Source organism: Ochotona curzoniae, unplaced genomic scaffold, assembly GCF_017591425.1.
Source record: "Ochotona curzoniae isolate NIBS_2020 unplaced genomic scaffold, NIBS_Ocur_1.0 contig_2688, whole genome shotgun sequence".
Taxonomy (NCBI): domain Eukaryota; kingdom Metazoa; phylum Chordata; class Mammalia; order Lagomorpha; family Ochotonidae; genus Ochotona; species Ochotona curzoniae.
This window is the reverse complement of record NW_024465553.1, coordinates 17879352-17932376: the sequence shown is the minus strand read 5'-3', so window position 1 is coordinate 17932376 and position 53025 is coordinate 17879352. Positions and strand designations below refer to the sequence as shown.

Here is a 53025-nt window from a genome sequence, read left to right as displayed (position 1 = left end):
TGGACTCAGTCATCGGTTTAACAACACTGAGGCAGAGTGTTAAAGGATCTCTCATGAGTGTGTCGCGGACCGCAGCCTGAGCAGGCATTCGCTAAGGCTTTATGCTTGATGTTGAGAGAGGGATGAGATACTCAACCGCAAATTATCCTGTCGCAAAAACGAATTTCATTCCTTTGGCACGTATTTCCTTTATTTGGGCAGTTTGCTGTGTTTATAAATATAGAGCAAGATTCAATGTAGCAGATTCGGTGCTTTGTCTGATGCTTCGTCTGATCCAGCTAACGTGACTGTTTTCCTTTATCTCCACTCCAGCATGCATCACACTTGTTTCTTTTTGTAAAATTAATTCTAAAGTAGGAGTAATTTTCAAATGGAGGATTCTGTTTTAAAATCTCTGAACTTCAAAAAAAATTTTTTTTTTTTTATCTTTTATCTGAGAGGCAGAGAAACATAGACCAGTCTCCTTGGTGCACTCCCCAGATGCCTGCAGTGGCCAGGGCTGGCAGGCCAGGAGCTGGGAATTGAGCCCTCCCTGCTGCCTCCCAGGGTGTGCACCAACAGCAAGCTGGAATCAGGAGCCAGAACTCAGAGTCAAACCCTGGGTGCTCTTGATGTGGGACATGGTGTCTTCATATGAACCTGTGTCTTCCCTGCTAGGCCAGCATCCCTGAACTTTCAGAGATGTCATATCTATATCTTTATTCTTGCCTTTTTATAAATAAGTGACTGCAAAAGAAGAACACCAAAACATTAGAACATGTTACCTTTTCTAACTTAAATTAGTGAAAGTTTCCATGTAACCCTTGGAGAGGTCATAACTGGATTCCAGATGATTTCCCATCCAGGGTACGGGCCATCCAAATTATGACCTAGCCAGCTGAACAAGGGAGTGGGAGAAAATAAAAACTATTTTCAGTAGATTTGCACTTTAAAGTTATGGACTGGATGTTGGTGGGAAGTGCTTTCAGAGGCCAGATGGGTAAACCCCTGCCTTGCGCATGGGTGTTGAAATCCAGCCTCACCCTCGCTTATTCCCATGCCTACATGAGCAGTGGCTTTCATGGGCAAAATCATCTTCGTGTCTGCCACATCCAAGACTGTCCCCTCTGAGGGATGTTGTCGAGTGGTTATACTCAGAATAAAAATTATTATATTTCTTATGTCTCAATTAAAAAAAAAATGGAGTTGTTGGCTAAATTGAGTCATGTGGCTGGGGAGCCCTTTGTTTCTTGGGTGGGTGGGGTACCTCCCTGCCCCAGGGTCTGCAGTCCCAACCACAGACCTGCAAGGGAGAAGCCAGAGAGAATGGCCAGCTGTTTCCCCCAGACTGCTGGTTATGATTGCTAGCACCACTCCAAGATCTCTGGCTTCTAGAATCGACTCCATCCTGATGGACATTGTAGCGTATACTTTGCTAATAATCTTTTTATACACAGGAAATTTTGTAGCATGACTTTATGACTAAACTTATTGTTGTTAAATTATTTAGAAATGTTGAGTTCCTGAATGTTATTTTGTGAGATTTGTTTGAAAAATAGTAATAAATTGTGTTATTTTATAAAAAAAAAAAATGAATCTGTATCTTCTTGGGTTAAGTGATCCTTCTTAGTTTTATCTACAGTAGAGAAACTCTGTGAACTTTAAGTGACACGCAAATCCAATTTGTACAGTAGAGAGATTAATTTACTCATGCTGATTTTTCCGGTAGTCTCTGGGCACCATTTCAAGTGATGCTGTGGAAAGAACGCTGACGGGGACAGCAGGTTGCAGCTGTGTTCACTGTTCCTTACCCACACCTCCCATCCGGAAGCCCACAGGTGAAGATTTCCACGGGCTCTGGAATTGAGCCCCACAAATAATCTGGCAGCATCAGTAACATTGCACAGTTTACTAACATGTGTTCTGTGCTACCTGCCAAAATGTAGTGTTGGTCCCAGAACAGTATAGTGCTATTTCTTCCAGAGTTCTTTGATTATGAGGATACAGGTTTTCTTACCACCGTTCTCCAAACCTATAAAGAAAAAAGCCTTGATTTGGGCCATAAAACAGCTCATCGGTGTTTTTAGCTTTTTTTTTTACAACAAAGGATGGACATCTAAAGTCTTGATTTTTAAAAAAGATTTCTTTTTATTTGAAAGGCAAACTTTCAGAGAGGAGAGACAGAAAGATCTTCTATCCTCTGTTTTACTCCCCAAGTGGCCACAATGGGCAGAGCTGATGATTTGAACCGGGAGCCAAGATCTTCAAGGTCTCCCACACAGGAACAGGGTTCCAAGGCTTTGGGCCATCCTCCACTGCTTTCTCAGGTCGCAAGCAGGGAGCTGTATGGGAAGTGGAGCATCCAGGAAACAAACCAACACCCACATGGAATGTCAGGACTTACAGGCAGGGGATTAACCAATTGAGCCCTCATGCTGTTTCCTAAAGAATTTTTTTAAGATGTATTTTTATTGGAAAGTCAGATTTCTAGAGAGAAGAGACAGATTTTCCAGCTGTTTGGTTTATTCCCCAAATGGATGCAACAGCATGAGCTGAGCTCATCTGAAGCCAGGATCCTGGAACTTTGCTGGGTCTCCTGTGTGGGTGCAGGGTCCCAAGCCTTTGGGACATCCTTGACTGCTTTCCCAGGCCACAATCAGAGAGCTGAAAGGGAAGTGGAACAACCAGGATACGAATTGGCACCCATATGATATACCAATGTGTGCAAGGCAAGGACTTTAGTCACTAGGCTACCGTGCCAGTCCCAAAGTCTTGACTTTTTAAACATTAGTTATTTGAAAGAAACAATGAAAGCAGCATGGGATCACTCCCCAAATGCCAACCACAACCAGAGCTGAAACTCTGGGTTGGCATGTCAGGGGCAGGGGCTCACCTCCCACCTCCCAGAATGCATTAGCTGGAAGCTGGATGAGGATTCAGAGCTTGAAGCCACACACTCCAGCATGGGGTGTGGGTGTCACAGGTGACATGTTAATCAGTGTGCTGAATGTCCACCCCAACATTTGTGTATTTCATGTGCAAGGGTGCTTCAAACAGTTCATAAAAATGGAATTAAAGTTTACTTTAGCACAGAAAATTGTTGAAATCCATGCATAGTTTTTCATTATACACATTTTCATGAATAGCTTAAAGGCTCTTTATATGCAAGAATTTGAAAAACTTTTGCATCAAATTATTTTTTAATTCCATTTTCCATGATCTTTTTGAAGTATACTCAATACAAGGCATAGTGATACAAGCGTTATGTAGTTAAATGGACTCTTAGGTACTACCCTCCTGGAATGCAAGCAATTTGAAGGGTATTAAATTATATCCTGTGCACAGAGAAGGATGCCTAAAATAATGGGCAGAAAATAACCAATTTCTGGTTTTTTATTTTTGGTGACTTTTACATAGTTGATTAGGATGCATAGAGTCAAGGGCTAGAAGAAAGTAAGACCATTGTTTCCACATTCTCTTCCTTCTTATATCTGGGGGAAGGGGAGAGACAAGGGGAGAAATAAAAAATATAAAAAGGGAAGGGCAAACAACTACTTCTAGATTTCTTCTGCAACCTGTTTTTAGGATATTGTACATTTTGTTTGTAATATGGTATTTAATACATCTATTTATGATCTAGCATTAGCCTTGAAGAAAACATAAAAGTTGGGGCAGAAGCTGGCATGACGGTTCAACTTGCAAGCACCAGGATCCCAAATGAGCACCAGTTCACGTCCTGGCTGCTCCACTTCCCATCCAGCTCCCTGCTTGTGGCCTGGGAAAGCAGTCGAGGACAGATCTAAGCCTTGGAACCTTGCACCCATGTGGGAGACCCAGAAGAAGCTCCTGGTTTCTAATCACCTCAGCTCCGGCCGTTAGTGCCACTTAGAGAGTGAACCAGTAGAAGGAAGATCTTTGTCTCTCCTTTCTGTGTAAATTTTCCTTTTCAATAAAAATAAATCTTTTTTTTTAAAAAAGCATAGAAGTGGGTACATTAAGAGGCATTGCAACTTAAACACACAAAGTGGGAGTTCTCTATCATTTTTTTAGGTTGAAGAGGTTTGTTCTTTATGACATAGGGGAAAGTCTTCAGAGAAAAGTAAATACATCTTACTCAATTATGCTGAAAATTTTAAAACCTGTCAGAAAAACTAGGTGTCACTGGATTTTTTTACAATATTTTATTCTAATACACTTGTTGATAACTTCAAATTTAGAACACTTATAATCAGCATGAACAGGAACTATTTTTGACAAAGATTGGAATGGGAAAGGGGAATGGATTACTGGAACTGGTTCATCCCAGTCTCCCCCGTGATTGTTGTTTGTGGTACATGCCTGACCGTGTACGACTCCATACTTGCCATACCTTTCCAGTGCCCCATTTTGTATTCTGAGAACTTTAAGTTATACTGACTCAGCTCTTTAAAGATGAGAAGTAAGAAATCTGCACTGTCAACTGGAATGATTTCGTTCCATTACTATGTACACAAGGAGCAAGTTACAAATAACTCAATACAAACTAACGACACTATTGGTGACAATGTAACAGTTCACATGTTTACTGGACATTTCCTGAATCTGCACATGCAATTTCTGAATGGGAGGAGTCACAGGTTCACATTTCTCAAGACCCGGGACAGCTTGCAGTGCAGCCAGCAAACCCATTATTATCATAGCAGCCCTGATGCTCTTTGCGCAATTTTAGCAAGATCACACGAACAGGCAGGTCAAAATGTCCAAATCCCTCTCCCCACCAAAGAAAAACACAGCAAAAACAGGACACAGCTAGGTCTTTTGTTTTACTACTGAGGACACACCTGTTAGGGACAAGGAAAGCAGCTGCGTGCCAGGTCTGCACCGACCCATTTCCTGCGCCTCAGAAGTGCCCCTCCAGTCCCAACTGCAGGAGGGCAGCCTCGGCCTCCTCCGCCTCCTCCTTGGCCTCCTCCTCGCGGATCTGCACCAGCAACTGGAAGAGGTTTGGGGCCCGTTCCTCCGTAGCCACGGTCAGCCAGAGTTGCCTTCGGATGGTCCCGCTGTGGTTGGCCCCAGCAATGACCTGCTCCAGACGGGCCTGATTCACGTTATCCTTATCAATGGCACCCTTTTCCACTACTTTCTGCAGCAGGGGCTCCAGGCGGATGACGTAAGCGGAGAGCTTCTCTCCCGGGTTCTGGTAAGTGTTCAGAAACCTGACCTGCGCATCCCTAGAGCTCTCCACGCTTCCAAACACCTGCTCCAGTGCCTTCAGGCATTCAGCGGTGGTTATCGCGGGGTTGCTGGTCTTGAGGATGCGAATGAGATCCGCGGCAGGACCCCTAAGACTCTCGATCAACCTTCGCCTCTTTTCTACGTCAGACACCTGCCATTCCTCTATGACGTCATTGGTGTGCTCTAGCCATGAGTCGAAGGTCTCCTCTCCAGGCCCGGGGACGTCCCTCCCCGAGAACAGCGTCAGCTTCTTGTACCATATGGATTCCACAAGAGGCTGGATCACATTATCCAAGATATAGTTGAGCATCTCGGTTGGCATTTCGGGACCCGGGGTTGGGGCCGGGGCCGGGGCGGGGTTCTGAAACCCAAGGACACGGGCAACATCTTGCACGGTCCACCCCTCACGAGCTAGGAAGAGGTGCAACCTTTCTAAAAATTCAGCATCCGACGTAGGGGGTTTAAAAATCACTTTCCACATCCCTCCTTTGCCTGGCATCTCCCTGGGGATCGCGGCATAATCCACCGCGCCAGTGAGCTCTAATAAGGCTGCTTTAGCATTCTCTTCCCTCCAGAACATTCTCCCAAGTACCCGATAGGGCACCTGGGGCATCGCAGCCTGGAGGGTCTCTTCGATTTCAGCCTCATCACAGTTCACCGGGATCCCCCAAACCAGCAGAGCTCTCTGCGAGTTCACATCCATCCCCCTGCACCAATCTTCCAACAGCGCCATCGCCATTTTTCCCCAACTAGCAAGTGAGCCAATTCTACAGAGAACGGATTAGGCTGCGGCTCACCGGACGCCGACCCAGACCAAGAGTAGACACTCTCCTCAAGCAAGCCCGCGGGCGGCGAGTTCCACGCGATCACCAAGAGCACCACAGCCCCGATCGGGCCCTCTCCCTGTTCCCCCAAAGTCAGTCAGGCGTCTGTCGCCATCTTGCGCCTCGGACCGGGGACTGCGGCCGGGGTTCGCTGCCCGCCGAGGAGGGCGGCCGGCCTAGGCAGGGCCCGGGGTGTGGTCGCGGGGCGTGACCGTGGGTCCGAGCCAGGCCTTCAGGCGTGCGGGCGAGAGATCCTGTCCGACGTCGCCGCGGCCGCAGCTGCTTCTCGAACAGCCAAGACACACCTCCCTCGGGCTCCCTTCCTGTGGACGGCGAGGACGGCCGAGAACTGAGGTCTAAGGCAGCCAAGACGCCGTCAGGGTGGAGGCGAAGACTAACGGGGACGGCCGGCGCGTCCCGCAGCCGCCAGCCGGGGCGTTGCCGCCGCAGAGGAAGGGCGGGGCCGGCCCGCGAGCCGCGGCCGCTTCACCCGGTGCAGCCCAGGTGGCGGAGGCGCGCGGGGTAGCCATGGCAACGGTGTCCCGGACGACGCGCTCAGTCGGCGCCCGTTGGTGCTGGTGGGGGGGAGGCGCGCCGTTGCCATGGCACCACTGAGGGACGCAGGTCCTTTTGCCGCCTCTGATGGCGCAAATCCTTTTTCCTATGTTCGCAGCTTTTTCTTTGACAATGCAAAAGTGCCAGTAAACAGCATGGCGCTTTTTTTTTTTTTTTAAATATATTCTGAAATGGACTGGAGATGCTGGTGAATACGCCGCATCTTCCCTGGGTTACTCACACAAGTGGCGTCTCAGGCCAGGCTGCATGGCTTCCCCATCCTAGCCTGACCATGTTTCACGCCATGACGGGAAAGCGCCCAAGTCATCTTGTTTGCGCATCTTTGTAGGAGACGTGACTGGGCTTTTCTTACCTAACGTTTCGATACAAGACCTCGCTATCTATCTCTGCAGCTCTTTCTCCTCCGTCAGCGCCGGGGCCTGATGCTCCCCTGTGCTGACACCGCTGGCAAAGCACTAGGACTCCGTAATCCTCATGATTCCAAACTGTGGGGTCACCTTTCCTGGCAGCCACACAAGGGCCCTGCTCCGGCTAGTCTCAGATGGCGAAAAATCCCACCCTTTACCCCAAAGAACATAGCCTTCAACTCTGTGGATTTTTAAAACCTTGTTTAATGAAAGGTTTAAAGATACAGAAGAACATTCAAAAGTAAATAAGTTACATAGGTACATTACAATCACATCAGCAAGATTCTCTTTAGTGTATTAATTTTTTATATAAAAAGCACACAAAAAATAAAATCTTCCGTCTCATCTATCACAACTGTACAGCATAAGAGGTCATATTTATATATTTATATCTATGTACACCATTTTAATATGTAACAGTCTTTTTTTAAAAAAAAGGGGGGTGCCACAGGCAGCAAACACACAAAAGGCAGTGTCTGATCATTTGTCTCAAAATAAAAGAAATATACTTATTTATAGGCTATTAAAATATCTGTACAATAATTACACACTGTCAAGGCTGTTCCTGTGCTCTGTCCCCTCCAACAAGGCCTTCAACTTAGAGAGCCATGAGTAAAAGGTGAAACAGCTACAAATTAGAGGCAAATGGTAACGCAGCAAGATGGGAGGGGCACAATGGTTTTAGGAAAATCTGCATCCTTCCCGTAAACCTCAAGGGAGTCAGGCTTGCCACTCTAGTCACAATACCCCAGAAAAGAGGGCCCCCAGTGTGAGCAGACTCAAGGAGCTGAGGCCGCAGTCTGCGGTGCATTCTTCATCTACACATCTGGCCCAGGGGAGGAGGCCAGGTCACCTAGGCAGTTCCTCGAGCCATGAGCGGCACAAGGCCTCCGTGCCAGGGAGGGGGGTGGCGTGGCAGAGGGGCGAGTTGTACCTTAGCTGCGAGGGTGGATGCTGAAGGCGTGGACGACAGTGAAGATGCCACTGTCTCCTTGGAGGGCTGGGGGACCTCAGAAACGGTCCAGAACACAGGCACTAGGTCAGCATCACACCCATAGCCGATGGCAGATGGGACAGACTGGGAGACGGGTAGGCTGAGGCAGCGTGCGAAGATGACAGAGCTGGAGGTGTTGTCTAACTCATTAAAGGGCTCCGAATGGGAGGGAGAAGCAACAGAAGACACGCCTAAGGTGTTCACAGGGAGAAGGAAGCACCATTAAGGATGTACCTCTGCCAGCTTCTACGGCTGCGTCCACTTGATGGACACGTCACTTGTCACCATCACTTAACATTCTCCTTTTCACGCAGCGTCTGAAATCTAAACGCATCCTGGACACGGGCCCTCCTCCAGTTGGGAGGGACTCACACAGGCAGGCACCATCTCCCTTTCCTTCAGCTACATTCACCAGGTCTGACCTCAGCGAGCTTAGCGGGATAGAATCACTTTCTTGTTGAAAAGATGTCCAAATACTGAAGATTCCCTACTGGGCAGAAGGGCCTGGCATGACTGGAGGAGGTTTCTGTTAACCACATGTCCACAGAGAGGCATGAAACCAAACAGGGGTGTCAATAGGAAAACCTTGGGAAACGTAAGTAGCACTTTGGGGCTAAGCTGCAAAGGCACTCAGATCACACAAGGATTTAGAAGACAGCCTGAATCTGCTACCCTTCTGCTTCTAGAAGGCACGCCACATGTTCGCTGTCTTGGGACACCTTGAGCTTGGGAGAAGGCGGAAGAGGGAAACGGACTGGGATGTTGGAGAGCCAGGTTAAATGCAGGAGTCTGTGATCCTGCAGAATCATGCCAATGCATACATGAACACTGAAAACAAATACCTGATCGTGCATAGTTCAAAAATGTAGTAACTCCATTTCTACCCCCGGTTACCAACATGACGGCTTTCAGTCCATTTCCTTTGGAGAAGCAAAATAACTTTTTGGCTCCTTCCAAACATGCTGACCCACTGCAGATGCATTCACTTTGAATGTCTTGCACAACTGAGGTTGAGTAACAAGATCTGAAAAATAACTCAGCCCTTCTATGGGACTGACAAGGACAAGGGCTTCCAGAACCTTCTGGCCCTTTCACTTCAGTGACTTCCCTGCAGATTATGGCTTCATCAACACAACTGGAATTCTGGCTGCCTGCTGACTCCCTCAGGCCGTGTGAAAGTACAGAAGAGGCCACAGTAAGAACTGCCTTCCCTCCTGCCGTTTCAGTGTGGCTATCACTGCTACTGGCAAGCACTTCCCCAGCAAACAGGTGAGGGCCAGCCAGGGCTTTGGGAATTGAAGGGTGGGGAATGGGGATGTCAAGGTGCCTTGTTTTTGGATAAATGCACTAGGGCCTCTGGCAAACAGGAGGCCACTGGTCCCTGAGAGGATGTTAAAAATTAAATATTAAAAGAATAAATAAATAGCTCCCAAATGACACGAGTCAAGGAACAAAGACTCCTGTCCCAACCTAGTCAGGAGGCCTCCCCCTCCAGAGAAGGATCCAGAAATCTCCAGCGTGGACTGCCGGGGGGCAGGGGGAGGAGGAGGACAGGAGGCGAGCAGGCGGGAAGGGTGAAGCAGGTGGGTTTAGGTGGCAGCTGCTGAGACAGGCACAGAGGCAAGCAGAGAGTTGGCACCAAGAAGGAGCAGCCTGGGCCTCTCCCTGGGGTCTATTCAACTCCCGCAGCAGCCTTCAGCAAGGCTTAGCAGACGGGGTAGGCACGACGAGCCGGCCTCGGCCCAGGCCCTGCGGCTGGCTGAAGGGCGCGGACTGCAGAAGCTGTGCCAAGCCCAGCAGAGCTGCCAGCAAGTGGCCAGGGCATAGTGCCCGGTCTGGCTGCCAGTGAGGACAGAGGCATGGGCGCGGGCAGGCGCAGCCCCGGGTCGGGCTGAGCGCCCTTGGAGTGGCCGGCCCCCTCACCGGGGGCTGGGGGTGTGCAGCCTGCCCGCTGCAGCAAGGGTCAACTTGTGCTTCACGGCCCCCCATGGTGGCTTCCCGGAGACCCAGGGCTGAGGTGGGGAAGGGAGCGTGAGAGGCAGCCGGGAGCCAGTCAGAGCCAGGGGCCGGTCCCGACAAGCCGAATGCAAAAATACAAAAACAAAAACAAACAAAAAAAAACACCCCTGCATCCTGCAGCCCTTAATACCACCTCGGGGGGCCTTTATAAATTACATATATATATATATATAAAAGCCGTTTATTTCATTGTCTGTTTTTCTGATTTTTCGTCTGGCGGAGCTAGGTCCGCAGGACTGTCTTCACTACCTGCACGGGCTCGAGGGCGGGCAGCGCCTCAGCCCTTGTCGCCCAGGCCGCTCTCCTCACGCTGCGCCGGCTGGTGCGGGGTGGCGGCGGCCGCAGCAGCGGCGGCAGCGGCCTCCTTTTCCTTCTGCCTCAGCGCCGCCGCCTTCTTCTCTTGCTCGGCGTGGCTCTTCATGTGCGCGCTGCGGCTCTTCACCTTGTAGAACACCCTGAGGCCGCCCGGGACACACAGAAAAGTTTCTGTCAGGAGACTGGCAGACGACGCCGCGGAGCGCCCCCAGAGTGCGCATGCGCACACATCCACCCCTCACACCCTCTCCTCCCTCAAAGTTGCCCCCGCTTACGTCACCGCCCTAGAAACCAGAAGAACCAATCAGAAGACAGGCTGGACGCTCCCCCGCCTCGGCCTGCCCCGCCCTGTCCCATCCAGCGTTCTTACCTGCCACACTTTTTACAAGGGAAAGTGTTTTCCTGATTCTGGGTCTTATTAAATGTCTCCATTTTTTTCTTCTTCTCCGAAAAAGGCAGCGCCCTTCGCGACTTCCCAGGCCCCTCCCTCGGCTTCTCTGAGGCCGGAGTGACGGCCGAGCCAGGGGCGTTGGATTCGTGACTCCGCAGGATGAGGACGTCATTGGCCTGGACAGAACGAGACGCGGAGAGCTGAGTGGTCTGGAGGTGCAGAGCCCTGACAGTGGGCTCCTGGGGCGGCCACCAAAGGCCCTCAGAACTGGTCTAGCAGGTGTTTTCTGGCATTTCTCCCCCTCCTGGAGGCTAGTGGAGTACTGTAAGGGGACGAGGCCGCCAGGAGTCCACACAAGGGATAGCTGGGCGCAGTGTCAGCGAGCAGAGCCAGGACATGGGCTGTTCAGTTGCAGGAGGTGCTGCCCAGGAGGGACTTGGGTCAGAGGGCCCTTGGAAGCAATGGTGTGTGTGTCTCGGGCCAACCCTCCTACGAAAGCATTTATAGAAGTTCCAGAAGTCCACTGAGAGTGTAGCCGTGACTACAGCTCTTGGTACGGGAATAGCTAAGAGTCAGGGGGATGCAAACAGCTGATGTTTGCAGTTTACGGGGTTAAGCACACCCAGGTACACAACACAACAATATCAAAAGACTCTCCACATTAATTTCCCACCCAACCCCTTCCCATCAAGGATCTGGGGTGTGTGTGTGGAGGGGAACCTCCCACTTCCGCCCTCTGCAGACTTGATAGTGAAATGGAAAGTGTAATAGCCAACTAAAGTCAGGCTGCTGGCTAGCTGTGAGCCTGCATTTCCTCATGTGCAAATGGGAATGAGAGCACGTGGGGCTAGGAGGCCACCAGGGGCTCAGTCCAGAGTGCCAAGGGCACGTCCTGCCGGGTTACCGCCACGCCATGCCCCTGCAGTACCCTCCCTCCCTGCAGCCCCCATGAGCTGCGGTTTTACTTACCGACTCATTGGCCTGTAGTGTCTGCGTGGCTTTGACAGCCGCGGCCCGCCGGCTGCGCTCTCGCCCCTCTTCCTGCTCCCCCTGATCCTGGGCCTCGGGCACCTCTTCCTCCCCCTCCTTCCTGGGCTCCTTCACCTCCCTCCTTGGCTCCGGCCTCTCTTCACCTGGGGACTCTCTTCTGGGAGGAGGCACCCTTGGGAACTTCTGCGAAGTCTGCAGAAGGAGGGGGAAGGCGGATGAGGAGGGCAGGCAGCTCAGTTACCTGCCGCTAGGGGGAGCTCACCAGGCCCACCCACGCCGGGGACAGCCTTAAGATCAAGAAGTGCTAGGCCCAGGGACAGAGCATGCCAGTCCGTCCTATTCTTCTGCAGACACCTCCTTGGCCAGCCAGGGATAAATGGTAATCCTCTCTGTACCTCCACTCTCCTTGCCATCTGCAGCATGTCACTACCAGGTGTGACCAACAGCCCCAGGAGGCTCCCAGCTCAGCCCTGGCACAGTAATCACCTTGATATCCACTTCCACCTCTTCCTGGGCCGACTTCTCGTCGCTTGTATCGACATCCCCGAAGGTGAGCGTCCCGTTGCGGCCGATCTTCACCTGCTTCTTGTAGGTATAGTAGAACTCCACGCACTGGGCCACCGTCTTGGTTTGGATCTGGTGGGAAGCCAGCTGAGGTCAGAGCCCTTTCACACATAATGCCCACCTGCTCCTGCTCCCTGGGGGAGTGTCACCTTGTTTGGGTTGTTTCCCTCAGGAACGTCCCAGCTCTGCAGCTCTCACCTTTCCCTTCCTTCAGCCACACAGCCCTTAGGTTTGTCTTTGGGACTGCTTTGGGCAGGAAGTGGGCAGGGATCCCTAGGGCAGCTGCCTAGGCTTCTGTCTCCCTGGAGGACCACCCCTTTCCTTGGGGAATGACACCTCCACGAGCAGCCCTCCCTCCTGGTGTGTCCTCCTGCCTATGGCAGATCCAGCCTGGTCTGACACTCAGGCCTCCTTCTAGCCTGGGATCATACAGCATGACCATGCCACCCTTGGGCCAGGACAGGGGAGAGAAAGGCCCAATTTCTTACTGTATGAGTTAGGACATTAGCTCTGAGGTTATACTGTCTCAACAGTGTTTGAGGGTAACCCCTGCTTCCCCCACCACCAAGTATCCAAGACAGTTCCTGGCCCTCCCTGGCTCCTAAAATGTAGCCCCAGCTCACCAGCTTCTGGACCAGAAAGAAATCCTTTTTGTAGATGGCAATGCCCTTGTTGAAGAGCTTCCTCTCTGACATCTTCCATTGGTCAGAGCCTGCAGGACAAAGAAGGAAGCATGGTAGTGAGGCAGGCAGGCCAGGAGGTACCACGGGACAGGTCTTGCTGGAAAGTCTTGAGCCCATCCATCCCTCTGGGGTATCTGCCAGTGTCCAAGGCTGCTCTCTTCCTTGTTCCAGGTACCCCCAAGCCATGCCACAGGGAGCCTAGCCTCACTCTCCTTGCTAGGGAAATGGAAACTAATATTAGAACCCTCCTGAGTGCATGTTGGGGATTAAATGGGTTGTAGATGCAACTCAGGTGCTGACAAATAGAGCCCTAATGGTGGTCTGTGACCATGGTTGCTAGAATCATGTAACTGGACAATGTCTCTCTTGAAAGTATGGTGCCCAGAAACCAGACAAATCCTCAGCAGGCACCTGATACCAATGTGGGAGGCACTCCCGGTTCCTGTCCTTAGATCCGTGCCCTGACCACAATGTCTGTCTGACCACTTGCCCATCCCCTTGCCCTGTCCCTCCAACAGCACAGGAAGCCTCTGGAAGGCTCCCAGGACTATGGGGTCAGTCTTTCTCCATGGTTCTTGGCCCCCTCCCCCACAGCCCCCCCCCAGCTCCATAACCCAGCCCTGAGCCAAGATGGGCGATGCCGACGCACCTGTGTAGTGATAAGTTGCCAGCGGGTGGTTGTGGGGCCGCAGGGGCTTCTTCAGTAGCAGCTTATTCAGTGTTTCCTGTTGCGGGGGTGGGGGGGGTGGGGAGGAAAGGTCAAGAATCTGCTGCTGGCTTGGTACTTGCTGGTTCAGCCTGGGCCTGAGCGATATTCAGAGGGGCATCCCCCCAACTCAAGGCTGGTCATGCATTCTGGCCCCTGTGACCCAGAATCAGGGATTGGGGTGGACATGAGGACCTGGCACAGCAGGCTCTAGGACACAGCACGAGGGTGAGTCCCTGCTTGGTCAGACTGTCTCACCGGCCTCCCTAGGGACCCCCCCACTGCCCATCTCACCAGGACTTCTGGCTTACCAGGATATCTCCCCTGCTCTCGTGCAAATAATGCAGGGCCAGCTCCTGGTTGGTGCCAGCACCAGGGAAAATGCTGGAACAGGCAGCAGTCAAAAGGTATTCCACTGGAAGAGAGGAAACCCCACTTAGGGCTGGCTCTGAGTGGCCGATCAGGGCCTGGCCCTCCTACTGCCCACCTCCACCACTGGCCTCAGCTTGCTGGCTGCAGGTCCCCTCCTCACCTTGCCTCTGCTTCTCCCGGCTGCTCTCCAGGTCTTCCCATGGCTGCCACACTAGGTCAGCCTTGTGGGGGTCTGCAGCTGCCAGGGAACGGTCCCTCATGGAGGGGATTTCTGCTTGGAACCGGGAGCCCACGTTGATCCGCCTGCCAGGAAGGGGGGTTGGTGGGGAAGCACAAGGATTAAGGTCTCCTTGTGGAATAGGGAACCTGGGCACCCCAGAAAGGCAAGGCCTGAGGCTAGTAAGGGGGAAAAGCAGCTCCAGATTGGCAGCTCATCCCATTGCCTGCCCACCTAACTCTCCTCTAAGACAAATGCAAGCTAAGCTGGCCCCTTCCTTTCTTTACCTGCAGCTTCCACCCAGGAGCAGGGTGGGAGTCATGGAATGCAGAGTCCCCTTCCCCCACCCCACCTCCCTACTTCCCCAGGTGGAGCTTCCCCTTCTGCTCCCAGCCCCCCACCACATGCATATGGAGAGCCAGGGGCAGGGCTACACTTACGGCTCGATGCTCACAGGGGTGGCCTCACCCATCACGGAGAGGACGGGAGGCGTGACTTCCGTGCTGTCTGTAGAACAGAGAGCAGTTTGGCAACTTCTCTCTGCCCCTCCACCTCTCACCCCTAGCCTGGTTGAGAGCCCTGCATGCAGGCAGGACTCAGCAACCCAAGCATCTCTGCAGCCTGCTGGGACCCCTCAGGCTGTGGGAGTGCCTGGATTTTCACACCTGCACAAATGGGACTTACTCTGCAGGCCTGAGGGGTTACTCTGAGCACTCAATGACATAATGCACAGAACCTGGCAGTCCACCACCACTCCTGCTGCAAGTCACAGGTCGGCCCTGCACAAGCAAGGTCCCTGCCCCTGCAGTGAACTTATGCCAGTACAAGGCAACAGTTTTCTAAGAAGGACACGCACACTTTGTAAACTTTGAAGCCAAGGAACAAGGTGGGGAAGGGGCTTGCTGCTTTGTTTTCTGCCTCAACTTTCTCCAGAGCTAATCTTTTCAAGACACTCCCTTGCTGCAAAGGACAAAAAGTCACAGCCCACTCCCTTCTGCCAGTGGAGATAAACCCTGACTTCCGGAGCCCAGAACACAGCAGGGATCTCCTTCCAGCTGCATGTCCGGCCATCCCTTACCTGCCCCTTGAACGTCACTGCTTACCTCGTGGCCCCTCACTTGGCTGCAGGGGCCCATCTCCATGCCTTCGCTCCACCCGCCCCAGCATGCCCTCCCAGCTCCAGTCTCCTCCCTCAGCAGGAGTCCAGCCCCACCCCCTCCCAAAATGCCTTCCTCAACCGCCCCAGGCCTTCAACTGCGATGGGCTTCAGATCCCAGCGTCAGCTTCTCTCAGGCGGCTGCAGCCACTCCTTACAGGCCCAAACCTCCATTCCTCCCAGGCTTTTGTGTCAGCTCCCGAGCGACTCTGCACTCTGTTCCCTGCCTTGGCAGGAACCTGGCCAAGGCTTTTTCACCCTTGTGTCCGGTGAATACCCATGGACAGACAGGTCTCTTCTGCACTGCCTGTCTGCCCGCCGTAGTGGCTTCCTTCTGCACTGGCCAGCCAGGGTGAGAAACTGCCTGAGGAGGTCTGCCAGAGGAGCCAGGCCTTTTCTTGCCTGTGGACTCAAGGGGGCACCCGAGAGCCACACCGCGGCTGAGGTCAGGTTCAGAAGTTAATTGGCTAAACGTGCTCTTGTGCGCCTCTCACTTAAACTTCCCTTTGCTCACTTATCCCATTTCTCAGAAAAAAAAAGGGTCCCTTTATGGTGTGGATAGTATTTTTCAGCAGGTACCAGCCAGGTTGGTCTCGTGTTACCAAGGTGGGCAAAATGGATCTCCACGCAAGAGACCCAGAAGCAAACACAACAACCAGGTATGATGTTTGTAGTATTCCACCTGTGCTGCATCTAGCTGATACTACTGGGATGGGAGCAGTGGGTCAGGAAACCACTCTCCGTGATTCCCAATGCAGTTAACTCACTGGCAGTTTCAACCACTTTTACTATCAAAGAGCTTCAATGACACACACACACAGAGGAAGGTGACAGTAAACGGTGGATTCCGAAGACACCCACGCCTTCACCCACTCCCAGTCCTTGAGCTAGGCCACTCCTCCACCTCCTTATCCCTCAGAGCTCAGCCTCCAAGAGTCCGTTCTCCCTGGCCACTCCCTGACCCTCAAAGGGGGAGAAGAAGGGGCAATGCCACTCACTGGAGCGCAGCAGGGTGCGATGGGCACTCTTGGGCGTGATGGGAGGAGGGGCTGGGACGCTGCTGGTGGATATGATGGCGTTGAAGTAGAGGCCGGAACCTTCCCGCACGGGACTGAGGATGGGAGGTGGCGTGTAAGGGGGCAGCTCGAAGCTCCGCTCGGACGGGTGGTCAGCCAGGCGGACGGGAGAGCGCAGGTGGCTCTGGTATGGGGTGATGTTGGAGTAGACAGGAGGGGCGATGAAAGTGCCCGCCTTGGTGGGGATGATGAGGGGCTCAGGGCGTGGCCGCTGCTTTGGTTTCCGCACAGAGGGTTCCCCCTCCAGTTTGACGTTCATGTCCTCTGCCTAGAGAAGCAAACAGAGCAGAGATGGCTCAGCCTCCAAGGTCCCAGAAAAGGATGGGTCTGGATCCCTGCCTGCCAGATGACCCCTGGGCACACCTGAAAAAGAGAGCGGGCCCAAAGCCCTCCGTACAGGTTCCTGCAAAGGCATAGGTCAGCATGCTTTTTTCAGCAGCTGAACACCTGGTTTCTGTTACACAGCCTTCTTTTCCTATGTGTTGGTTTTTAAATAAATTATTTTATAAAAATGTAGCAACTATCCTTACCTCTAGATTTCAGCCCAAGCCCTAGTTTTCAACTCAGGTTGTAAAGTATGGAGTGGAGCAGGAGAGGACAGTCCAGGTGGCCCCCTGGGTCCTTGAGCCCCACATCTCTGAGTTCAACCAACCATGCAGCAAAACTACTTATTAAGTAAATCTGCGTCTGGGGGCCAGCCTTGTGGCAAAGTGGGTAAAGCTGCTTCCTCGTTGTAGGCATCCACTGTGGGCACTGTTTTGAGCCTTGGCTGTTCCACTTCTGATCCAGTTCCCAGCTAAGAACAGTTCTGGGAAAGCAGCTAAGGACAGTCCTAGCGCTTGAGCCCCCGCACCACTGTAGAGACCCCTGGTTTTGGCCTGGCTCAGCCCAACCTGATGCAGTAATTTGGGAAATGAACCAATGGGTAGAAGCCATTTCCCTTTCTCTGTCTCACACACTCTATAACTCTGCCTTTCAAATAACTAAGTCTTTAAAAAATTACTCCATCTTGCTATGATCTTCATTTTGATAAACTCTAAATACCTCTTAATGGGATATGTGATTCAGGTTTCAGAGGTGGCAGCTTTATCTGCTGTGCCACAATGCCCACGTCCTCATAGAACTTCCACTGTCAGAGTCTAAGTGCTATTATCAGCATGGGTAACCCCTTCACACAGTCCAAAGCCAGCTCCCACTGCTGTGCATTCCTGGAGCCTCCATGGGGAACAGGAAGCAGGGCAGGAGGGAATGGAGAACTTTCCACTGTTCCTGCCAGAGCAGGAGGTGAAATAAGTCAGCCAGGGCCCTAGTGTGCATGAGATCTGCCACTGGGAGGTGATCTGATTGAGGAGCTTGGGCAACTCCTCTGTCAGGACGCAGTCCCTGCAGGTGAGCACAAGAACCAAGGTTGGGAGCAGCCCAACCAGGCCAGATTACAGTGCCTGCTGGAATACGTGGGGTCAAGTCTGGGGCAGACCAGGCTGGACCAGTTCATAAAATCTACTGGCAGATCTGACAACCAGGACAGGGCGCAGGACAGGCGGGCTGGGCTGCAATACCAGCCAGTTCACTTTAGCGCCTGGACTGGGGACTGACTGGACTGGGCTAGGCTGCAGCACCAACCAACATGAATTGGAATCAAACACAGACCTGGTTGGGCCAGGTTATAGCACCCACCAACAAATGCCGAGGTGAGGCAGGCCATGCCAAACTGGGTCTTAGCACCCACCAGCACACATAAGACCCAGGATGGGGGGCAAGCCTGGTAGGGGGGCAGTACAGGCTCCTCTGCTGGGGAGCATGGGAACTGGGACTGGGGGCAGACCTGGCCAGGCAGGGTTACAACACCTGTTGGCCTGCATGTAAACTGAGTTAGAGGGAGAACCTGGCTGGGCTAACCAACTGTATCCTCTGGTACATGTGTGAACCAGAGTATGTGCAGACTGGTTGAGCTTTGCTGCAGCATCAGCTGGCAAATGCCGGGAATGGGGGCAAATTCTATCGAGCTAGACTGCAGAACCACTGTGTACCATAGCAGAGGAAGCAGAGCAGAACAAACTGAACTATCCCAGCCAAGCACTAACAGCAAATATCTGGGCAAATGGAAACTGCAAGGTTGACTATGTCACTCCAATGGACCTTTGAAGGATTTCCTCATCCTTGGATCGGTGATATCAACAGCATTTCAGAACTATCAAAACCATTTAAGCAGAACCCTTGGAGTATGCTCCACACTGGGGACCCTGGAATGACATCCCTGGGTACTGAGGATTTGGGAGGCTGGGTGTGGCTTATCTCCCACTCCCCTCATATACAGGAGGAAGAAAAAGACAATTTGGAAACAATGGTCTTACCCGGTTTTCCCTAACCCTCAATATTTCTCACCCCGATCAACTGATCAACTATGTAAGCATCATTTTAAAAAAGTCACTGGATTAAAGGTACACAGTTCAGATGTCATCCAAAAAGTTTCCAGTTGCAAATATCCAAACAAAATTGTGTCTTTCCAGGCAAGACAGCACAATCTATGCAAACATAGAGCTTCCCCCAAATTTCTGTGAATGCTGCATGGACTTAGATTCCAAAAGCCAATTTGACCCTGGGATGCCTACTTCCATAGTTTTCTCTGATGCACCTTTTAAATCCTTCCCTAATTTCCTTAAGATTCCATTTACAAATTATTGATGATGTTAGCCTTACTAATAGACCTTTTTGACAACAATACAACATTACAAACAAACAAAAAGAATGGAGGCCCCTGTTGGCTCCCATTGCTGTATTCACAAAAGGGGCAGAGCATGGAGCCCTTTGTGGGTGAGCAGCCTCTAGTTCACCTCTCTGCTGCATGGGCCTGCCTGGCCACTTCAGACTCCGGGGGATTGCCCTGATGCCCTGTGAGGCCACGGCCTTGATCCACCTGTGCCCTCTTCCCCACTTCTACTGACCAGGAGATGGAACTGCTCAGAGGCGCCATCTGCCCTGCAAAGGAAGCAATGATGAGGAATGCTAAGGAAGGGCTGGGAGCTGCCAGGATCAGTATTTCCTAAAAGCAGATGTCAACTATTCTGCATGCAATAGTCTTTTGGGCTGACACTGAGATGTGCTGAAAAAAGCCAGAATCCCGAGGTATGATATCAGACACGAACTGGAACACTTTTGGATGGAATGATACATTTGGGAAAGTGCTTCTGGAGTTACCCAGCAATGAAGAGACAGGCTGCAAGACTGGCTGCATTTGGACCATGTGAAGGCTGGATGATGACGGGGCACTGGCTTGCATGACCCCACTCAATTTTTACACATGGGAAGAACAACTGGATACATAAATCGGCAGATCCCAGCCACAACACAGCTCCCTGGTCCCTCCCCCCACCCAGCCTGCTGTTGTGCCAGTGCCACTGGGCAGGCCCAAGAAGAGTCCAACTTCAGGGCCAGCCCCAACCTCAGCAGCTAGGTTGCAGGGCCGGTGTCTTCTGCCTTCTCGGCATCTATTTCCTCATCCCATGAAATGGGGACCCAGAGCTGTGAAGGGGCTCAGGCTCCTCCTCAGCCAGGCCCCCAGCCTCCAGCACCAGCTTCCTCCCAGCCAGAGCTCAAAACCCAGGAGAGCGGTCGGGGAGTGTCCCTCCGTGGCAGAGCACAGGCACTTAGGTACAAAAGGCTTCTGAACAGGTCAGAGGAAAATAGCTTGGAAAATAAAGTGCCAAGATGCAGAAGGCAGTGAAGCAAGCCCAAGAGGTGAGTCCAGTGTTTGGAATTATGTTTGTCCTAGAGGTGGACACAGGTACCAGAAGAGCCCACTGGAAGGCTGAGACATCAAGCAAAGCTTTGAACCAATTCAAGGAACTAAGAGCATAAACCCTGGAGTTTAAGGCTGTTTGGACTGTTGTTCCCAGGAGCCACCTCTCAGAATAAAGGTTAGCTAAAACTAGGCTCGTCCCCTTACATTAAAAAGCCCACATATAGCTAATTTCATCTCAACTTCTCATCAAATTAAAGCCATTCAGGATTGCTGGTTTCTGCGGCTTGCTAGAAGCCAAGAGAATATCATTTGTGGAAGAGAGGAAAACATCACCAATAATTTCTCATATACAGACATCTGCCATTCAAAACAAAAACAAACCCAGGTACACAATAAAGAAAGATGTTATCCTAACACCAGAAACAACAGGGAACAGAAACAGATTCACATTAATGAAGTTATTGGAAACAAACATTAAGGAAACAACATCTAACCATGAAGGAACTAGAATCCCTGACAATGAAACAATGGCAATTCTATAATTAAATAAAGACAACCAAACTACGAATGCAATAAATGGGCCTAATAACACATTAAACAGAATTAGTGAAATGAAAGATCAGACTGAAAAAAAAAAATTCGAAAAACACAAGAAAGTACATGACACACACCAAATAGGGGATATGGCAGAGTGGCAAATAAAGTCCCAGAGACAGAGCAGAGAAAATGAAGAAATATTCAGGAAAGACCACAATCTCTAAAATGGATAAATACAAAGAAAAACAGATTCATGCATAAGAGCAAAATTGCTGAAAATTAAAACACCTCCAATCTTGAAAGCAGCAAGATCAAAGATATCTTACATTCTGAGGAGAAACAATATGGCTGCCAGTGATTTCCCAGGTCTGTTGGCACACAGTGGCAGTCTGAGACCACAGAGTAATTCTAAAGTACTAACTGAAGGCCTGACACCGTGACTTACAGGCTAAGCCACTGCCTGAGATGCCTGCTCTTGTATGAGTGCTGGTTCAAGTCCCAACTGCTCCTCCACTTCTGAACAGCTCCCTGTTACTGTGCCTGAGAAAATCAATGGAAGATAGTCCAAGTGCTAGGGCCCATGGCACCATGTGGGAGACCTGGATGGAGCTCCAGGCTCCTGATTTCAGTGTGGACCAGCTCCATCCATTCCATCATTGGAGAGTGAACCATGGATACAAAATCTCTGTCTTTCCCGCTCTCTCTGATGCTCTGCCTTTCAAGTAAATATATCACTTTTTAAAAAGTTTAAAAAATGAACAATCAACCTTGAATCCTCTACCTAGCAGTTACCCTTCAAAAATAAAGATAAAAAGTTTTCAGATAAAGACTAACCAAATTCATCCCCAACAGACCCATGCTATAGAACTATTAAGGAATATTAAGGAATTCAAGCAGCTATAATGCTTGGAAATGTGAAAAGAGAGCAAGAAAAAGGGTCATCACAACTGGATAAAACACTAAAGCTGCAAGTTCCCATTGATCTTAAACACACAGAGAATGAGGATATTAGTAATTCTGTAAGGTGTATATTGGTAGAAAACGGAGTAAAGATGATAGGAGAGTCCAGGAAAAGGGAAAAATAGTAACGCCTGTTAGATCTCCATCAGCCAAGCACATATATGTCAATCTTGAGTGGCCTTTTCCCCGTCTGTCCGTAATAACCTCACTGCTCTCCGATGCATTTAGAACAGGACTAGCTCTGCACCGTCAAAGAACTGAGTGAACCAGTCGTGCCAACCCCTTTCCACGGAGCTTTGTTCTACTGCAGAAGTACAGGTAGGATGATGCCAAGGTAATTACTGAGACATAATAAAGATACAATGAGTAATGCACCCAAGTGGAAAAATGAAAAAGCACCCTGATCAACCCGCTGGAAAACACATGAGCACAGGAGAGGCAGGGAGAGATGAAAAGCTGAGGGCAGATTTCCACCACCAGCAAGGAAGACAGAGAACTCCCAAGCAGAACAGAAGAGCCATGGCCAGGGGCTGGGAGGTAGTGCCCACAGAGCTGCTGGTCAAAGGAGACCCATTCTGCAACACAGTGCCTATCACTAATACCGGGGCATGGCACCTTGGAAATTGGTAGCAGAGATTTTAAAGTGCTCTTACCACAAGAAGAGTGGTTAAGTATGTGAGGTCACACGTACGATATTTGCCTTGACACGGCCATTTACTGATGCAGACACAGGCAGGTATTTCAGAAAGTTCATGGAAAAGTGACATTTGAAAGATCATTTTATTTTGGTACAAAAAATTTGAAATCCATACCAAGTTCTTTAAAAAAAATTTTTTTAAAAAGAATTTATTTTACTTCAAAAGGCAGAATTTATCTATTTTACTTCAGAGTCAGAAATTTCCCATCTGTTCATTTACTCTTCCCAGTGCCCACAACAGTAAGGGTTGGACTAGGCCAAAGCCGGGGCAAGTAACTCAGTCTGGGTCTTCCAATGGGTGCTCTACTACTAGAGTGGTACATCTGCTATTCCCAGTGTATGCATTAACAGGAAGCTGGAACTGAAAGCAGAACTGGAACTCAGATCCCAGCACTGATATGGCATGTAGGTGCCCCTTGGAGCATAACTACTTAAGCCAAGCACCTACCTCCATAGTTTTTCCATGAGACACACTTTCCATGAACTTTTGAAGACCTTCCTGCATCAAAACATCATGTTGCACACAGAGTACATATATAGAATTACTGTTTAAATGTGTTTCTCTATCCTAAAGGCAGAGTGACAGAGATTTCCATCTGCTGGTTTACTCTCCAAACATCTGCAACAGCCAAGGTCAGGTCAGGCTGAAGTAAGGAGACTGGAATTCTATCCAGGTCTCCCACCAGGCAAGGCAGGAAGCCAAGCACTTGAACCATTATCCTCCGCTGCTTACCTGGAGGCATCAGCAGGAAGCTGAATCACAAGTGGAGCACTCCGCCATGGAACTAGGTACCTTCACCCACTACACCTAACATCAGTCACAAAATAGACTTCAGAAGGCATAAACAATATAGCAGATAGAAACGACGACAACCCTGTATCTAATCCAGCTATAAACAAGAATGCGCCTAATCATGGAGCATCAAATGTACAGAATAAATAATAACCATGGAAGTCAAAGAAACAGACAAAACCTTGGTCTCAGTGGTAGACTGCAAGGCAGATTGCTCAGCACTGGCCCAACAAGCAAACATCTCTGCACTCCGGTCCCTAGCATTAGGCTTCGACTGCATCAGGGGCCAGGTCAAAGTTTGCTAACTGGCACTGGCAAGATTCACCCAATCTCATCTCCCAGTATGAACCTGTCTCACAGCCCGTGGTCTGTACTTGTGCCTAGAAGTTAGGTTTAGAAAGTCAAAATGGCTTCTTTGGAGATAGCCTCCTCCGCGGCCATGTTCTCCTCTTCCCAGGGTGTTTGAGGCCCCAGGCGTGACCACTGGTGGCAAGCAGGACCCTAAAGCCCTTCCCTCTCACCTGATTCGTCGCCTCTGACCCGGGGACCCGGGTGGACCGCCTGCGGGTGACGATGACTGAGGGTTTGTGTTCTGTGGGGTTCTGGTCAAGACCCTTCCCATCCCCGTCCATGCCACCAGCCTGGGCCATCTCAGCTGGGTCCACAGCCCGCACGGGCACAGACACGGGAATGATGAGAGGGACCAGTCCACTGTCATCTCGTGAGCGCTTGGCGGCTAAGGAAGGCTCAGAAAACTCCACCCCACTCTTGGCAGTGGAGGCCAGGACGCTTTTCCGCTTCTCCTCGGAGCCATTGGCATCCTGGAAAAGAAAAGCAGGGCATGGAAGTCAGTTTAGAGAGGAAGTCCTGGTTGGCTGCTCTAGGATCCCCCACCCTCATTTAGCCCAGGGACGCAAATACGCACAAGGATCCCCCGTGGTCTCTGACCACCTGGTCTTTTCTTAACCATCTCTTCTCTCACTACATTCCCACATACCCTTCTGGGACCACCCTTCTGCCAGGTCCTCCCACCCAGGGCTGGAGCAAGGGCCCCCAGACATCCACCAGTTGACAAATGGCTTTTAAATGTGCTTCATTTGACCTGCACGATGGGTGGCACATGAAATACTACCTAAATACTTTTGTAAAATCTCACTGCAGCTTGGCCAGGGCAGTCCGCACTGCTCTCTGTGCAGCGAGTTATGCTTGGCACCCCACCACAACCCACTCCTCCCTGCACCCGGCAAGACACTCCCTCCCACACCCAACCCCTCCCCTCCAAAAAAAAAAAATTTCACTGCAAAGTGCCAGTGTTGTTGTTAAGCTACCACCTGCACCGCTGAGACTCCCTATGAGTGCCAGTTTGGGCCCTGGCTGCTCCAACTTCCAATCCAGCTCCCTGCTGATGCACCTGGGAAAGTAGCAGCAGTTGGCCCAAGTGCTTGGGAGATCTTGGGAGATCACCTGCCCAGTGGGAGATCCAGATGGAGTTCTAGGCTCCTGGCTTGGGCAGGGCTCAGACCCAGCCCTTGCAGCCACTTGGGAGCATAAACCAGGAGATAGAAGATTCTCTCTCTGTGTGTCTCTCCCTCTATCTCTCACTCAGGGAGCCTGTGGTGACATGAACGATACGTGGCGTGCCTGTACCCCACAGGCTGATGGCAAGAAAAGTTGGTCCCCAAGCCCAGGTTAAGCTCTGCTGCCTCTTTCACATTGACTTGGCCCCACAAACATCCACAACGGAGCCTTCCTCTGGTGCAGAAAAGCGTCAGTGCTGGCCCCTGGAACAGACACTGACCAGGCTTCTAGACTAGCGATGCCACCTCAGTAAACCCCAGCTTCCTTCAGTGGTAAACCAGGGATACACAACAGTATCCCTGGACGTCTCGATAAATCACTTGTGAATAAGTATTTAAAAAGCTACAAGCACAACTCAGGTGCTGAAATACTGCTCACTCTCCCTCTCCTCCATTATTGTCAGTTTTGATAAATCAGCTTTATTGCGCTGGATCTACCTACAACAAAATGAACCTATTTGAAATGACAGTTCAGGGACCAGAGCTATGACACAGTGTGTTAAGCCTCTCACCTTTGCATTCTGTAGCGAGGCCAGCTCCACTGCCTTCTGAGCCAAGGTCAGCAAATTGGCCTCCTGGGACGTGCGGCGTCTCCGTCTCGTACTCTGGATTACCCCACCCCGGAGTGGCTGGCCACAGTCACTGCTGCCCACTGTCCTCAGGCTCTCCTCGCTGCCCGCACCCAGAGCCTCCCGCTCACGACCGTTGGGTGCCAGTCTCTCTCCGTCGGCCAGCAGCTCCAGTGGGAAGCCCAGTGCTTCAGGATGGGGCTGTCCCAGGGGGCCGGGGGGTGGCTGCTGCAGCGGCCAGTGATGCAGGAAGAGATTGCTGGTGGGTTCCTGTCCGGGTTGGGCGCCGGCTCCGTCCAGGGCGGTGGGAGGCAGGATCCCCTCCTTGGAGAGACGGCGGGAGCGGCGGGGGAAGGCGACCGAAGGTTGAGGTAGCACAGGCTGTGGGGCCGACTCTGGCAAGAGGGCCTTGCGCAGTTCCGGGTTCATGTCGGGATTCGGGGGGAAAGGGTAGGGCGCCATGCTATGGTGAGCCAGGTGCGCCTGCCCCAACGGTCCGGCTGGCTGCAGGCCGAAGTCCTGGGGCTGCTGCGAAGGCGGCTGCTGCATGGAGTAGAAGTTCTCAAAGAGCTGCATCTGCGGCAGTGCTGCCTGCGGGGGCGCCTGCTTCTGTGGGGGGAAAGCGGCTGCAGCCGCTGTGGGGTTGGGTGGAGGTGGCGGTGGGCCCTGCCGGAAGACCTGCCGGTTCACCTGGTGGCCAAATGCCAGCTGGAAGGGCTGCAAGGGCAGCGTCTGGTTCGGGGGTTTCTTGGTTGCATGGAAGGAGTTGAGGGGAGACGGCTCCAGCGGCCCTTTGGGTGGCATCACGGGCCGCACCGCGTTGCCATAGCGGTCCAGCTGCGGGCCGCCCCCTTTGTCCCGCTTCAGAGCCTCGGGGTGGTTATAGTAGGTGGGGACCCCCACCCCAGGATGAGGGCTCCCCTTGGGTCCGCCGTAGAGGGACAGCCGGTTCCACGTGGGGTGCGGCGGAGGCTGGCCTGGCTGTGGCTGCCAGCTGCTGTCACTGCCGCCACCGCGCTCCGGACCTCGCCCGGGGGCCATCACCGAATTGGGCCACTTCACCGATCCCACCTGCTGAGACAGCATGCCTGGCGTGGTCCTCTCGTGCCCGTACACCACGGAGTTCAGCAGGGCCAGGCTGTTGGTGGGAGGCAGCTCCACGGGCTGCGAGGCGGAGGCAGCCACTGGCCCCTCCAGCCCCGCACCGCTGCCGAACTGTTCCTCCTTGCTCCGGAGGGCCTGCTGGGGAGCCTGCAGCGGGGGTGGCTGCTCCTTGGGAGCCGCGTCCTGATCCCCAAAGAGGCAACGCTTCCGTTTGTTCTGAGCCTTGGGCTGGGCCTGGAGGTTCATGGTGTGGCCAGCTGAGCCCAAGCGAAATCTACTTCACCAGCTGCCCATGCCCACCCCCGGGGAAGTGGGGGGAGGGACAACTGCTGGAAGCCTGGCCCAGTCGGGAGCTAAGACCGTGCGAGACGCTACAGCACTGGAGAACCAACCAGCGTCCGATTGTTGTCTTTCAGAGATGCTCTGGGCTGCTCTACTTCTCTCTGCCGTTCATGGTGCTCACCGGGTCCTGGAGCCTACAGGAGGGAAAAGAGCCACAGGATCAGTCACAGCCTTTCGCATCAGGGGATGTCACGGCACAAGCCTGACCAGGAGCTCTCCAAGGTCAAAGAAATGAGCCCAAGGCCATCAGGCAGGTACAGCTGCAGGGATACCAGTAGAGCGCCGCTCCCAGGTCCTAGTGGAATCGCCTCCCACCACCTGCTGAAAGCCGGGACTAGCGACGCCAGGTGGTGTGGCTGGTGCACTGCACAAAGAAAGCACCTGCCAGGAAAGCTGACCTCCGGACCCAGCCTTTCTGACCACGCTGGGAAATGGGGCAGCAAGAGGTTTCCTTTCCTTGAACCAAGTGCCAGTCCCACCTCCCTACATACCCGCCCCAGGGCAGCCAGGCCTGGTCCTGCGCACACCATAGCTTTCCACCATACCCTGCCAGGATCTCTGACATCCCAAAGTAGATGGCACACGCAGGAAGTGGGAAGAGAGGTGCCATTTCCAACATGGGCACCCCTTCCACGCAGCACCTCCACCCCCACCCAACCCCTGGCAGTGTCCAGTACCCAGGGCTAGGTTCACAGTCCTTTTACACTGAGCCCTGCAGGTGTCAGATGAGGCCCCAGAAGGGTGTCTGTGGTCCCAGCCCCACCCCTGGGAAGAGCTGCTGGGTGGGGCCCAGCTGGGAGTCTTTCTCAAACTCACAGGGAACCTGTTTTGCAGCCCTGGCTGGCTGGAGGCAAGATCCCCGCCAGAACTGAGGCCAGCAGCTGCCTGCTGCCCCCTCCTAGGAGATCCTGAGCACAGAATGGTGTTATGCAAATACAAGGGTGTGTGTGTGTGTGTGTGTTTGTGTGTGACTCTGCGCTAGGAATTAGGGCCCAACTGGGTTCTCAGTGATAAAATAAGACTACAATGTTCACAATCTGTTTTCTGATTTTTATTTTTTGCAAAAGCTCGCTCTGTTTATCCTACTAGAGAACAAACAGAATCCAGACCTGTATTTCACAACTCACAAAGCTGCTTGCACCGGCAGCTATTGTTACAGTAGCTGCTGGGAGGGGGAAGGGAAGGGGAGGAAGAGAGGGGAGGAGGGCACCACATGGCCCACCTCTTCCTAAGGACGAGCCACTCCTGGGTCCCCACGACTGGGAGGGGCTGGCCAGGGGCCGCGGGGCTCATGAGGCAGCTCTGGAGACGACCTGTGCAGGCCCAGTGACCCAAGCCCTGGAGGTCCTGCGTCACTGTCAGCAGTGCCAACAGTTCCCAGCGAGCGAGCAGCAGGCGGGACTCCAGCCTGCCGTGTCCCCGCCCCGGGGTCCGGGCACGCCCCTCGGGCAGCGGGCAGGCGGGCGGCGGGCAGGCGGGCAGGCGCAGCGCTATCGAGGTGCGCACGCTTCCGTAGCTCGGTAGCTCGGCGGGGCCGCCCGGCCGGCCGGCGTGACTCAGAGTGGAGGCCCCCTCCCTCTCCGTCTTTCACTTTCACCCAGCACCCAGAAGGGGAGTCACTTCCTCCTCGGTTTCCTTCCTCTGCTTCCCGACCCTGCTGGGAACCGGAGAGATTATCCCCGCGTGCACCCGCTGATGGAAGCTAGGCGGGAGAGAGGTGCGGGGAGAGGGGGCTGGGAGAGACAAAGGCGAGAAGAGCCTCCCCAAGTCCCTTCCAGTTCCCAGGGCCCCCATTCCCCTGTAGGTGGGAAGAAAGGACGAGCTAAGGGCCCTTTGAGCCGACCCCTTTCTCTTGCCTTCGGAATTCGGAGCAGAGAAAGCTAGAGCAAACAGCCCCTGGGCAGCCCGGAGGAGCGCTAGGGTGGGTCCGCGTGGCCCCACCTCTCCCAGCGACTATCTAGAAGCAGGCCTCTGCAGAGGCAGACAGAGGAAGGAAGGAAGAGCTTGTGAGGGGACGGGCGGGGTGGGCACCACAAAACACTACGCCTTCCCCCGCCGCCAGCTCAGCCACAAGGGGGGCCCCATGTGGCCCGCAGGCCTGGATGCACGTGCCAGCATGTGCCTGGTGCAAGGGGCCCCAGCACCGGGATGGTTGCCCGGGGAGCTGGGGAGGCCTGCAGTTCTCACAGGGGTGTACCCACAGCCTGCTGCACAGCCAGCTTCCAGAGTTGGGCCCAGCTGGTCGGCCTCCCACACCCTCCCCTGCCCAACATGGAGGGCCTGTACTCAGGCACCCCGAGACGGTTTCTGAAGCTGCAGCTGGGACTTACTTAGAGCACAGCAAGGGGCTTGGTTGAGGGGGGCTGAATCCCCCCAGAAGCTTCCTGCTAAGGGCCTCTCCGTCAGTCCCCTCCCCCCCCCCCCCAGGGGAGCACTGAACACAGATCCTCAGAGTCCCACAGGGCTGGGACTCCCCAGGGGAAAAAGACCACTCATGGTCTGGGGACTAGGGGGTGGGGGGGTGGGAGGGGAGTGGGAGATGCCTGGGAGGAAGGGTGGAGGGGCGCTGCCAGGCAGAAGGACGCTAACAAGCAGTCACAGCACTAATAACAATGTGCACCTGCGCCAGCCCAGGCCTGGGGAAGGCAGGCAGGCGTTGCTACCTTCACCAGCGGTGCAGCCATGGAGGGGCTGAGCCACCCGCCTGCAATCACGCAGTAATTCCACTGCAGAGTCAGCACTTCAACCCAGACCTCTCTAACTCCAAACTCAAACTCTTGGAAGATATGCACCACTTCCTTCCCCAGCACACACTGCACTGCCCCCACTGCGTGCGTGCAGGCATGCAGGCAAGGTGTCCCAGGAGTGGATAGCCCTCCTCCTAGGCCCTGGGGAGCCCTTGGCTGGTAATCCGCCCTTCCTCCAATACAGCAGACCCCTCCAAACCTACAGGAGCCTCACCAGAGGGCCAGCAGGCTTGTGATGACCACCTCCCTGGAGCCCTGACACCCCCCCGCCCCCGCCAGTGTTTCCTCCTCTCCTGCTGGCTGCTACAGCCCCACCCTCTGGGCCTGGGCTGCTGGTGGGGCTCCCAGCAGAGACCCCACCGGCAGCTCCTGGCCTGCAAGCCCGGGCGGGCCTCAGCCACTTCCTCCTCACTTCTCACTCTTCTGTCCCTTGGGTGCTAGGCAGCTGAGCCCTGCTTTGTGAGGAACCATAGGGAGACCACCTTCTCCACAGGCTGCCAAGCCCCATGTTGCAGAGAGTAGGGCATAAAAAGGAACCCCTGCGAGCAGCTCATCCAAATGGCAGGGAGGAAGGGAGAGGAGGAGGGGCAGCACAGGGCAGAAGGAAGCCTGCAGGCCCCAGGGACTCCAGACACTGCAGCCGGCCCCATCGGCCTTGCTCACTTTGCTCTCTCTTTTGCAGCCAGTCCCTGAGCAGACCTCCCCTCACCACCCCCACAGGAACTCCTGAGGCCTTCTGGGGGATCCATGGCCAGAGGCACCCCCTCTCTCCATGGAAAAGCAGCACACGTCAAGAAGCCAGTGCCGAAACCACAATGTGTGTTCTGCAGACACAGCAGAGAAGGTGCTAGGGAGGCTTGGCATGGCTGCAAGGATGGCAGCCAACACACACAACCCACTCACAACAGTCCAGGGCTCTGGCCAATGGGACTCAGGGGCCAGGTCATAGCTGCTAAAGGGACCAGGCCTGTCACCAACCTTCTTGGGACATTTGGGGCGTTCATCTGACAAACATGACCCTTGTGAGTCAAGGTCACACAGGCCAAGGAGGAAGTGCCCAGTTTGACCCTAGCAGCTGTGGGTTCTGATCAGATCAGAAGAGCCGCCTGGAAGACCCCTGATTGCTCCAGCTTTTAAAGCTCCAAGCTCAGGGCTATAGTAAGCTAAGCCTCCACCAGCGCTGCTGGTATCCTGGCATCCCATATGGGCACTGATTTGAGTCTCACTGGCTCCACTTCCAATCAAACTCCCCACTGATGTTGGGAAAGCAGCAGAAGATGGACTCTGCACCCACATGGGAGGCCTGGAGGAAGCTGCCGTCTCTTGGCTTCAGACCAGCCTGGCTCCAGCCATTGCAGCCATTTAAGGAATGGAGTGGACAAGGGGATAGATTTGTCTCTCCGTGTAAATCTGCCTTTCATATCAATCAAAAGCCCTGCAGGCTGCAGAGGCTCAACACTGGGCAAAGGGAGAGATGGACCCCCACCCAAGGGCAAGATGGATCCAGACCCCAACGCAGCGGCTGCCAAGGGCCTGAGTCCTGGGGTGAGCTGGTTCTCCAGACACCAAAGAGGCTATCTCAGAACAAAGTCTAAACTCCCTCCCTCCTGTACCCCGAGGGCCTGCTGACATCACCCAGGAACGGGCAGTCTGGGCTCCCTATGTGCACTTCCTGCTCTGCTTCTGGGTCCTTTGACAACCTCTCCACCTGGCGAGTCATCCTTTAGGCCATGGACGCCGCTGCCTCCAGGAAGTCTTCCCTGATCACATGGCCAAAACGGGAGCTTGCACTGTTGAGCACATGACATGTCCTGACCTCTACCACCTGGCTCAGCACACGAAATCCCCAGAGCCTGTTTCCTCATCCCCAGCAGACGGGCAGGCTCCGCAGGGCAGTCTACAGACCGTTGGACCTTGGCACCTTGGTGCGTACCTGCCTCTTGGGGTGCTTGTTCAAGACTCACCTGGGGTGAGTCAGAGCCATGCCTGGGCAGAGGCGCCACTCTATGTTCCCACCCTGGGCTCCTGCCTGGTCCCCACCTCCAATCTTGAGGTCCCTCGTGCACACCAGACCTCCTGGCTGTCCTCAGGACCCAAGCCTCCCTGTTCCTAGCCACTTGCTCCTGGACTCTCACCTGCTGCCACCAACCGAGGCACTGAGGCAGGCCGTCTGGGAAAGGGCCAGACCGCACGCTCCCCACAAAGGCCTCCCACCCCAGCCTAGGGACATGACCCTGTGAGTCTGTTTATCTCCTGCTGTAACAGGGCTGGGCTGGGTGCTAAGACACTAAGTGTGACTAGGATGCTGGGTGTTGTGGGGGGAAAGGGGAGGACAATGATAGGTGCCTTCTTCAGAGGAGGCCAGCGTGGCCCAGCTGGTACCCTAGGCTGGGCTCCCTCTCTCAGATACTCTCAGGGTCTCTGGCTATAGCCAGACTGAGCAAGTGGCCAGGAGCTACCATCCCAGGGCCAAATAGAATTGCTCAGGCCTCAACTAACCTTTTCCCCAGCCACATGGCAGTGTGACTTGGGGTTCACACATAGGCCAGGGGTCCTTTCATTTTCTTCAGGCCACTGGACAGCTATGTCCTAGTCTCCAGCAGTTTGCAAGCCAATAAGGAAGGGTGTTCCCAGGCAGTGAGTAGAGGCCTGCTTCCTTCATGTGTCATTTCCGCTCCGGGAGCATGCAATCTGTCCCATTCCTGATCCACAATCCCTGGATCATCACCCACTCTGCACTGGACTTCAGCCCTGAAATGCAGCCTAGGTCACCAAGCTGGGGAGGTGGGAGCCACGGGTTGGGAGGTGGGCAGTGCTTAGGCCCTTGGAGGGCTGGAGTTTTAGCTGGCCATACTTCCAGCTGTGATAATTAAAAAAAAAAAAAAAATCAAGACTGAATTGCTTTCAAGAGATCAAAGGGGCTGTGGACCAGAGGGGACTCATTTGTCTCACAGAGCATGCTCAGGGCCTCACCCAGGGAGCTCCTTCCCCTCCTGCCCCACAGACACCCCCTAGGATGTGCAAGGGTAGCTGCTATCACCTTGGACAAAGCCAGGAAAGACTCGGAGTGGCTGTCTTGCTCCCAACAGAAGTCAGGTAGGAGGAGCAGGTTTTGCTGTCTTTAGGGACTTGCCAATGTCCGTGCAAGTCAGGGGCTCCAGTGAGAGCCACATGGGAAACTGCTGGGGCCCTTGGTCAGTCTCCTGCCACCCTCTCCAGGCCCCGTGGGGCTCTTACACTCCCAGTTTCTCCTTCCCTTTCTGGAAAGACCCAGCTCCCAGGCAGGTCTTGGGCAGGGTTCCTCTGGAGTTTGTGCTGAGCAGTGCCAGCCACTGCCTTGCGGCCAAGACCCAGAGGCTGGCACTCACAGGGGCTTCCCTTGGCCTGACCTTGCCCCACCTCCTCCAGACCACACACACCTTGTGCTTGCAATCATGCAGGCCTGTCTCCAGCCCCTTCATCCACTCTGCAAGCATCTGCTGAGCGCTGGCTGCAAGCCAGGCTCTGGGGAGACGCTGCAGACAAGGCTCTGGGTCCCAGCCGCCCAGCTCCAAGCCCAGCAGGCGGGACAGACATGCACAGTGATTAAGAAGGCAAGATGGCTGGGGCAGAGAGGAGCTGGGGACACCCCCTCCTCCCTGGAGAGTCCCTGATCTTGAGCTCTTCCCTCTGTTTGCAAGCCCCGCCTCCACTCTGACAACCTGTCTCCCTTGCTAGCAGCTGGTGCACCACTTTATCACCCTCCTGGAATCCTAGTGTGCTCTTACACCACCACCTCATAAGCTCCTTCAGTTCTGTCTCTGCCCTGAGGCTGGGAGCAGCCAGGCCTGGAGGCAGGGGGGTCCCCCATGGCTGTCAGAAAAGTAGGTGTCCAGGCGCAGTGGCTGTGTACTGCTTGGGGGAGTGTGTGGGGAGGGCAGGAGACGCAAGATCAGCATCCAGGAACCAGAAAAAGCTCCAGCAGCCTGCAGCAATAGCCGCCAGCAGCCCCTCCTCCACCACCTCCCCGCTCTCCCCCAGGTGCAGGCCCTATGTGCCAGACTGTGGATTCCTCATTACAATCTCATGTTCGCAACAGAGAGCCTAGAGAAACTGAGTGCTTTGTCCAGGTCACTGAGCTCAGAAGTGAGGAGCCAATCCAAGCCTGCCCACTCCAAACCACAGCTCTCTCTGTGTTACAAAGTACAGTTTATCCATCTGTGTGTTGAGTGGCGGTTCTCAGTGGGTACAATAAGACCCTCCCTACCCTAAGAGCCTGAGCCAGGGGTCTAACGGAGGGCTGGGGAGCAGGGCAGGGGAACTGGGCCAGGAACCTGATGGGCGGGGGGGGGGGGGGGGGGGGAAACTTGTCGGTGAATTTGGCAAGGGTTGGCAAGCCGCTCAGGGGATGGTCAGGCCCTGGAGCAGAGGGAATAGAGGGACAGGGCCTGGGATGGGCAAGTTCCCTAAGATGCAGTCCCACACCCCGTCACCCACCGCCAAATACACACACACTATACCCTGCCCAAGAGTGGAGGTGCCTACAAAACCATAGGTGGACTTGGTTCTCAGTCAATCCTGGAGCTGACAGTATCTCTACTACCTGACGCCTGAGTGGGAGCCCAGGTTTGCCGAATGCTTACAATCTGCTAAGCATCTCATTTAATCCTTATTTTTGTCTCATTCCATAGGCCAAGAATGGTATACATACAAAAGGAACAGAGAAACAATAACTAATAAACCTTAGAGTGAAACGACAGATTCTTCCATGTCCATAGAAACCGCTGAGACACTTTTCTTGAGACTCACTTTACACTCCAAGACATGCCTAAGTTGAAAGAATAGAAAGAAAGGTCTCGCGAACACATAAATAAAAGATCTATACTATGCTCTGAACAGAGGGGCTCGGCTTGAATCAGACAAAACTCAAGACTGCCAGACACAAAACTGCCACTGGAGACCAAGAAGGTCTCCCCTCTCACAGGGACCAACACACAGAGCTCCCCTCTCCACCCCGAAACCCAGGACACAGAAAGTGCCTGGACCAAAGCGGGCAATCATGGCTGGCCATCTCAATCTTCCACTTTCGACCAGGGACAGCACAGCCCAACAGGAAGGTGACCCAGGGTCTCTGGGGGACTCCACAAAGCCATGGGATCCACAACAGCCACAGACTACTGCTGCCAGCTGTAGAAAACACACTCCCCCTTAAGGGCGCCAGAGATCCTCTCTGGGAGGGTCCCTACAGGAAGCCATAAACCAGGTCTCAATGGGTTGAGAGGCTTAAAAAGTAGGCCAAGAAGATCAGCATGACGATGGTAACAAGAAGGAAACCTGGGAAACGTCAGGGAGGGAGAGACCAGAAGTCACTCGCCACCTTCTCACAGCTCATGGAAGCCACTTCCTCCTCAGCCAGTGTTCTCTTGGGCACTTACCCAGCACTTGCCCACAGATCTCAGACTTTCGGTAAAGCCTGGGTAAGCCCCTCATTCACACCCCTCCACGCACACATTGAGCCTCACCCCAAGCTTGAGCCAGGCTGGGTATTAGGGAGAACACTTTTGAGCTGCAACGGCTTGTCATCCAATCCTGCCTGGTACCCTCAAAGTGGCCAAATACCCTCACTCTCATGATACAGTGTCCCAGCACAGAACCTCCCAAAGCAGCTCTGTTCCCCAAATGTGGGTGCTAACGTGCACCAGACACACCCAGCCCTACCATCCATCCCAACAAGCCTTGCATCAAGGCGTTCCCTGACCCCATTCTGCTGCAGAGTGAGGCTCTGCTGGCATAAATCCTTCCTGCCCACTTCCCACAGCTCTCCCGGGAAAACCCCCAGCTCTGCCCTTGCCATTGCTGCCCACCCCCCGCCGCCCCCTTTGGCAAGCGATGCCAGAGCCAGCCCTGCACTCAGTCTCTGGCTGTTCCTGCCCTCCATGGCTGCTTTGTCTGGGAATGGGCCCAAGTACAGCACAGAGGCTCTCCCCTCCGCAGAGAACCCCAGCCCCAGGGTCTGTCGGGCATCCGGGTGGGCCCCTGTGAGCTGGGTAAGCCAGCAGCAGCGCTGACTGCAGCTTTGTGGAGTTGAGCAGAAAGCTACGGATCAGCAGGATCTCACTCTACCCCTCCCTCTCTGGAGAAAAGCAGCCTGGGCCTCGCTTCAGAGCCAACTGGCAAGGCAGGACCCAGCTGGGAAAGCTGGACACAGGCCAACTATCAAGGGATATCGGTGTTCGTTAATCCAATTCCTCATTCCAGAGAAAAGAGACTGGCCTGAGGACATGCAGCCAGGAGCACGCTGCCCCGGAGCCAAAGACTCCAATGATAACGCCTTCACTGGGGTAGGCCCCAGCCTCTTGGCTAGACTTTGGGCCAAGCTTGAAGCCAAGATTAACCTCAACATCACCCGAATGGGGCCTCATCAACACCTGAGGGAGCAATGATATGTCATGCATGGTGCCCCGCACTCTGTATACTTTTAACCCTGTGTGTGTTTATTTCAAGTTTTGTTTTATTTTTATTTATTTGATAACAGATCCAGAGAGAAAGAAGTAGAAATGTATTCAATTGTCAGGGTTGAGCCAGGCCAAAGCCAGGAGCCAGACAGGTGGCCGGGACCAAAGTAGTTGAACCATCAATGTTGCCTCCCAAGATGCATATGAGCAGGAAGTTGGATCAAAAGCAGAGAGCAGGTGGGCCTTGGAAGACACACTCCAATATGGGGTGCAGGCAAGCCAAGCGGTAGCTTAACTGCTGTAGCACAGCCCTGTTCCCCTTATCCTGTATACTCTTCATGAGAGAATTATTGTTACTCTCCAGTTTCGTAGTAAGGAATTTGGAAAGATCTGAGGGTTCAAAACTCTGCCACACACAAGGGCTAGTGCTATGGCACAGTGAGTTAACCTGTAACACCAGCATCCCAGAAGCAGCCCTGGCTGCTCTGCTTCAGGTTGTCTCCTGCAAATGCATCTAGGAAACCAGCAGAGGAAAACAGCCTACGTACGTGGACTCTGCTACCCATGTGGGAGACCTGGATGGAACTCTGGGCTCCTGGATTTTTAGAGAATAAATCAGTAGATGCGAGATCTTTCTGTCTTTTCCTTGTTGTCACTCAAAGGAATTTTAAGATTTTTTTTTTTTAATTGCAAAGTCAGATAAACAGAGAGGAGGAGAGCCAGAGAAGATCTTCCGTCTGTCGATTCACTCTCCCCAGCGGCCGCAATGGCCACAGCTAGGCTGATCCAAAGCCAGGATCCTGGAGTCTCTTCTGGGTCTCCCATGCACGTGCAGGGTCCCAAAGCCTTTCCCAGACCACAAGCAAGGAGCTGGATGGGAAGCAGAGCCGCTGGGATTCGAACCAGCACCCATATTGGATCCTGGCACATGTAAGGCAAGGACTTAAGCCTCTGAGTTACCATGCCTGGCACAAAATGAAGTTTTAAAATCTTTTATCTTTTTAAAAAAGATTTATTTATTATTTTTATTAGAAAGGCAGATATACAGAGAAGAGAGACAGAGAGGAAGATCTTCCATCTGATGATTCACTCCCCAAGTGACCGTAATAGCTGGAGCTGAGCCAATCTGAAGTCAGGAACCTCTTCTGGGTCTCCCTAGCAGATGCAGGGTCCCAAGGCTTTGGGCCATCCTCCACCTCTTTCCCAGGCCACAAGCAGGGAGCTGGATGGGAAGTGGAGCTGCCAGGGTTAGAACCAGTGCCCATATGGGATCCTGGTGTGCTCAGGGCAAGGACTTTAACCACTACGCTATTGCGCTGGGCCCAAGTTTTAAAAAATCTTAAAACACACACACACACACACTTCAGGTGTCATGGAAGTGGAAAGGCAAGGCCAGAACAGGGGCCAGGTTAGCTGCCTCTGGATCCTTTTCTGCCTTTCCCTTCCCTACTGTTCTCAGCTCAGCTCCCTGCTTAGTCCATCCATGACAGCACCTCCTGTGGGCCACTCAAATCTCCCAGGGAGCAGCCTGAGCTGGCCTGGACACCAGAGGCCTCTAGCAAGATGCTGGTCAGGGCAGGTGGCTGGGGGAGGCCTGGCAGGTGACCACCCTGAGGCTAACCTGTGCAAGGCTTACCATCTTCTACCCAACTGCAAACCACACCTTTCAATACTGCAACTACAGCAGGCCAACAAGGGCTTTATATTTTACTTTATTTTTTAATGAAACCTTGGGGCCTGGCATTGTGGCACATTAGGTTAAATTGTTGCCTGTGATGCCAACACCCCACAAGGGCATTGATTTAACTCTCAGCTGCTTGACATCTGACCTAGCTCCCTGCTAATACACGTGGGAAAGCAGTGGAAGATGGACCAAGGGACTGAACTCACTCACATAGGAGACCCAGATTGAAATTCCTGGCTCCTGGCTTTAGTCTGGACCAGCCCCAGCTGTTGCAGCCATTCGGGGAGTGAAGCAGTGGATAGAAGATCTCTCTCTCTCTCTCAAACGCTCCCTTTCAAATAAATAAATACATCTTAAAACAAACAAATGAAAAGCTTTAGCAATTCCCTACTTACCAGCTGTCCCAAATCCCCACAGAACCCAGGTGGCACCAGAAGTCTGGGTCAAACCAGCCCAATGCTCAGGACCCTGTGAATGCCAATGAACACCACCCAGGACACTGAGCATCAGTACCCAGCCAAGCCACCCACTTCTCCAAACGGGGCTCAAAAACAAGCACATGAGTGATAGCTGCTCACGCACACCATCGAGTGTGGAGAGGGAGTGGGCCCACTCGCTCAGAAGACCCCCTCACTCTGAAGACTCCTGCTCCAAATCTCTCTCATGGCTGCCAAAGCTGAAGCCCTCAGAGGTGAGGCATGCACATCTGCCTAAGGACACCTGCTGTGTGGATGAAGGCAGTGGGCAGGGCCTCCCAGGTCATGTTCTCATAGACCTTGGCTTGACTCATCTCCATCCAGCAGGGAAGTGGAGCAGAGGGCCTGGAGTGTGAGGTTCAAGGCTACGGACGCCTTCATCAGGCTAGCCAGTTCTAGGAAGGGCCAAGAAGGCTGACGTGGTGGCCCAGGAGGAGGGCTGGTGTCTATATGAAGAATGGGCAGGTGGCTGGGGAAGACATGGGGCAATATGGCTCCCTAACACCAGCTAGTGACACCAGGAAGCCTGAAAGCTTGCTGCCAGTGTGAGGTCGGAAAGGTCTCAGTTTGGCTGCTCAAGCATTCTACAAGGGCTGCAGAGTGGACATGGCAATCTGTCTGTCACACCCACCCGGTCCTCAGGTCAGCCTCGCTCCCTTGCTCGGGCCCTGGTCAAGATACTGGGCGTCTGCCAAATGCTTGCACATTCCTTGCATTTCTCTGGTCTCGGTGCAGCTGTTACAGGGTCTTTCCTCCTGTGTTGATTTATTCCTGATTGTTCCTGAAATACACCCAGAGGCCTTTGGCACCACACACCGGGCACCAGTGGAGCAGCCAGCCCAAACCCCAAGTCCACACCAACCAGGCCCTCTAGGCCCCCGGCCAAGGCAGCTGCAGTCCTGGCTCCTGCCTCAGACCCAGCAGCTGGGAGGAAGGGAGGCCCAAGGCCCCACCCACCCCAAAGTACTTTTGGGGGAAAAACAGACACCTGGGAGCAACAACCAGCAGCTTCTATGAGCCTCGGGACCCCGATCAGCCACTGGGCATAATGACATCATTGCAACACTTCCGGGGCGGGGGATATTAAATGCAGTAATGCTTACAGAAGATGCCTGGTACAAAATAGGTATTCCATAACTGTTGTTCCCTTGCCTGCCCCTTGCCAGGCATGGGGTTACCGGTCTGGGGGGAAAGGAGTAGTTCTGCCGTTTATGGACAGCAGGAGTGGGACAAGAAGGCAGGAAGGCCTGACCACAGTGCTGGGCTCAGCAGCACACAGGGTATGGAGCTCAGGGACTCACAACTGAGAGCTGTGGTGCAGGGTGCAGAGCACACGCAACACAGGCCTCCGCTGGGCTCAGCCCTGTCTGCGGGAACACAGTGGGGCAAGAGCTTCACCCCAACCAGTACCACGAGGGGAGGCTGGGTGGCTGGAGAAGGCAATGGCAGAGCCATGAGGCTTGCAGAGAGCATGCCAGCCTGCCCAGAGGCCACCACAGTCAAGGTCCCACAAGTGGCAGTGCCCGCCTGGTTATTTTTGGCACCTCTTGTGCCCGGAGCCGGCAAGGAAAGGCAGCTGTGAGCAGTGTGAAAGGAAGGGCTGTTGACACGCAAGTGTGCAGGCGTCGCAGCAGGGGACACGGAAAGAGCGCCGGCAGCCGCTGGTGCAGAGGGGCCTTGGCCCCCCTCTTCCTCTCGCTTCTGTCCCCATGAGCTGACGCACAGCGCGGGCACTTCTGCTTTCGCTCAGCGCCAGCCTCCCGACCGCGGAACTCACTCTCTCTCACACACACACACACACAAATAAATAACTAGGGAGCCACAGAGAACATGGAGCCACACCCAGGAGCTGAGACAGTGCTCCTCCACGTTCCTTCTGGCCTGAAGCAGACATCCACAGTACTAGGGGCCGGCACCCACTGCCACTGGCAGCCCAAGGCAGCCCCTGTTGCCACCCTCCCAAGGTGAAAGCAGACACAATCAACAGGGGAACTGCAAGCAATGCTTCTTCCGCCTCTCAGCTTCCCCATTTGAAAGTGAAGGAGCTGAAGGCGCCAGGCAGGTTTCCTGGGAGCTGAAGAGCCAGGACTATGACCTGCGGCCAGATGGGGCCTCAGACAGAGCAAGGTCAGCTGGTCCACGGCAGCCAGGGGTTTGCTGGGAAGCTGCTGCCAGCAGAGGCTATGGGAACAGCCAGCTCTAGCCCACAGTCAGGGCTGCAAGCTATCAAGCTCCCTTTTGAGTCTTTTCTAAAGAGCTGGTAACAACAGGCTACATACGACCAGGGGTCCTGATGGCCCAACTTCCAGGAAAAACTAGGACTCAACATCCCTCCCCACTCCCCTTCAGCCCTGGACCCCATTTCCAAAGATGAGGGAACCCTGTTTGGGCTGCAAGCCCAGTGTACATATAAGCGGGATAAACCCTGCCCCGTGGCTCCCTTCCCCCTTCCCAAGGCTCCTGGAAGCAAGCAACGGCTGCCTGGAAAAAACGCTCTCACCGCCAGCTCAATGCACCGCCAGCTCGGGGGAGGTGGGGGGAGGCAGAGGGAACGAACAGGGAGCACCTTGGCCTGCTGGCCGCAGCCTGAGGCCGTGTTCCAGGAAAAGCAAGGGCAAGAGCCAACACTAAGAAAGCCTTGGGCTGCCCCCTCGGTTTCACTCCTCCCTGCCAGTCTCCACTCACCATAGGGAGACCCCTTAGCCCAGCAAACCGTCAGCTCTCCTGGACATGTGGCCACTTGCTTCTTACATAACACAGGTGCTCCCCCACCACACACTGCCCCCAGCCCTTGCTTGGATTTCCATTGGTTTCAAAGAGCCCAAGGGTCCTTGGAAGTCTGGCTTCCACCTCCAACCCCACCCAAAGCTTTGCTGAGGTCACCCTGGGAAGACTGCTGTGAAGCAAAGACACAAAGAGAACTTTTTCCTGGGCTGGGAAAAGCGGCCTCCAGTCCGCCCACCCACGGGAGCCCCTGGGGGGCCTGGGCGGGCAGGTTCTTGAGAATACAGGTGATCTCTGGGAAAGCCTTCCTCTTGCACCGTCTGCAGCATCATACCCTCGCACTGAAGGTTAGCTCAAGGATCTGAGCCTGTGCGGCAGGCAGTGGACCCCACAGTCATGTACAGGGTACAGGGGCGGCTACAAAATGAGCTGCATTCACGGGGGCCCCTGGTGGCCCAGGAGACTGTTTTCCTCCCACAAGCAGGACACCCTTCATTTCTGCTGCCCAGTAAAGAGCAGAAGGCAGCTTGGGGCTGGAGCTGGTGGACACTGGTAAAGTGACAGTCACCACCTGTGGAGTTCCTACTATGTGCTGTTATGCACAACCTTGCTGAACCTGTCCAGCAACCCTAGGAAGTAGTGCTACCATCCCCATTAGACAACTGAGAAAAGTGAGGCTGAGCAAGTTAAGCAATGGCCCAGGTAGAGAAGCTGGAGTCCTGGGCTTGAGTCTGGCTAGATCTCACGTCCATGCATTTTAGACTCACTGCCCAGGGAGGGGACCGTCCACACACCACCTGGGAATGGTGCTCTGAGTGTAGGGGTGGAAATGGGGTGTGGACAATTTGCTGGATGGCTCTGGCATCTCAACTGCACCCCTTCCCCCCTTGCTTTTGCTCCCAAGCGTGTCATTGTGAGCCCCGTGCACATGTGCACCTTAGGCTGGAAGGAAGGACTGGAGGCCCCCCGAACATGTGTGCGCCCTGGGGGAGGGTGGGGAACCAGCTTCCAAAACACAGGTTAGGCAGTAATGCCTCTGATTCACGAAATGAGCTCACGGCCTCCCAGCCTCCGGGTTGGAAAGGACCGGGAGCTCCGGCATGCTCCACCTAGGACCAGCCCGGCATCCTGTGGAGAGCTGACATGCCCAGTAAGCCGTCCTGTGCACTGCAGCTTGCTGTGAGTTGAGGCAGGCAGGAGCCTCCCAGGTGAAGCTGCACACACACATACATACACACACAGAGGCAAGGTGTCAACCAAGCCTGGTCCAGAGAAAGTGGAGGTTCTCAAATCTCACCCTAAGGACCCCATGGGGTCAGGATGACCAGGAGATACACATACACACACCTGAAGGCACAGTGCCAGGGACCACCAACGCCACACTCACCCATGCATGGCAGCCTGCCCATTAGAAACCAGTGGTGACGTGTGACGAGGTCCCAGCAACCAGGGCCGATAGGGCTGAGGCTGCCTTGTTGTCTTGCATTTGCTCCCTGACATTCACCTGCTCATGAACTCACACTAATAAACAGGTACTGGGCACTGAAGAACAACCCAGAACGGACACTGGAGCCGATGAGGAAGGGACTGGCTAAACCCTTGTAGCAAATCTCCCTGGGGGAGAGACTGGTTGCAGCTGTGACACGGCAAGTGCACAAAGAAATGGGTGCTGAGCAAAAGGTGGAGGCTTTTACATGGGTGACACAGGACCAGACCACCAAGCAGGAACTGTCCAGCCACTTGGGACCATCCCAGCCCACCAAGGAGCCAAGGTTCCTGGACCAAACTCCCCACATCCTGTCTAGGCCAGGACACAACTTTCTCCACGAGGCAGCCTTTCTGCAGCCACAGGAAACTCTCCATTGCATGTTGTCCCCCACCCCCACCCAACATACAAACATGGAAGTACTGAAAGCAGCAGCCCGGAGGCTTAAACACTGGGGCCAGCTTAGATCCCACCCCCCCCCTTCCCCAGGGGAAGGGGTGAAGGGCTCCCAGAGCAATTGGGAGAACAGGTAGGTTCTGCCCAGGGCTGAAGCCACACTGGGACCCTGCAGGCGGTCCCCAGGGCAGGCTGCATGACAGGGGAGGAGGAGAGGGCAAGAGGGTCACTGTCCTAGTTCTTCAACCCTGGTCCCTCTGGAAGCTCGCAGACCCTAGACCCTAGCCGGGGGCCAATCTGATCAGAGCTGAGACTGGATCCGACCCACCAGCCGAGTTGCTTTATCACAGTAATTGAATGTTTACACCCGAATTATTCACTCTGCAGAGCAGCAGGCAAGAGGCCTCCTACATTCGTCCCCTGGGAAGGTTTCTCCTTTCGCGGTGTTCTGGAATCCATCTGGCACCTGCAGGGCAGGGGTGCACGTCTCTGATTCTAAAGGACCATGGAGCCGCGCCTTCCCTGCCAGCAGGGTCCAGCAGGGTCCGGGAGAGCCAGGCTCTCTCGGCTGGAGCAACCAGGCGTCCCTCCCCCTCCTCCTACAAGTACCCCCGCCCCCCCACCAGCCGCCCGCTGCCAGCGGGGATCCCCCGGGCACACACGTGCGCGAGCGGCCTGCAGAGCCAGCCAGGGCCAACCAGCTCTTCCCTATGCTGCCACCGCGTGAGCAAGGCTCCATAGCCTGGAACTCGGTCTGACGTAGTCTGGCGCAAGCAGGAAATAGCCACGAAAGTTGAGACCAACAAAGTTTTAAACGGGCCAAGAAACTTCCCCTTCCATTTCTCCTCCACCGGTTCACACTGGGTTATGGGGGAGGGGGCCAAGAAGCTCCCTTCTGGGTGGCAGGTGTCTGTTCTAGGGCTACATGCCTTGGGATTGAGGCTGAAAAGCCCCGGGGCGCGCCAGGTCCTTTATCTGCCCTGGGCTCTAACCCAGGAGCCTTGTTGGGGGCCCTCAAAGGGACAACCTGATGCACACATTCCCCTGAGTGAGCTGGGCTTGCGGTGTGGTGGGAGTGGTGAATAAACCCCACCATACCCGCAGTGTGTTGTAGGGCCTACGGACCCCGGGTTCCCGACAGGCACCTGGGCACACTGCACCGGGCCGCAGCTGCGCGGGCGTGTTGGGGCGGCCGAGAAGAATGACAGGTCCGAGGCGCGCCCGCAGCGCGGGGGCGCTCAGGGTGAGCCTACCCAACGTCGCGCGCCCAATGCTCCAGCCTAGGCCTCGGCTGCACTTGCCCCAGTTCCATACCGCCTCTGCAACCTGGTCCCCAAGCTCCTCATCCACTTTCCCGTGCACGTTGGCGGAGGACAAGGGGGTTCCTGTGCCCCGTTCCCAGAGCTCGCGAGCCTCTCCCTACGCCTCCATGGCCTGGGCTCCGACCGTCACGCCAGCCGCTCCCGGCGGACAGCACGTTTCGCTCTGGCGGAGGAGAAGCCGTATTGCTAGCCTCGGTCACCACCGCCACCGCCGCCACGGCAGGCCCGGCAGCCGGAGAGGGTTTTCCAGCCGGGGCCGCGCCCGGGTGGGCGGGGGCCGCGCGCGAGCTGCGTCGCTGCACAAACACGGCGGGCTGCACTGCACACGCAGTTGCGGGAGGTACGGGCCGCGCGGGGGCGAGCTGCGGAGAGTCCACCGCAGATCCTCGCGTCCGGTCCCCCTCCACCGCCCAGGCCGCACAAGTTCGCGCGCCGCCGCGCACACACGCCGTCCGTCCCCACAACACCCCCTCCCGCCCCCGCGCCAGAGCGCCGCGGCCCCCCACTTCCAGTCGGCGCCTGCAGGGCTGCAGCGCGCAGGGAGAACGGCCACCGCTCACGCGCCGCTCGGGGTCCTCTCGCCGCCCCCGCCGCGTGCAGGCCTTGGCCGCCCGCTGGGCAGCCCCACTTACCCCAGTCCGGCCTCGGTAGTCTTCTCCCTCCCCGCCGCCTTCGGTGGCCTACGGGACTCCAAGCCCGCTTGCTTGCACGCACTCCCGGATTTTAAAAACAAACAGGCGCCGTCGCCTCCCCGCGGTGCTCTCGGGGTTTCCGCCAACCCGCGCCTCCCTCTCAAGGCTGGGAAGTTTGCAGGCAGGACCCGGGCGGGACGAGCGGGTTTGTCATCCCCCAGCTCGCAGCGCAGGAACTCGGCGCGCCCCGCGCCCGTGCTGGCCGCCTCGCGAGCGCTCTCCCTCCCTCCGTGTCACCCCCAGTCCTGCGATGCAGTGTCAGGATTGCACGGCTCTGACTCATCGGTTGAGCTCACAGCTTGAAAAAAAGGAGAGAGAGAGAGAGAGGGCGAGAGGCAACAGCGCAGGAGGAGGACTCTCTGGCGTGCTACAAAGGATTGCACAACTCGGGGCTGGGAGCGCGGAGCGCCCAGCGGCCGGCAGGCGCGCGCGGCACCGCGGCGAGCAGGAACCCGCTCTCCCACTTCATCAGCACAACCGTCTCCAGCCGGCCTCTCCGCCTGGACGCCCGGCACCGCCCACTTCCTGCGACCAAATAAGGCCGGGGAAGGCGTCTTCAAACCTCCCGGCGGCGGCGGCGCGGGCTGGGGATTTCCAGCAGACCTCACCTCCACTCTCCAGCCGGTCGCCGCCCTCCCCCACCCCAGCCGGGCCCCCACGCCCCCGACGGCTTTGCTGGGACCAACAGGCCACGCGGTTCGTTCCTTGCACACCAAGGTCAGGAAGAGCCGGTGACGAAATGTTTGCAAAGCTCTGGAGCTTGCCAGGAAAGTGTGTGTGTGTGTGTGTGTGTGTGCGCGCGCGCGCGCGTTGGAGAGGGCACACGTCGCTTTGCTCCACAAAGAACGCTCTAGGGGCTTGGAAAGGGAAATCCTGCCTAGTCCTCTCGAGCGAGCTCCCTAAGAGCCTCCCCGAGTTTCACTTTCTGCAGTCACCAGCATCCACCAAGGGCACCGGATGTTAAGGCTGTTGGGGAAAAGCCTCGGTCCCCCAGGAGGACCCCACATTCTCAATGCTTGGGCGATGCAAACTCCTGGGTTTAACTCTAGCACCCAGGGCCAGAGCTGGGAAGCTCCAGTTCACCCTTCCCCCATTCCTCCCTGTTTCCTCTAAATATCCCCAATCCCAAGTCGGCTGTTTCCCCCCCTCCCCAACCCCCATGGTGGGAAGATGGGAAGCAGCCAGCAGGGCAGGTCAGGAGGCTCCTGCAAGGCCACAGGGAGGTCAGGGGAGGGAGCCTGGTTCTTCCATGTGTTTTGGCGATTTTTTTTTGTTTGTTTTCCAGGGAGATGAGTCACAAGGAGATTTTCCTTTGAAGGAAAAACCACTGAAGAATACGCTGTGTCCTGGCAGCCACGTTTCCCCTGTGGCCTGTCCTGGGGAAGTGGAGGGGCAGGGCCAGGACGAGGTGGATGGAGGTCAGGTGCCCCTCTAGGAGAAGGGAAGGGGCAGTGGGCTAGGATCTTGTCACTCCCCAAACCCTCATCCCTACCCCAGGCCTGCAGCACTAGAGCCTCTCCCCAGCCTCCACCCACGGCAGCCCTCCCTAGGTGAGTGGACCACACCAACCTGTTGTCTTGTAAAACCTGCACCCAGGGGGCTTGGCTTTGCTGTCCTCTCCCAACCCTCTGCCAGCCAGGTGCACCTAGAGGTCACAGCGACCCGAGGAAAGGGGCTTATTTTAACCCTCTTGCACCATGTTATGATAGATACGTGCAAGTAATGACCCCTCAGCACAGTCTTATCTACAGAATACAGATTAGTATGCCGTGGGACTTGACCAGCTGACCTCTGCAAACACCTTCTGGTTTAAGAGCCATGAGCCTGTGATTGTGAAGAATGAACAGGGAAGTTGGGGAGCCCTCCTCCCCACTACAAGGTCTGAACCTCTGGGACACCCAGGAGGGCCTCAGCATGCTACCCCCACCAAGCCTTTGTGTGTGTCTACCTTCTCTCTCCGTGTGTGAGAACATGGAGGTTCAACTAGGCTACGTGACTCGCATGAGGTCACAGGGCAAACCAATCATCGGCCACCTCCCTGCTGCTCTTCTGGCCTCCCTTGGAGGAAGGCTGCCCAAGGAAGGCTGCAAGCCAAGCACAGAACTGGGACACTGGGCAAGCAGCGCCCCCCAGGAGTGCCAGCCTCTCGCGACTCCTGGCAGAGGCATGATACAAAGGCGTTCTGCTTCCCCCTCCAACACCCCTGGTTTCTGTCCTGCTGACAGCTCAGCCAAGTCGGAAAGCATAAGCAGAACCAACAGGGTCTTTCAAGCCCACTTGCTCCCAGATCCCTCTGTATACCGGCAGTGACCCTAGGCTGCCTTGAGGGCCCAGAATACCCCCTGTCCTGGGAAGTGGGGGTTCAGCTAGTACAGGGCAGCCCAGGGACTGTTCCCAAACAAGCAGAAAACCCCACTTGGCAGCACATTCCCAGGAACAGGCAGGAGCCATTTGAGAGGGCACACCTTTGGCTTGTCCCGCCAGGACTTCCTCCCTGCACCGAGCTTTTGCAGGGGGAAGAGGGTGAGGGTGGCCTGGCCATGGGAAGCAGCACAGTGAGTGGGCCTGGAGGAGCCCTACTCACTTTAGCGGGTGCACATCCCTCATCCCAGCTTGTACAAGCTAGCTGTCTGCCGGATTTGGAGCCAAGTCCCTCCCAAAGTAGGCAGATGAAGATGTGTTTAAAAAAAAAAAAGAAAAGAAAAGAAAAAGAAAAAAAACCACCTGCAAGCCTTCTGGGAAAGCCCTGGAGGTCAGCTTTGCTGTAGATATGACAGTGCAGAATCACCCGATGTGTGAAGTGAAAGTCTGGTTTTAGAAGCACCAGTGCCTTCTCTGCCTGCCTCCTCTGGCTGCCGCCAAGGAGGATTCTTCTGAGTAGGGGCAAGTGTTCCAGGGACCTCACCCTTTACGCTCTGAGCATCCCTCTTTACAAAATGCAGAGAGGAAAAGGTGCAGAGAGTACGGGGCTCCTGTGGGGACAGAGCCACACCCCTGCACACTTACTGTCCTTGGGAGGGGGGCATCTCCAAGCATCCAGATCATAAAAAAAAAAAAAAAAAAACCTTCCTGTAGCAGTGTATTGCAAGGTCCTTGACACAGTTATGAGGGAAGAGGGGACTTCAAAAAGACAGGTTCTCACTGCCCACCCACAGCCCCTCCATACACTTTTCTGCTGCCCTCTCTGTGGGTACTGTTGTGGCTCAGCAAGTTAATCCATCGCCCGCACAGACGCCAACATCCCATGTGAGAGCCAGTTCAAGTCCCAGCTGTTCCAAGTTCCTCTAACACGCTGGGAAAGCAGTGAAGGACGACCCAAGCATTCAGATCCCTGCCACCCACTCATGTGGGAGACCTGGATGGTGGCCTCTGGTCATTGTGGCCATCTGGAGAGTGTAACCGACCTCTGTAACTCTCTACCTTTCAAATAAATAAGTACATCTTAAAAATAAATAAATAAAAGTGTTCTCGCAGCCTCATGCCTCCATACCTGTCCTACAGCCCTGGCCCTCCTCTAGCAGGCCCCCTCCACTGAGGCCGGCACATGAGGTGGGCTTCCCAGACTGGAGAACTGGGAACAAAGCCACTGCTGAGGCCCTCCCAAGTCACAACGCCAGGTTCCTTATGATTTCGTATCCCTGTGGTCACTTCCCTTAGCAGAATATAAAGGGACTTCCTCTGGGGCCTCCTTACCTACTGTTACAGCAAAAGTAAGTTGTGGAAAGAACTGGGAACTGAGGCTGAATGTGTGCTCTGCCTGAGCAAAATGCTGCAGGATCTCTCTTCAGAACGTTGTCACTAACCTTTGGAGTTTTGCCTTCAAGGCCCACGACAGAGGTGCTGTCGTGTGTGCTGAATGACACTACGTTGGGGACAATGCTGTGGCTTAATAGGTAGTGCCACTGCCCTATCCATACAGTGCCAGCATCCCATATGGGTACCGGTTCAAGTCCTAGCTACTCCACTTCCCATCAAGATTCCTGCTAATATGTCTGGGAAAGCAGCACACAATGGCTCAAGTGTTTGGGCTCCTGTACCCATGTGAAAGACCCAGAGGAAAAGCTCCTGGCTTCAGTCTGGTGCAGCCCTAGCTGTTGTGGCCATGTGGGGAGTGAACCAGTGGCTGAAGACTCTCTCTGTGACTGCCTTACAAATAAAAGTAAATATATCTTTAAAATAAATGTCCACCTTCTTTTTTAAAGATTTATTTTATTTTTATTGGAAACTCAGATATATAGAGATGAGGAGAGACAGAGAGGAAGATCCTCCATCCAATGATTCATTCCCTAAGTGGCCGCAATGGCCGGAGCTACGTCGATCTGAAAACCAGGAAACTGGATCCTCTTCTGGGTCTCCCACGTAGGTGCAGGGTTCCAAAACTTTGGGCTGTCCTGTCCCAGACCACAGGCAGGGAGCTGGATGGGAAGCGGAGCTGCCAGAATTAGAACTGGTGCCATATGGGATCCTGGCACTTGCAAGGTGAGGATTTTAGCTAGTAGGCTACCGTGCCGGACCCCTAAATGCCCACTTTCTAAGTGGTCTGAAAGGACTGGACGGTTAAAAAGCTGCTTTCTGATTGTATCATGCTGTGTGTACGCAGGGGGCGTGGTTGTTACTGGCTTCACTATTCTCCCTGTGCTTCCTGTTTCTCAAGACTCTAGATGCATGCGGGAATGCCTTTCCTAAGAAGACTACATCAGCCTCCATTATTTCAGCAGACACTCTGTTGGGCATCCGGCTGGTGGCTGTGGCGTCCTCCAGGGTATCCCTCTCTCCACTGGTCTGTGTCCTTGCAGCTCCCAGGGCCCAGAGGGAGCACCCCTCTGACAGCTGTGCCTCCCCCTCGCGCCTCCCTGCCAGATCCTTTCAGACACAGCCAGAGTTCAGAATCACCCTGGTCAGGCTGTGGTGATCCTGCTGTGTGCTGAGAAGGCCCAGCGCTGCCTGGAAGTCTCTGGGGACCTTCCTCCTCTCTGCATAACTGCTTCACCTGTTCTTGGGCCAGCCGGACCAGCCACACCAGCCCACAGCTGTCTGCTGCCTTTGGCCCTCCCACGTGCCGCCCCCTCCACTGGCAGGCCCAGGCCAGGTCCTGAGTGAGGGCCTTTGTCAGGCCCAAGAAGGAGCCTTTGCAAAAGCCCCCAGTTGCTGCTGTCACTCCAGGACAGACGTCTGGCTCAGTGAAGGGAAAAGGACAAAACAGGTGTGGCTGCCAGGGAGGGTCATGGGCAGAAGCACCCAGAGCTGCCAGCTTCCCTAAGGCCTCTCCCCCTCCCTCCTATGCAGATTGGCCCCGGTCACCTTCTAAAACTGGTCGTGGGCCGGGATCCCCAGAGATCCCTTGGGGGCGTTCTCATTCCAGAAGAACGATCCTGATGCATCCCATAGGCAGAGGAAGGTTCAGGCTAAGCAAACAAGCCGAGACCTGAGTATAAACCTTGGCTTGCACTTGCTGGATGACCTTGAACAAGTGATTTAACAACTTCGTTTCCTCTACTGCAAACGGAGGGAGGACAGGTGATAAGGAAGAACCTAAAACAGGGCCTGGCACTCAGGAAGTCGTGCAAGTGTTGGCCGTCATCGTGTCACAGATCCTGACAGATCACTGCCAGCAGGTGGTTACCCTTCTTTGCAGGTGCTCCCTGCAGCTGAGCCAGACTGTTCAACAGTCACATTTCTAGCACGGACCAGCTCTACCCCATTTCCCAGCCCCAGCCGCACACAGCCAAACCACCTGAGGCTCCCCATGACTCCTGTTCTCCCACCTCGTGATTTCCCAGCTACTCCTGCCTTGACTCACAGGTCAGCACTCACCATGGCTCCCACCAGGCTTGACCTCAATGGCAATTCTTTCAGGAAGCCTTCCTTGAGAACTCAGGTTCTGGGGTCTCTTTTCCAGGATCATGTACTGTTCCCTAGCTACTGGGGGGTGGTGCCCAGAGCTGCCCTGTTCTCAGAGGAAGCCTCTTGTGGGATTGAACTGGGAGGTGGTGGAATTTAGGGGCCAGCAGTCTTGGTGGGAGCCAGATCAATGCAACACACGCTTCTCTGCTTAGCTTCTCCCGGGCTCGCTCTTGCTTCCCTTCCTCCATGCCTACTAAGAGCACTTCCTGAACAAATCTCAGGCTGTCATGTCACACCTCTGATTTGGTCTCTGTTAAGGTTTAGAACAGCCCCCCTCTCTCCTGGACTGAGCTCCCACCACACCATCTTGATCTTTGCTCACTCACCTCTGCCTTGTTCTCTGCCTGTACCATCTCTTGGAGCCAGGGCCCCAGACCCTAGGATCAGAGTCCTACACGGCAGAGCCTAGCGCTCCTAGAGCTTCCTTGCTTTGCTGTCCACGTCTGGAGTGGAATAGCTGCTTCGTATTCCTATTTATTCTCATGGCCCCTAAGATGCCCATTTTCCTCATGTCAGCACTGCTAACATCAGGGTAAAGTGCCCAACTACCAGGAAGAATGGCTCAGTGGTTTAAGAACAGCATTTCCGCCCCCTGTCTTCGCTGCACATAACATACTGGTGTATGTGCTAATCAATGACTTCTGATTTGATGATGAACGGTGTTATGCATAGTGCAATGCCTAAGGCTCCATCTCCCGTAGCCCACAGAACTGACCTCAGCAGCTGTTGGGCAACCGAGCTCCCATCAAGTGACCTACACTTTCCCAAGGAGAAGGAGAGTTCCTGTGTCCGGACACCTCCGATATTTCCCTGAAAGCAGGCCAGTGGGATGGAGAACAAGCTCTGGGCAGGGATTCCTAATATGGCAGCTTCTTTGTCTGATTTGCCAAATCTAGCACATCTATCAAACTCTTCTAAATGCTCGACATGGTGGGAGCCCTGCAGCTGTACCCAGCACACCAGCAGGATGCCATTATTCCCACTTTGTGGATAAGGAATGTTGAGGTTCAACAAGGTTAAGCAAGTTCACCCAGGGTCACACAGATGGAATTTGGCCCCTGACTCAGATTCATTCTCTCTGCAATATGAAGATACTTACTCCTTTGGGCCCATTTCCCAGCAAGGAAGGTGAATAAAATGAGGGGCCACAGACCACAACCTTTTAAGCTACCTCTGCCTTCCCATGGCTCTCCTTTGACCTATATAGTATGTCTCACTGTAACTGAGATTATTGCTAACATTTTTGGGAATTGGGGGTGGGGGAGGTGAAGGGGACTTCGTCCAAAACCACAATTTCTGATTGACAATCATAAAAAACAGCCTGGCACAGGACTCCTGCAGAGCCCCACAGGGAGGTGCAGCTGAGCAGCACTGGGAAGCAACTGGTACTGGTACTTGGAGGAGAGTCAATGGTCCAGCTGTCTGCAGCCCCGCCCCCTCCCAGGTCACAGGTCACTGTCATCTATCATTACACTGGGCTAGCCACTGTCATCTCATTCCGTCTGTTCCCTGCTGGTCTTTGAGCGCATGACCCCAAGAGACAGTTGAACTCCAGTACCCTCCAGAGCGCCTCGCCAACCTGCTCCAAGAGCGGCTTGGCCTTCGACCTCCTCCTCCTCCTATTCCGTCACTGGAGTCCTAGTCAGTGTCTGTTCCTCCCAGCTCAGTCAGACAGCTGAGGGCCAGAGTCACCAAGCAGGTGAAGGAGGCTGGTAGACAGGTGTGCCACTGTCTTAGCACAGGTGCATGGGGTGGGGCCCCTGGCAGGGCGAGAGGACTGACTGTGTGTTTCCTTACAGGAAAACGGTGGCAGGAGATCCATGTGAGCGGGGAGGCACCGCAGTCCCAGATGAGCAGGGTTCGACCCACGGGGAAGCACAAACAGTTGGTCAGCAGGAGGCAGAATGTGCTGTCTCAGCAGCTGCTTGCAGTATGCAAATGGGAACACCATTAAGGTCCCTTGATGGCCAAGTCAATAGGAAAATAAGTAAACAAATACAACAACGCTGTGGGCAGGGCTGTCGGGGAAGCAGCTGCCCTGCCGGGATGTTGCTGTGCTATTAGCAAGGGTTTGAATCTTTCTGGAGTGTGACTTAGCATTGTGTTGTCAGAGTTCAGGACTCCAACCAGCTAAGCACGGCTCTGGGGAGACTAACTCCTGAGGAAACCATCCATACCGCCACCACTAAGGGGTTCTCATAGGAAATGCTCACAAGAAGTGCCCCTGGCCGCCCCCCACCTCTGACCACCACCAATGGAAACCCATGTGGGGATGGTTTGAGACAACAACAGAACCAATGAGCAAAGACACAATCTATAGAAATCACATCAAGTGGCAAGATGAGCATGGGGTGGC

General features: G+C 54.4%; 2 protein-coding genes across 2 annotated transcripts; both read right to left on the bottom strand.

The window, feature by feature from the left end:
* Positions 1-4113: 4113 nt before the first annotated feature.
* Positions 4114-6456, bottom strand: PNMA1 (PNMA family member 1). The gene has a single exon (XM_040975320.1). The coding sequence runs from the start codon at positions 5930-5932 to the stop codon at positions 4859-4861; it is 1074 nt and encodes a 357-aa protein (XP_040831254.1). The 5' UTR covers positions 5933-6456; the 3' UTR covers positions 4114-4858.
* Positions 6457-7188: 732 nt separating this feature from the next.
* Positions 7189-46231, bottom strand: MIDEAS (mitotic deacetylase associated SANT domain protein). The gene is made up of 13 exons (XM_040975319.1): positions 44706-46231; positions 25302-26938; positions 23734-24033; positions 16406-16751; positions 14692-14758; positions 14195-14337; positions 13974-14077; positions 13606-13681; positions 12897-12985; positions 12196-12345; positions 11689-11901; positions 10699-10895; positions 7189-10468 (listed from the first exon to the last, which is right to left on the bottom strand). Exons 2-13 carry the CDS (start codon positions 26706-26708, stop codon positions 10291-10293), a joined length of 3270 nt encoding a protein of 1089 aa, XP_040831253.1. The 5' UTR covers positions 26709-26938; positions 44706-46231; the 3' UTR covers positions 7189-10290.
* Between the last annotated feature and the right edge of the window lie 6794 nt (positions 46232-53025).

Coding starts and splice junctions, on each gene's coding strand:
- PNMA1 (XM_040975320.1), bottom strand. CDS start 5,932: ATGGCGATGGCGCTGTTGGAAGATTGGTGCAGGGGGATGGATGTGAAC.
- MIDEAS (XM_040975319.1), bottom strand. CDS start 26,708: ATGAACCTCCAGGCCCAGCCCAAGGCTCAGAACAAACGGAAGCGTTGC. Junction 16,752..23,733: donor GGTCAGAGGCGACGAATCAG/GTGAGAGGGAAG, acceptor TTGCTTCTCTAG/GCAGAGGACATGAACGTCAA. Junction 14,759..16,405: donor TCGCACCCTGCTGCGCTCCA/GTGAGTGGCATT, acceptor TCTGTTCTACAG/ACAGCACGGAAGTCACGCCT.